The sequence below is a fragment of the Lacerta agilis genome, chromosome 8 (assembly GCF_009819535.1).
Source record: "Lacerta agilis isolate rLacAgi1 chromosome 8, rLacAgi1.pri, whole genome shotgun sequence".
NCBI lineage: Eukaryota > Metazoa > Chordata > Lepidosauria > Squamata > Lacertidae > Lacerta > Lacerta agilis.
In genome coordinates this window covers 71,208,587-71,280,675 of record NC_046319.1, presented here as the reverse complement: position 1 = coordinate 71,280,675, position 72,089 = coordinate 71,208,587, and the positions used below count along the sequence as shown (strand labels likewise).

Below are 72,089 nucleotides of genomic sequence, written 5' to 3'. Positions count from 1 at the left end.
GCTAGGGGAGGAAGAGCTCATGGGTCAAAACTGAGGACGTGAGCAAACAGAACTGTTTGTACATGCACAGTGTATGCAGGCTCTGTCTGTGTGTTGAGAAGGGGGCACTCTCAGGGGCTGCTTGGGTGCCTTTATATGAAAAAGGAAATTCTCCCTCTGCTGTCCATCTTTCAAAATGCAGGTGCACACACACACACACACACACACAGAGAGAGAGAGACACACATGACATACGCCCTTTTCCTTTTCGACCTGCTACTATGATGTGTAAGAAAGCTGGTGCCAAAGGCAAACGAGACATGGCTGTGCTCTAGGGTAGTCACTTGCATGTTCTTAAAATAAATAAATAAATAAATAAATAAATATGCAGATCTGCATAACATTTTCATGTGCTTAATCTGTGTCTGTCTTGATGCACTTTTGGAAATATTTACAGGCAACTCCCTTTTTGCACGCCTTCAAAGAATGCACGGCTGTGCACACGAGCATTGCTGTGAACCCAGAAGTGGCAGGAAAAGGTGGCATCACGGGGCAGGGCAGGCTTATGCGCTCTTCGCCATTGTGCGCAATGACCCGGAACGTAACCCCCATGCAAAATGGGGGTTGCTTTTGCTAGACTTTAAAACAGGACCATAGAATTGTAGTGTTGGCAGGAGGGACCATGAGGGTCATCTAGTTCAACCCCTGAAATGCAGGAATCGTGGGGCTCGAACTCATGATCCTGAGATTAACTGTCTCACGCTCTACAGACTGAGCTATCCCAGGCAACTCCATGAAGACAGCAATACCTCTCACCGTATTGGAAGGAAACTGTGACCAGGGCCACATTTATGCCATATATTTAAAACAGCAGTCTTCAACTTTTTCAGACTCAGGACCCACCTTTAACTCAACCATGCATTTGGGGACTCATTTCTTAATCTTTTACCATGAAATTGCATGGGGGTGCTGCTGCTGGACCAGGCTGTGACCCAGGGCCGTCTTAAGCATATCCCGCGCCATGGTGCAAAGCTCCCTCTGGTGCCCCTCCCCGTTTCCCAGAGTTCTTTGGGGAGGACGGCGCTGCCGGCAGGGTTGGAGGAGGTGGGCAGTGGCTGGAGGCAGGGCCGTAGCAAGGCAGGCAGGGGGGCGGTCCGCCCCGGGTTCCATAATGGAGGGGGTGACAAATTATCAAGGAACAATTTTTTTATTTTATTTTTTTGAAAATGCCTGCTCTGAAAGTCTTATCTTACTATACTAGGGATTACATAGCTATATATGAAATTTCATGCATATCGGTTAATATCTTGACCCTCCTCCACCAAAACAGCTGTTCACTTGGCTGTTTTCCTATGTCATGAAGGCTGAGATTTCAGCTCAGAGAACACTTACTGTTCCCAACCCTAACCCTGTGGAAAGCCATCTAATTAGACTTTAATTTGATTTTGAGATGTTTTTAGGAGGTAATTTAATTATTGTTTGATTTTATACCAATGTTATGTATCTGATGTTAACCACCCTGAGTCTGACTTTGGCCAGGGAGGGTGGGATATAAATAAAAGTTTTTTTTTTAAAAAATATTACTTGTTATTATTCCTTTGTAAGAAAATATGAAATAACGTAAAACCATTTTTGTGTGTGGGGATCAATGGGGGGGGGGGTTTGACAAGAATTTTCCCCACCGGGTACCACCTGACCTTCCCATGCCTCCGGGTACCAATTTACCTTGCTACGCCCCTGGCTGTAGGGTGGCTCCTCCGGTGGGGAAGAGGCAGAGGCTGGACGTGGCACCTCCCGGCTCAGCTGGCCACTTTGTGCCGCGGTGGCCACGGCAGATGGAGGCTCTGGGTGCAGCGCTGCTTTGGCACGGCATGGCGGAGGCGGCCGAGGGCGGCAAGCTGATGCCAGGAGGTGCCGTGTCCAGCCTTCACCTCTTCCCTGGCGCCCTCCAGAACTTGGCACCCTGGTGCCCGCGTCACTAGACTCTATGGGTAAGACGCCTCTGCTGTGACCCATTAGCACGTCTTGAACCACCAGCTGAAGACCAGTAATTTTAAGCCCTATGGTACCACTTTAAACAGGCATGGTTCCCCCCACAAAGAATCATAGAATCATAGAGTTGGAAGAGACCACAAGGGCCATCCAGTCCAACCCCCTGCCAAGCAGGAAACACCATCAAAGCATTCCTGACAGATGGCTGTCAAGCCTCTGCTTAAAGACCTCCAAAGAAGGAGACTCCACCACACTCCTTGGTAGCAAATTCCACTGCCGAACAGCTCTCACTGTCAGGAAGTTCTTCCTAATGTTTAGGTGGAATCTTCTTAATCCTGGGTGCTGTAGTTTGTGAAGTGTGCTGAGAGTAGTTTGGAGACCCCTGTTCCCCTTCCAGAGCTACTTCTCTCAGACCTTTATCAAACCACAGCTCCTGTTAAGTCGTGGGTGGACACAGCAGACGACACAGTGATTTCCAAACAGCTCTTGTTTATTCTCAGGCTGGAACAGAACTGAGCTGAAGGCCTCAGCAGCCTGCTTATATAGAACTCAGCTACAAAGCAACAGTAACAACTTTCCGCAGTTAACCAATCCCTAAATGTCCTTTTACAATCCTTCTTTTGCATATGCGGACAACTGCAGCAGAATGAACTATATACACACACCCCTAGTGGCCTAGGGTGAGAACTTCAATACATAACAGCTCCCATGATGCATTGGAAGAAGCCATGACTGCTTAAAGTGGAATCACAGTACTTTATGGAGTAAATGTGGCCTGTGTGCCTGCTGAGTCTGCTGTCTGGGTCCCAAAGGGCAGGTTCGAGGCCTTTTTTCTTGGGGTTCCTTCCTTATAAAGCTGACTTGGACCAGACAGCCCTTCAAACAGAGGACACCTTGAAAGAGAGGGCTGTGCTTTGTCTAGTAGGACACTCAAGTTGTGTACAACACCATGCAGTTCAAGCAGGGGAGGCTGGTCCATCAAACTGCCCATAGCTAGCTCACAGCTGTCTGCCTTCTTCCTTACAACCAGTCCAGGAAGCTTGTCTGATTCGCTTTCCTTAAACTCATCATTGCCCATGTAGAATTCAGCAGGGAAGACAAAAGGGGCAAAAAAACGAGAATGAATTAGCTCTGCCTGTTATTGGCTCTGGTTCCCTCTACTGTTGGTTTCCTTGCCTTCCATCCTACTGGTCCCAAAGGGCTCCAGTCACCTCCAGCCATACATTCAGAATATGTCCAGAATTCTATGCGGTGGAATCAGTGACCCCGGGGGAATTTTTGAAAAATTGGCAAAATGTTCTGGTTTTTGGCACCAGAACCAAGAATGACAATTGTGGGCAATTTGCAAACAAACAAAAAACAAAAACACGTCAACAACTTAGAGGTTGATTTCCCAAAGAAAGCTCAACAACTTTTGTGTCCAGATTTTTACTTCTTGAAATATGGTAACTCTATAATTATTAGTTTTCAGAGATATACAGGGCTGGGCCAATACATCCCCCAGAGAGGGAAGAAGGGATGCATGGAGATCTACATCAGGAATAAGGGACAACTAAAGATCTAAGTTGGGAACAAGGAGGGAAGAGGAGACCAGCAGCCTCCTGTTTGTCTTGAGGCTGCTGTAGAGGCCAAGGAGTGCACCACAGCCATTGCTGTCACCACAGCAGCAACAGTGGGTGACACATTCCCTGGAGGCCAGATCTGCTGCCCCTGTGCATCCTGCCACCTGAGGCAGTCTCCTCACCTTGCCTCATGGGCCCTCCTGTAGATATGCAACAAGAGATTGCTAGGCAGACTAACCATAACAAACATGAACAACAACATCAGCAAAACACAAGAGGACAAAGGAGTGGGGAGGGAAGAGGAAACAAGCAAACTCAGGCACCAGTTCTTAAAAGTTGGGTAGTCATAATGGGCACCAAGAAGGGAAACAGTTCAAAAGGGCAGGATGACCCAAATGTAACTGGGCTCTCACTGAGCCTCCAAATGTCCTTATTTTCCAAGGACGTCCCTGATTTAGAGAAGCTGTCCTGGTTTCTGATTTGAACCCTGAATGCCCCACTTTTCCTTAGGATGTCTGTATTTTCACTGGAGAAATGTTGGAGGGTTTGGAGTTATCTGCCCCCCCCTTTTTATTTATTTATATTTTTTACTACTGCCTGAGATCAGTCCACTTGATGGCACTTTACAGAACAACACAAACCAGGTCTGTGTCCCAAGGGGCTTGCAATCTAAATTTCCATGATGAGAGCGAAAGAGGGTGGAAAAACAAGAGAGGGAGGATGAACGGGAGAGGCGATGATTACATGGGGTAAGTGCAAGCCAGTGTCTGACAAAACCCTTGCAAAGCATCAGACAGAGGGAGCTTTCCAGCCCACAAACACATTTGTGAGTCTCTGTGGGATCTGTAGGCTGTCTTTATTGGAACAAATCCCTCCAAATATTAGGAATGTAGGAAGCTGCCTCATGTGGAGTCAGACCTGTGATCCTGCAAGCTCAGTACTACAGGTATCTACACTGACTTGCAGTGGCTTCTGGACAGAAGACATTCCCAGCCCAATGTGGAGATGGCAGGAATTGAACCTGTGAGCTTTGGCATGTCAAGCATGTGCTCTACCACTGAGCCATGGCTCTTCTTCCCCATGGCACAATCACACTTCTCATGGCTTGAGCACAATCAACACCAAGGAACCAGCTGTGGGATTGCCTGCTTTCTCCTCCCCTGCTATCTGCATTGCACTTAGTTAAGCTTTGTATCAGCACTGCTATTGCCTATGTTTGAAGCTAACTGGGTTTCCCGCTTAGCTGGGATTTGAAACCAGAGTTCTAAGTGGAAACCCAGGCCAGCCGTAATCACACTCAAGACAGGGATTTTGTGCTTTAGAGAAGAGTAAAGGTAAAGGTAAAGGGCCCCTGGATGGTTAAGTCCAGTCAAAGGGACGCGGGTGGCGCTGTGATCTAAACCACTGAGCCTCTTGGGCTTGCCAATCGGAAGGTCGACAGTTCAAATCCCTGCAATGGGGTGATCTCCTGTTGCTCTGTCCCAGTTCCTGCCAACCTAGCAGTTCGAAAGCATGCCAATGCAAGTAGATAAATAGGTACCACTGCGGCAAGAAGGTAAACGGCGTTTCCATGCGCTCTGGCTTCCGTCATGATGTTCTGTTGTGCAAGAAGCAGTTTAGCCATGCTGGCCACATGACCCAGAAAGCTGTCTGTGGACAAACACCAGCTCCCTAGAGAGAGAGAGAGAGTGCATCTATGGCAATGTTTATGAATCAGCTACTCAGGTGATGTTTCAATAATGGTCCAGGAGATGGCACCAAACACCAATGCAAATTAGACAGGAGCTTCTGTTAGCCTTTCATTCCTATGTGTATTGGGATTCATCTGGGTGAGTCCCAGTCTCACCTTCAGCTTTCCTCAACCACATGATCTCACTAACCATCTATCAAAACAAAGAATCATAGAGTTGGAAGGGACCCCAAGGGTCATCTAGCCCAACCCCCTGCAATGGAGGAAATCTTTTGCCCAATGTGGGGCTCGAAACCATGACCCTGAGATTATGAAGCTCGTGCTCTACCGATGGAGCTATCCCAATGAAACTAGATGGATGCAGAATGTATCTTAAAGCCGATGCAGAAAATGCATCAGTGGGGAAACACCTGCTTTGCATGCAAAAGGTCCCAGGTTCAATCCCCAGCAGCTCCAGATAGGGCAGGGAATGTCCCCTGCCTAAATGCCTGCAGAGCTGCAGCTGGTCAGTGCAGACAATACTGAGCTAGAGGGAACAATGGCCTGACTCAGCATAAGGGGGCTTCCTGTGTTCTTATGTAATATATATAGGGATGGGTGGGTAGCTAAATCATAGGGAAATAGCTTACCGGTATCTGTCTTATTTTTCAAGGCACGCTAGATAGCTCAGTTGGCTAGAGCTGATAACACCAAGGTTGCAGGTTTGATCCCCGTATGGGAAAACTGCATCCTCCTGCATTGCAGGGGGGTGGACTGGATGATTCTCAGGGTCCCTTCCAACTCTACAATTCTATGTTTCTATGCTTCTATGAGGGTGCAGTGCAAGAGTGCTTCCAGATGGATGCATATTGTGGTATTTTGCACTAGCCACCCAACACTGTCGGCATCAAAGTGTCAGCTTGTTTCTCCCCTGCCCCATTTGACCTGGATTTGCCCTTTCCAGGGGAAATATGATAAGTAAACACAGTCTATGGTCAATGATAGTCTGCAAATGAAGCCCACCCCACCAGGAGCTCCCCAAGTGGGGTGAATTTCCCATTCCCTGGACTGAGTTCAATACGAGCTTTGGTCTTCAAATTATAAAATTATTATTATAAAGGCAGCCTTGTAATGGGAAGTTTTAAATGTTTGACTTTTATTATATTTTTATATGTGCTGGAAGCCACCCAGAATGGGAACCCAGCCAGATGGACAAGGTATAAATAATAAAATTATTATTATTATTATTATTATTATTATTATTATTATTATTATTATACAGAAGGTGATTAGCAGGATCAGTATTACTTTGCCTTTATCAGAAATGAATGAACAAATGCACTCTATGTGGGGCTCTGCTTTTTACATGCAGAAAGTGCATGCAGTACAGTCCTGTCAATCGCTCATTGCATCTCACCATCCCACAGTGAGGCAAGCACATTCACAGGAGCGCCAGCTACAGGCTCATGAGCCTAGATCTGACATCCATGGGCCACAGGGTGCACTGCTGCACCTGTTCTGTCTTTTCTCTTGGTTTGGCATTTCCCACAATGTTCTGGAACAGGACTACATGGGGATGGGGAGTTCTAGGGGTATAAGAATGGCAGCTGGACCTCCCCCACCCCACTGTCTGGCACTATGGCCATTGTTGACCACTGCCAAGTCAACCCACCAAGGCCTACTGATGGAAGAGGGAGTCTGCTACTGAGCTTTGTGTCGGGTTCACCCTGGAACTGAGAAATTAGAGAGACTATTAGGCTAGTTTTCTATGTGCAGGAAGACCTGGATTAAAAACAAGTTAATATGGGGAAAGAATGCAAGCACGCAGTCTTGCTCCTGTGCTCTTTAAAGTGGCATAGTCCAGGAAGGACTGTACCACATGAAATTTCTCTGTGTTAAATTTCTTCTTCTTCTTCTTCTTCTTCTTCTTCTTCTTCTTCTTCTTCTTCTTCTTCTTCTTCTTCCTCTCTCTCTCTCTCTCTCTCTCTCTCTCTCTCTCTCACACACACACACGGAGCTGAGTTTGAAACAACCTGTTTCCTGCTCTCCAGCCACTTCGCACAAACCTGGAACTGGTTAAAGAAACAAAAAAGCACCCCAAATCCAAAACAGATGTTTGAGGATGACTCACATATTTCCTTGTCATGCTTCCAGGTAGAGTACTATATGTGTGTTTATTTCTTTCTCACGGGCTGTGTACACACGATACTTTAAAGGACTCCCCCTCCTCCCAAAAAGAATACTGGGAACTGTAGTTCATTAAAGGTGCTGGAAATTGTAGCCTTGGGAGAAGTAAACTACAATTCCCATTTTGGAATGGGGGTGGAATTATGCGTTCCACGTGCTTGAAATGAATGGTGTGTGCACAGTTGCCATGAGATGTGCACACAGGAGGAAATATGCAAACTATGCTTTAGCCCTGTTGCATGTTGTTTCTGCTTTCTCTTGCATTCTAGGACACACTGAGACACCCACAGTTTGGAGTCTGCAGCAGTCTAGGCCCAGTTTCTTGGCCCTTTCCGTGTCCAAAGGAGTGAGAAAGTTTGTGTTTTCTCAGACTGTGCATTCCCACTTTATCCCGCTGCCTCCCCTCCTGCCCGGCTGGCTGAGCCGAGCTATGGTGCTGAGCTCAGCTGGGTGGACCCCTGTCTGTCTTTGGGTGTTGCTGACTTTCCCTCCGTGAGAGGCTTTTCCATTCCCTCAGTTGCTTCTCCTCCCCTTGCAAGATCTGCTTGTCCTGGCCACACCAACACCAGCTGTGGCTGCAGGAGTGACTGTGAAACCTCAGCTCCCGAAAGTCTCCTCCAGCCCCTTTGGCGTCTCCTGAACGTCTCAGCCGGACCACGCCTAGGGAAACCACGTCACGTCTGATAAGTGGCTATTAATAGCCAAGACAACAACGCACACCCGCACCCTGTGGGCCGGGTTCCTCTTGGGAGGAGCTTCTAGGTGCCACAGAAAGAGGCTGTGCGGACATTTCTGTTTACTATGCATCCAGTGTGCTCCCACTGGTGGTTTGGGAAGTGGTGTATAAACGAGACGACATTAGCCGCAGTTCATATCCATCCCGCTATTCCTTAGGAAAAACTATGTTTTGATGCTTCCCCTCCCCACAAACCACATAAATAGACCCTTCTGGATCCGGCCAGCGGCCCATCTTGTCCAGCATCCTGTTCTCACAGTGGCTGACCAGATGCCTATGGGAAACCAGCAAGTAGGATCTAAGCAGCAGAGCCCTCTCTTCTCCAGTGGTGTCCAACAACTGGTCTTCATAAGCATTGCTGCCTCCACCTGCAGAGGCACAGCATAGCCATAGGCTAGTAGCCATTGATAGCCATCTCCTCTGTGAATTGGACTTCAAACTGAGAAAACGAACAAGCAAGCTGCGTTTGAAGCCGGCAATGTGTGCTCAGCCAGAGTGTATCTCATCTGGTTTGTGATGGGTGCATGATATGATTCAGTGCTGAGGACATAATCTAAAGTCTACATCAACACATCTAATAAAGTTATACACATATTTTCTGGTTGCAAGATGGCAGGATGTCGAAAGAGGTGCTGGCTTCCAGCAATGGACCCATTGGCAGACCAACTGAGCATTAGAAAGATGTCTCCAAATGTGACACAAAGGCCAGCAACAACAATCTTGCTTTGTAGGAATCCCTTGCAGACACCTCAGGCGGCAAAACAGGATGAGCCGCCCCTGATGAATGGTCTGCTCTCAGCGACGCATGGGCACCATCCAATAGGTACTCATTCCATTATTGCAACCTCTTACCCCTGCAGCAGCACATAGGTCCTGAAAGACCTACATTGGCTCCCAGTACGTTTTCAAGCACAAGTCAAAGTGTTGGTGCTGACCTTTAAAGCCCTAAATGGCCTCGGCCCCAGTATACCTGAAGGAGCGTCTCCACCCCCATCGTTGAGCCTGGCCACTGAGGTCCAGCTCTGAGGGCCTGCTGGTGGTTCCCTCCCTGCAAGAAGTGAAGCTACAGGGAACCAGGCAGAGGGCCTTCTCGGTGGTGGTGCCCACCCTGTGGAATGCCCTCCCATTAGATGTCAAGGAAATAAACAACTATCTGACTTTTCAAAGACATCTGAAGGCAACCCTGTTTAGGGAAGTTTTTAATGTTTGATGTTTTATCGTGTTTCTAATATATTCTGTTGGGAGCCACCCAGAATGGCTGGGGAAACGCAGCCAGACAGGTGGGATATAAAATTATTATTATTATTATTATTATTAGTAGTAGTAGTAGTAGTTTCACTTGTGTGCTGACAACTGCTACAATCCTGACAACTGACACAATTAAGTCCATGCCACTTACATGGCACATTTCATTCCATAGCAAGTCCCAGAAAAATAAAACCCAATCTTCTTTTTTAAACCCACCAAAACCAAACAGTCATAAACAACCTTCTTCTACAAGAGCCCATCCAGACACTGCTTTCATTATCCAGGTTTTCCTCTGGCAGTGAGGTTTTCATCCAGGCCCACCACCATCTGAAATTAGGTCAGTGGCAAATGGAGACGGGGCCTTTTCAGTCATGGCATCGCATTTGGTAAATGCACTCCCTAAGAAGGCTTGCTTACTTCCACTGCATTATTTCATTAGCAGCAGACAAAGACAATTCTATTTCCTAAGGCATTCCCATATGGAAACCTGACTTCTACTGAACCAGACCTCTGGACCATATAGCTCAGTATTTTCAACACTGAATGGTAGCAGCAATCTGGGGTTCCAGTGAGCCTTTCTCAGTTCTATCTGGAGATGCCAGGGATTGAATCTGGGACCTTCAGCATGCTTAACCACTGTACCACAACCCATTGTGGATATGAACTGGCCCACATAGGTTTTATCAATGCTTTTTTCCCTTGGGGTATGCAGGGGTACGCATACCCCTAAACATTTTGTGAATCTAAGTGTGGCCTCATTGAGGGGCAGTATTTCAATATGAGTAGGAAAATGAGAGTACCCCTAAACATTTTTTTTTTTAGAGAAAAAAGCACTGGGTTTTATCCACTCGGCTGAATTTTGCAATGTTTGAATTGTTGCTGCCATTCTGCTTTACGCTCATTTCAGCTGTGATCTCATGTTGACGTTTTTACACTTCTGTGGTTTGCCGCCCCAGTAATATGTGCATTTTAATTTGAAGTATCTGCCAGAGCAGGCCACTGAACCGCCCCCTTCCCCACCCCCCGAAATATGAAAACAGCGTCCTAGGATCAGGACTCGTTCCTTCTCCCTTTTGACGCTCTGATTTCTTCAGGGTGTGAGTCATGCCATCATCTGCACCCAAGATGACAACCCCAACGTACTGAGGAGGGCTAAGACCCAAACTCAGTTCCGTTGAAAGCTTGTCCTCCCTGCAGATTCATCTGTCAAGTGAGCGGATCATTTCCTGTACATGATAGCATCTCCGCTTCCAAGACCTGACTCAGCGCCTGCCCAGATCCCTCCAGCCAGATGTTTCATAGCAACTGAAGGCAGAATTCCCAGAGACCAGGGTGGACCGGGGGGTAGACTGCAACGTCATGGGCTCTGTCTACTTCTTGAAGTCTGAGGGGCTGAGTAAGCTGTCCAGCTCAGCAAAGTAGCCAAAGCTTACCTCCCCCCTAAAAAAAAAAACAACCCCTCAAGGGTGAATAATTCCCACCTCATAAGACAGGCTGGTGAAGAGGGGGAAGGGAAGTGAGGTAGGATTCAGAGACATGGACTCAGGAGAGAGGAAATACCATAGCCAAACAGGAATTTTGCTCCCTGAGTACCACCCTCCTAGCCTCTGGGGTGCTTTTCGGTCAGTACCCTTCACCAACTCAAATCAGAAAAGTTTGGATTTGAGGGCGCTGGAGAGAAAACCAAGTCTGCACATGGCAAATCAAGCTGATGGACTATGCCGAAATGGCAATGCCGACTGGAAAACTCAGGAACCAAGAGGACAAAAACTTTACGAAAGAATGGGAAAAATTTATAAGTTACTAGCTGACCCGGCCATGCGTTGCTGTGGCTTATTTGGTGAAATGGGAAAGGAGAATATAAAAGAGAAAGCACAGCTTTCCCTGTTTCTCTAGTATCGTAGTTTCTGAGCTCATTTCCCCTGGCTGTCTCTATGCCATGTCTCGACCGTCTCGTGACTCTCCCCGATCTCAACCAGTACGCGATCGGTCACAAACATCCAAATTTTACGATTTTATATATATAGATAGGACGTCCGTATTTTCACAGAAGGATCTGGTCACAGACACCCCTGCCCCACATGCCCTGCCAGCCCTCCTTGCCCCCTGCTGGCTCTCCCTTCTTGTCTCTCCTTTCATTTCCCCGTCACCCACCATCGAGGGAGACGAACTGCCCAATGGTCGACGACCCTCCATCGCTGTTCTCCACGAACTGCACCTCGGAGACAATGATGTTGTCCTCGAGGACGGAGCCAAAGGCTGTGCAAACCGCGTCTCTGTGGGCCGAGTCCACCTCAATCTCCGAGCTGCCGCACGTGGTGCACACCTGCCCATTGGTGCTGCCGCCCGGCATCTTCAGGCAGGGGAGGCAGTAAAGAGGGAGGCTCCGCTCAGGCCCAAGGAAAAACCTCGTTGTCGCTGCCTCGCGGGCCGGGCTGGCAACCCCTCCGTCTGGCAGCCTGTCTGCGTGCTCTCTCTCTCTCTCGCAGGCACACGCTCGCTCTCCCCTCATGGGCCTCGCCGGCTCCCCTCGCCGGCTCCACCTCGGCTCGCAAACCCCGCTCCTTCTTCCGAGGCCTAGTCACCTCCTCTTGCTGGGAACGGGTGAGCCTAGTGATCGCTTGGCCAAGGGGATGCATTCAGGTCCAGGCCACTGGACGCCCTGCAGCCTAGACTCTCCCGCGGGTCTTCGTGGGCCCCCTCACCTCAGGCAGGGCAGTGGGAAGTAGAGATGGCTTTTCCCATCCTTGTGGCTCTCGAGATGCAAGAAGGAGGAGTAGGGGGAGGGTTGTGGTGATGTAGGAAAAGGAGGAGGAGGGGCCGGAGACAGGTGTGGTGTTTAACATCCACTGGAGGGCGCTATATTTTTTGCACAAAATCTCATTTTTACCTGTCAAAGGTGTGTTATTTGTACAATCTAATTACATATGATCACTCCCATGTGGCTATGGAACGTTGTGTCCAAATTTGAATGGAATCGGTCAAGCGGTTATGGAGAAAGCTGATTGTTAACAAATATCCAACTTGAACGATATATATATATATATATATATTGATTTCACTTGTAGTGTAACAATTACCATGGAAAACATAGATTGATATAATAGTTGGAGTTAGGAAGAAGATGCAGTTTTTAATGTTTAAATGGGACTCCAGGGAGGGGGGTGGGAGGAAGTCCTGAGATTCGGACTGCCACCTCACCCGCTCTCGGCAGCCCTTACTAGGGCTTACCGGGGAGTAAGGGAGGCATGAAGGGTACCCACCAGATCCCCACGTCTTCGGGACGATCTTCCCGAAGTTTTTCTGGGGGCCGTATCGCCGTTATGGCTCCCCCTTCCCTGACAGCGTTGGAGTTCCCGGGAGCTGGGGCTTCTCCCGACCGGCCAGTATGGCGCTTCACTGGAAGTCTGTAGTTTGTGTTGTGTACTGGGAATTATAGCTATGTGAGGGGTGAACTACAGTTCCCAGGATTTTTTGCTTTAACTGTATGGTGTGTATGTAGTCCAGGAACATCTGGAGGGCTGCAGGTTCTTCATTGCTTGATTAAGGACAAGCAGGACACTCCACTTTGTCTCACCTTTCCAGACATTTTCTTTTGCCTCTGATTTCCCCATGACAGTTTAGGCTGCTTGCTCCGATTCAGGGGTAAAAGTGGGTTTTCACAGGAAATTGGGTCCTCCCTTAAAGAGGGCACGTATTGCGGTGAGACCTGTCAACCAAATCCCTGTGTTGTAAGTGGAAGTGATTGACAGCCACAACACCCAATCATTAGGTCCCTTGATGCAGGGTTGAATCTGGCCAATGGGACGCAAGCTAAACGGATTGGGGGACCTATAAATACCCATGCACGTGACTCTGAGCTTCCTGTTTTCGGAGCATGCATCGGAACACCTGCCCACCTCTCCCTACTTTTAGGGCTTGTGCGCTTGACTTTGCTATGCCGTCATGTGTCATCTGTTGTTGGGACAGGGGCATGGCAGGAATTTTCCCCAGTTGGCTGACTGGCTGTTGCCATTTGGGTTTCGCCTGCCACGTAGCAATCGTCACAACTTGTAAGGTTGTGGATAGGCTCTGGTTCAAGTGATAGGGATGGGAGAATGCTCTCGCTATCCCTATGTGAAGGGTATTCCGTTAAAGGAATCCAGGGACTCAATGGTTTGGTCAACCCTGAGAGGGGGTTGTGCCCGTGCCTGAGTCCGGGGGGACATTTGAACAGCGGATAGAGCAGGTCCCTGGCTTTCCACTATCCAGGTGTTCACCCTTGGCTGACCTATGCTGGAACCCTGGGTCAGCGCTACCTGCGGAGCAGGGAGCTAGTCGAACCAGAGCCTATGCAACCAATCACTTGCTGTAATCAATAAAGTTGTGGCCTAAATTCTGCCATAAACCAAACCAAAATTTGAGTCATGTCTGAATTTATTTGGGGTGAGGTTAAAAGGTCTGAACACGCAAAAGCATGGGCAAAGAGTGGTGTGACGTGCTCAGACATGGCACTTTAAAGTGCAAACCTGTGCCTAGAAACACGGCACAAAATGAAATCTGGATGAGCTCTCAATGTTCCGTATCTCAGTCATCATTGGGCTTGTGCTTGGGTTTTTGAACCTTTGGGGATTGCATTTCTTTAAAAAAAAAGTTGTTTGCACTTTTGCAGACCTCGGAGTTCCCCTGAATATACGGGCATCTCCCTCTTGTTCCTTCACAGGCCCATCTGGGCTGCAATCCTGTCAGCCTTCGCTTGCCTTTGCTCCAAATTTCTCCTGCTCCTTCGCTGCCAGCGTGGCTTGTGCCAGGTGTGAGTCAGCAAAGGCATGAGGGGAAGCAGACAGAAGTCTTGTGAACTGTTGCAACAGCTCAGGGCAGGAGCAGGCCTTTAGCAAGCCGTGGGCTCAGCTCTCCCCCACCAAATACTTAGCGTTGGAGCCTCAGCATTGACTCAGTTTGTGACAGTACAACTTCAGGAATGGCACACCTCTGGAACCTTTCGTTGGCACGGGCAGTGAGGAGGAAAAGGCATGGCAAAGAAGCAACATGGCATGGGGGTTTGGAATTGAAATAAAGTGAGCAAGTTGGAGACTTTAGTCTCCTGGTAAAGCTGGGAATGTTCTCTGCCTGGAACCCTGCTGCTAGTCATTGTGGCCCATAACTGAACTAGATGGGCCAATGGGCTGATTCGGTAATAATAATTTATTATTTATACCCCGCCCATCTGGCTGAGTTTCCCCCGCCACTCTGGGCGGCTTCCAACAAAATATTAAAAATACAATAAAACATCAGACATTAAATACTTTCCTAAACAGGGCTGCCTTCAGATGTCTTCTAAAAGTCAAATACAGTGGACCCTCTGGGTACGAACTTAATTCATCCCGGGGGTCTGTACTTACCCCAAAAAGTCCATATCCAGAGGCGCCGCTTCTGCGCATGTGCGTGCGGTGAATCCTGAAGTATATACTTCTGGGTTTGCCGCTTCGTAACTCGAAATTACGTTACCCGTAGGTAACGTAACGCAAGGTACCACTGTAGTTGTTTATTTTCTTGACATCTGATGGGAGGGTGTTCCACAGGGCGGGTGCCACTGCCGAGAAGGCTGGTTTCCTCTAAGAACACTTCTTGGAGGGAGGGAACTGCCAGAAGGCCCTTGGAGCTGGACCTCAGAGTCCGGGCTGAATGATTGGGGTGGAGACGGTCCTTCAGGTATACTGGGCCAAGGCCGTTTAGGGCTTTAAAGGTCAGCACCAACACTTTGAATTGTGCTTGGAAACGTACTGGGAGCCAATGTAGGTCTTTCAGGCCCGGTGTTATATGGTCTCGGCAGCCACTCCCAGTCACTAGTCTAGCTGCTGCATTTTGGATTAGTTGTAGTCACCTTCAAAGGTAGCTCCACGTAGAGCACATTACAATAGTCCAAGCGGGAGATAACCAGATCATGCACCACTCTGGCAAGACAGTCCATGGGCAGGTAGGGTCTCAGCCTGCATACAAGATGGAGCTGGTAGACAGCCGACCTGGACACAGAATTGGCCTGTGCCTCCATGGTCCTTCAGGGGCACAGTTACCCAATTCAGGACCAGGGAGTCCTGCATACCTGCCTGCCCCGTTTCCCCAGAACAGTACTTCTGTCTTGTCAGAATTCAACCTCAACACCATCCATCCTCCAACCGCCTCCAGACACTCACATGTCAGCTCCCTATTTTCCAAAGGGTGCTGCCTTATGGCAGGTCAGAATATTTGTCTCCAGACTGTCTTATTTTCTTCTCTGCTCTGCCTGGCTGCAAACACAACAAATAATCTTCACTGAGAGGGGAAAAGAAGACCCAGGAAACTATCTAGGAAGATTGATGTTGATACCGGGAAATATACTACACAACACATAATTAAACAGTTGGTCTGTGAGCACTTAGAAAAGGATGCTTAAAAAAGGGCACTGTGGTTACAGAAACAAGTAATGCCAGACAAACCTCTTTTCTTTATTTTTGCTAGTGTTAAAAGGTTGGTGGATCAGAGGAATGCTGTGGATATAGTGTATCTTGGTTTCAGTAAGGCTTTCAACAACGCTCCCCATGACATTCTTGTGGTGAAGCTGGTAAATTGTGGGCTGGACTGACTGAACCCAAAGAATGCTCATTAATGGTTCCTCATCATCCTGGGGAAAAGTGATAAGTGGGGTGCCGCAGGCTTCTGTCCTGTGCCCGTTTTTGTTCCACAGCTTTATAGATGACTTGGATGAAGGAACCGAGGAGATGCTCATCAAATTTGCAGATGTCACCAGATCAGGAGGGGTAGCTACCGTATATACTTGAGTATAAGCCTAGTTTTTCAGCACACTTTTTGTGCTTTAAAAGCTGCCCTCGGCTTATACTCAAGTCAACCATTCCTTAAGAGGTGTACAAGAACGGCGGTTCTTTACTCTCCCCAGGCAGCTTGTTCCATTCCTGAACTGCTCACATAAATGCAAACTTTAGACCCCAGAAGGCAGAAAGCCTATCAGTTAAGGAAGTATTAAAACCCCACAGGTGCTCACTTTCCCTGGCTCCTGCTTAAACAGGACAGGATCCCAGCCTTCTCTGTATAACACAAGGGAACATTGCGCTGTGAGTTAAACCACAGAGCCCTAGGGCTTGCTGATCAGAAGAATGGCGGTTCGAAACCCTGCGACGGGGTGAGCTCCACAGCAGCAAAGGAGGCTGCTCGTTCCTCCTCTACCACAGTGGCAAAGGTGAACCGGCTTATACTTGAGTCAATAAGCTTTCCCAGGTTTTTGTAGGGAAATTAGGTGCCTCGGCTTATATTTGGGTCGACTTATACTCGAGTATATACGGTAATTTTGCAGAAGACAGAATCGGGATTCAAAATGAGCTTAACAGATTGGTGAACTGGGTCCAAACTAACAGAATGAAGATCAATAGGGACAGATGTAAGGTTCTAAACTTAGGCAGGAATAAACAGCTGCACAAATATAAGATGGGAGACATCTGGTTTGCCAGCAGTGCATGTGAAAAGGGTCTAGGAGTCTTGGTAGACCAAAGGCTTAACATGAGTCATAATTATTTTTGCAGCAGCAAAAAAAGCTATGGCTCTTCTAGGCTGCATCAGTGTCCCAGTCAAGGGGAGTAATAGTCCCACTCTATTCTGCCTTGTTCACACCTGGGGTACTACGGCATATCCAATTCTGGGTGACACAATTTAAGAAGGATGTTGACAAGGTGGAATGTGTGCAGAGGAGGGCAACCAAGATGATCAAGGGTTTGGAAACCAAGCCTTAATGGGAAATGGTTGAGGGAGTTTGGTATGTTTAGCCTGGGAAAGAGTTGACTGAGAAAGAGATATGATAGCCATTCTCAGATATCTCAAAGGCTGTTACATGCCACATGGAGCAAGCTTGTTTTCTCTAGCTCCAGAAGCTAGGACCTGAACAAATGATGGTAAGAGCTGTTCAACAGAGGAACAGACTCTCTCAGGTGGTGGACTCTCCTTCCTTGGAGGTTTTTAAGCAGAGGTTGGATGACCATCTGTCATGGATGCTTTAGCTGAGATTCCTGCATTGCAGGGGATTGGACTAGATGACCCTTGGGGATCCCTTCCATCTGTACAGTTCAATGAATCCTTTCCAACCAACTGCTACCTAATACTTTAAACTGGAGATTGGACCTGGGAGCTTCTGGGTGCAAAGCAAGTTCCCACCCAACTTGGCTACAATAAGAAGCCTTGCAGCAATCACCTTTTTTTGTTTTGTAATCGGTGTATTTATGCATATCAGGTACTAGAGCTATTGAACAAATTAGCAAATAAAATTAACATAATTATTGTTGTTCATTTCAATTTTTAGCTGCAGGAGTTTGTGGCTAAGTGGCCAAGCTACAAATCATTAAGTCTTTGTTTTCAGTCTTCCTTTTGCCACAAACTCACCAGGAAGCCTTAAGGAGGACAACCTCTCCTGGCTTTAGACCCAGCCCCACACATCTACAATATGAAGATAAACAAAGGAACCTGTGGGTGATGTTGGGACTCCAGCTCCCATCAGCCTCAGCCAATGTGTCCCATAGCCTGGGATGATGGGAGTTGTAGTCTAGCAACATCTGTAGGTCAACAGGTTCTTCAAGACAACAAGAACTTTGAAAAAGATTGGGGAAAGTTTATAATTTACCTATGAGACCACTGCAAGCAGGGTAAAACTGATGTTTGTAATATGTTTATATTTTTCAAAAAATATATAAAAAACAAAACAAAAACCCCCAGGTTATTCAGTGCTGCTGTAAAGATTACAAGGTAACTGCATGCTAAGTGCTTTGAACCTCTGAAATTGCTATGCAAATGCTAAGTACTGTTTTTATTTGATAGCAAAGTTTCCACCTTCCCTACAAAAGCGAAATTAACACAAGCACACCAAGGACAAGTTTTCAAAAAAAATATGTTTTATTTTTAATACCATTTATAAAAAATAACTGTTTTTCTTTTTTTTTAAAAAAAAATCCTCATTATTCAATTTTCTTTTTAAAACAAACAAACAAACATCAACAACCATTAAATAGCCCTTATTATTAAAATACAGCAAATAAATAATATTACTCTCCTTCATTTTCCTGTAGAAAGGAGCTCCCAAAACTCCAATGGTCAACATACAATTTAAAAACAATAACAGAGAGGTGATTAAGGGTGACTTTGACCCTCCCCTCTCAGCCACAATGCCAATTTCCTTTCCAGGTGAAAGAAACAAAAACAAATAAAGCAAAAACCAAGACAGAAGTTTCCAGCTTCTGTCCCACAACTGTAAACTGTGTTTCTTCTGTAACCATCAAGTGTTCACAAGTCAAGATAAGACATAGCACTAAGGGATTTCTTTTTCTTGCAGGAAAAAGAGAGAGAAGAGAATCCTTTTATGTCATGCAGGATTCACAGGTGTCAAGGTTCTGTCTCCAGTTCCATCAAAAGGAGGTTACCCACCTCCCTCTTTTCCCAGTCAGATCCAACCTGTTGCATGTGTCAACATCCCTTCATCCTCGTCTCTCTGCTCAGTGGCTGCAGCACGCAAGACTTGGATCTGCAGTGGCACTTCAGTGCAATGAGATTGGTTCCTATGCGTCTCGTGTCCCTGTGGGGTTTCATATCACCCAGCTGACCCACCCCAGAGATGGCTGCATTTCAAGGAGGAGGGGAAAGCAGACATTTGACTTTTTTTTTGGAATGTGGAAAAAACTCTGACACTATATAAATAAACTGAGGTCAGAAACATCTCCCAGGACCTAGACCGTTACCAGCCAAAGAAGGAGAGAAGAGGAGGCTAGGAGACCCTCACATCTTGTTGGATAAAAGATCTCCTCCCTGAGATTCAGGCACCCCCGGGGCTCCTAGTCCTAGAAGAGAACCCGAGGAGTGTGGACATCCACTCTGCTGACAGACATATTATGGAGTGGAAACTCACAGGACACTGAACTCATCATTTCTTATCCAGGAGTGGCTCCTACGAGGTCACTCTTCACTCCTAGAGCTTGGGTGAGCACCCAAGCCCTCACTGGTCTCAGATTCTGTCTTACAGTCAGGTTTCAGAACCGCCCCCCCAGGCTCTTCACACCTGAACACTATAAAAATCCACCCGTTTCCGGCAGCATCTCCGCACCCACAGCCAATAAAGCATGATCATGAACGTCCAGTAGCCGACATAGATGGCTGACCCAATGAGCAGGTACCAGATCTCAGTCTGCTTGGCCTCGGTTGTCCAGTCAGCCAGGGCCTCCAGGTAGATGGTGTAGACCAGGCCTCCCAAGAGCAGCAGGCCCCAGATGGAGACGGGCAGCAGAGGCATATAGTTCCCCACCATTTTCTTCCTGCCCGAGGTTCCCCAGCTGCTCTTGTTCATCGTGATGATGGCGAAGTACTTGGCTGGGAGCAAGCCGCCCATGTAGAGCACAGCGTAGAGCGACATGAAGATCATTATGAAGTTCCTCCTCAGCCAGCAGGCGTAGAGGGCCTTCACGCAAGCCACCAACTGGACGCAGAGCAGCACCCACAGGATGTCCCACAAATTCCCCCCGTAGAAGAGCCGCAGGACGGTGGCCGTGACGAAGAAGGGGAAGATCCCGGCCACCACTGACTCGTAGGTCATCCACAGGTGGTGCCGGTGCCACCAGAGGGCATTGTAGAGCCACTCACGGAAGTAGGACTTGGTCCAGCGAGTCTGCTGTGCCAGCCATCTCAGGAACACGGACGGCGTCTCTGAGTAGCAACGGGAGCGAGCAGTGTACCTGGTACATGGAGAAGAAAGGAGGAGACGTTAAGAATATAATAAGGTCTTCATTCAATTTTGTCTGGAACAGGAATAGGGAACCTGTTGCCCTCCAGGTGTTACTGGGCTACAACTAGTGGCATAGCATGGGGGGGGGCAGGGCTGGTTGTCCCAGGTGCAAAATGGTTAGGGGCACAAAATTTCAATGCCCGGTTCCATTGCTGGGCTCTGTTGAAAACGGCTTCTCCATGTGAACCAGGAAGTGACCTCTCCAGACAACGGAATGACTATTTTTCTTAACTCTGCAGCTGCACATGCCTATTCTGTCCGTTTCCATCCCTCCCCCCTTCTGTGTGGCCCCAGCACTGGCAACCCACGCTACGCCTCTGACTACAACTCCCAACATCCTTGACCAGCGGCCATGCTGCCTTGGGGCTGATGGGAGCTGGAGCTATCCAACAAGATGCTGTCTCCTTGCACCTCTCCCATCTCCTTGCCATTTTTCATTCTGCATCACCCTTGCTCCAGAAAACCCAAGTATCCACATGTTCTTACTTGGTGGCATAGCCAATGCTCAGCATCCGGTTAGTGAGGTGCCGGTCGTCTCCAAAGGTGCAGTGGGTACCCAGGAACTTCTGATTGTACCAGGACTCTAGGAACTGCTGCAGGAGGTCATTCCGATACAGGCCTATAGCGGGGGGAAAACAGGTGAGATACAAACGTAAGGTGAAAAGGACCCCTGGACGGTTAAGTCCAGTTAAATTTGACAATGGGGTGTGGCGCTCATCTCTGCTTTCAGGCCGAGGGAGCTGGTGTTTACCCACAAACAGCTTTTCGGGTCATGTGGCCAGCATGACTAAACTGCTTGTGGCACAACAGCACTCCTTGTTGAGTGCCAGAGTGCACGGAAACACCGTTTAACTTCCTGCCACAGCGGTACCTATTTATCTACTTGCACTGGTATGTGTTCGAACTGCTAGGTTGGCAGCAGCTGGGACAGAGCAACAGGAGCTCACCCCGTCACATGGATTCAAACTGCCGACCTTCCGATCGGCAAGCCCAAGAGGCTTGGTGGTTTAGACCACGGTGCCACCTGCGTCCCTGATACAAATATACAACGGGCTGGTAAAACACAACCAGTTTTCTGATCGAACGAATAAAACTGCTTCCTGTTGAGAGTAAGGAGGTGGAACCAACGCACAGGGGAAGTCTTACCTAGGGGGCCACTGATACAAGAAACACAGTCAAAGTAAGACTGGCAGGCGCGCTCGATGTTGAAGGCCATCCAGTACCGCAAGCTGCTCATGAAGCTGATATAGGAGTCAGAGAGGTTGAGGATCCGCACATCCCCACCGACAGCCCCGTAGCGTTCGTTTGACTCCAGTACCTTCACCAGTTCCAAGGTTGCATCTGGGGCCAGCTTGGTGTCTGAATCGCAAACCTGGGGGAGGCCAAGAGATTGAGATTGAGAAGGGACACACCTGGAATTCCCCAGAGAGATCTGAGTTGCCAGAAGCTCGATTTACAGAACACGGGGAAAGTTAGCCAGAGCACTCTCACTTTCAAGGGCTGATTCACACATCTGCACAGTCGTCACTGGAGAATTGCAACACTGAGCCATGACTAAGCTTGCGGTGAAATGCCCTAGCTTTGACACTTTCATAGCTTGGTCAACGCCACAATCCTTTCCAATGTGCAACTGCTAAGTACACAATAACTAAGTAATGCATATGCATGTGTGAAGTGGCCCAGGGTCTGTGGCAAAACCAGAGAATGTATGAAAAGTGTCCCCCAAAAAGCAACATTCGCGTCTGTGACAAGTGTGATGCAATGGGGGAGAGCACAGAGTGTGAGCACGGGACAGCCCAGCTCAGACGCTGTCTCGGTTTATGTGATTAATTGATTGGCTTGAGGCAAATCAGTCTTTCCTTGCCTTGTCTGTAAAATGGGTGCAATTAATGCAAGGATAAGAACAGGAGAAAGGTTATAAAGCATTTTGCACACCCCCAAAGTTAGAAATGACACTTCTTTGGGTAATGAGTGATGTACAAATGAGGGAGAATGAATGGCTCATATTGCAGAACATTAAGTGGATCAATAGTTTGGTTGAAGATGGCTGGGAAGCAAGGAGTGGAGGGGAACCTTATGAAAACTAATTTGTAAAGCACAGTTAATTATATGGATGCAATAATCTGTTACACTGAAAGAGAGACAGAAATTTGGGTTATATGGTTAGCCAGGTAAGAAGCTGATGGAGATACAGGTGAGACCTTGAGAGTATGCCATGATGGGTAGAGGTCAAAGTGAAAAACTTCACTGTCTTGTGTAGTTTTGCTCCTCATCACAACCTGGGGAAACAGCTTAGGTTTTAAAAGTAAGCAACAAGCTACCTGTAAATAGGCTTAATAAGGATAATTATGTTGAACATTTTCCTCTTTCAACAATACTTCTAAGTGGCAATCTCTCTATCCCTGTTGGCATCTGTACTGGAGTTGAAATAATTTCTACATATGCAATTGTTTTAACTGCATCTTTACATGCAATTTTTAAAATATACATTTTTATTGCATTATGTACTTGCTCTGAGATGCTAAAGAAGAAGCGATGCGTAAACGAAATTAGATCAATAGATTCATGTAGATTGCAGAAGCTTCCCCCTCCCCCTTGGTGAAGAAATGGGGTTGCCTTGGGACAAGGTTTCGATCTCCCCCCATCCCACCCCCAGTGTATACATGAAAGGTCAGCAACTGGAACCTCCAGGACAAATCCACCCTGCAGACAGGTGCCATCTGACCCACCCCTTGCCAGCCTGTGAGGCAAAGAGCAACATCTGGATTGGGTGGGATTTGGCAGGAGGCAATTTTGGAAACCAAGGTGGGGGCAGGAGCAGAGTCTTTGGCTTGCTGCTGTTCTTCCGCTTTGTCAGTCTGGCACTCCAGCAAAATTAGTTGGTGACCAGAGATGCCTCCAGAGTTTAGGGCAGTGTGTTGCCCTTCAGAATAAGTTTGAAAGGGTCAAATTAGATATTAAAGCTCATAGGTAGTAGGAGAGGAGATAATTCATAGGTAGCATGACTAGGCAAAACCAAGAAAAATAAATTCTATACCCAGATAAGCTGGACTGTGCAAATTAAGCAAATTTCCACATATTTCTGTATTTTGCACAATTGATTCTGTTTCCCTTTGATTCGCAGAAGCACGCTCTCTTCAGGCACTGACTTGCACACTTCTAAAAGGTCAATCTTAACAAGCCACAAGGGCCTGGCTAGCAACTGAGCATTTGTTTTTAAAGAAATCAAGTTCGTAGCCCTTATGGCGTTAGCCAATAACTGGAGAAGAAGACGACCCAGTGGGATTTGTGTGGGTCAGGAAACAGAGGCTTCGGTGCCTCACCTTGCCTCATCCCATCCCTATCTCAGAATGCCAAACCCTGCAACCAATGCCATATTTTGGTATTTTTCCAAGCTTCCACAGAAATCACAGAATGCACTTAAGTATACACTTCAGTAGTTGTCAAGGTCTGTACTGAGGGACCACAAGTTTCCTTGTAAGCTGACCAGGAGCACCTTAATGAGGTTAACAATGGAAGACATGTTTGCCCATAATTACTGATCTTCCAATGTGCAGCCAGAGAAGAATGGTGAGCATATCATTGAATTCTAGAGCTGGAAGGGACCCCAGGGATCATCTAGTCCAGGCATAGGGAACCTTCGGCTCTCCAGATGTTTTGGCCTACAACTCCCATGATCCCTAGCTAACAGGACCAGTGGTCAGGGATGATGGGAATTGTAGTCCAAAACATCTGGAGAGCCGAAGGTTCCCTATGCCTGATCTAGTCCAACCCCAGGATTCACAGCTAAAGCAACCCTGACCACCCAACCTCTGCTCAAAAGCAAACGCTCTGCATGCAGTGAGGCACGGAACATGGCTAGCATACAGGGCAGGGCTGTTCAAGAGGTGGAATGAGACAACCGTTTCAGGCAGCAGGCACAGAAGACTGGCAAACTCAAGCACCCCTTCCCTTTCCCCCTTAGGGTCATTTCCCCTGCTGCTTCTGCTGCTAGCACCTTACCCATGTGGCAAGGATCTCTGCCTTTTCCACCATCTCCTCCCTGCTTTCTGCTTTAATTCCCCCTTGAAGTTCAACAGCCTTTCTCTGCTGTGGGAAATGTTGGCCCAGTCCCTATCTCTCAGCCTGACTGGGGTTGTGCCTGGAGGACATTGTGGGATGGGATAAAAAAAAAAGAGAGAAGCGAGACAACCGGATAGGAGCCATTTACCTGGATATAGTCCACTGAGCTGCCCAGGGCCTTGAAAGCTGTGTACATGACTTCTCTCTTCCCTCCCCATTTCTGCATGATGCAGACACATCTCTTGTTCCGGATCAGCTCTTCTACAGCCAGCTGCCCGACGTCATCCATATCTATTTCGCTGTAGACAGGAGGCTCGTCCCCGGCTTGGTAGCCACTGTCCCCTTCGTCTACATCCAACGGAGGCTGGTGGTGGTAGTTGTTCTCCCAGACGAACGTCCCCACGTCTTCCCCAGCAAAGACCTCTTGGAACATGTCCATCATGTACCGGTCATCAGGGCTGTTACCATCAATCACCATGATGACCCGGAGCTTCTCCGGAGGGTACAAGGTCGCTTTGACGGACTCAAGGCACTCGCGGAGGTAAGCTGGGTCCTCCTGGTAAGCGGAGATGGTGAGAGCCACCGTCTTGGTGTAACTGCAAGTCAGAGAGTCCCTCTTCATCCTCTTGTGTTCCAGGAAGGCAAAGAAGCTCTGGATGATGAGGTGGGCTGTGAGGAAGGCCCCATAGAGGCCAAAAGCCATAATATGGTACCGGTCGGCAGCCAGCTGGTTACCTGAAATGTAGGCCCATGCCAATATGGACAGGATGAGCAGCGCAAAGCCAATAGTGATGATCCGACGTCCAATAGAGACAACGGCCTTTGGCAGTATGGCAACATCCATCCCTGGAAGAAACAGTCAAGGTAGTGAGTGAGCTGGATTGTTCTCAAGGGTCATTATTGTTGGTTACTTGTTGATGGAATGGGGCCACCCCACAGCGTCAGTGCTCTTTAGGCAGCACACAAAACAAACACAACAATTACAACATAAAGCAAACTATTAAAAACCCACCAAGCATGCAGATGGTATTTATTTAACATTTATCCACAGGTCAAGAATACGCACGGCACTACTCAGAGGCAGTGGGGCAACAAGATGGCTGAAAGACTCTGGGGGCAGGGAGGGCAGATTTGTGCCACCTGGACCCCTGCTCCCAACAGCCCACAGCGGCTTCATGCCAACAGACAAGAGTGCAGAAATGTTGTGGGCAGGAGAACAGGAGGTGAGTACTATGGCAAGCTGGGATTACTGGACTTTTCTTTCCCCGCGTTAACAACTTGTAGCATGGGAGTTGCCCCCGTCGGCATCAGGGGAGAAGGTATAAAGCTGGGACCCACTGCAGATGACAGAAGGCTACTAAATGCACCACCCAGATACAGTAATCTCAAAGGGGCAATAAAAAAATATGGTCTCCCCTTTTGGGTTTACACCCTGGGGAATGGGAACACTCAGCTCTGGACAAATTTAATAAAGACTGCTATGAGGCTGGTTCTAGAGTGAGAGGTGAAATGGTCGAGGGGCTTTAGTCCCTTGTTGTTTCCCATGATTAACAAAGCCAGAATAAATTATGTGCAAAACTTAGGATTCCCTCCCCCTCTCAGTTTGCATAATTTACGAAAGTCACGTTGTTCAGCTTCTTAGCAGCAGAATCTGGATTTCCTGGGTGCATTAAAAAAATAATAATTCAGCTTTCAATCCACACAGCCCTGGTGTTTACTGTTGGTCCCTAATAATAATAATAATAATAATAATAATAATAATAATAATAATAATTTTATTTATACCCCGCCCTTCCCAGCCAGAAAACCGGGCTCAGGACGGCTAACATCAATTAAAATCACAGCAAGAAACATAAAAACGATCAATTTAAAATAACAGATTAAAATACAAATTTAAGAGATGTAGGAAAATGGCCCCACCTGCGTATCTCAAAGGGTGAAAGATTTATGGGCAAACGAACAACCTATCTATGGGCTCAGAGCAGTGTCAGAGTTTAAAGGAGAATGCCAGCTCCTAGGATCTTTCTGAGATGCTCACTTGTAATCAGTGCAGAAGTACAAGAAGGGGCATAAAATCTCTTAGAATGGCAATGGTGCCCATCTGAGAGGTGCCAGAACTGAGTTGCTATGAGTTCCCCCTGAAAAAAGCCCTGGTGCTTAGACTTTAAAAGCTGTGGTTTCTTGCAAGTCTAGACACAGACTACTGCCATAGAAGATGCTGTCTCTTTCTCCCTAGCCAAAATCTGTCATCTTGAACCTTTGGGGTGTGTACACCACCTGCAGGGTAGAATGATGTACTGCACCAGAGACCCAGGGTGAGCAAAATATACCTGCCAAGTTACCCCACCTTTCACATATGGGTGGGCGTATATGGACCCAACACGGGCTGAGCTACGATTTGCATTAAAGGCAACAATGGAACAGGGCTCCTGGCTAGCCTGTATCAACCCCCCCCCCCCACCCCAAGAAGAGGGCGATAGCCAATCTCTGTTTAGAGATTGCTGGTTCCACTATTAAATGTTTACACAAGTTTCTCTCCAGGTTCCTCCACTCCAAACTAACCTCCTGGCAGGGGCTCAGGGTAACTCTATAAAAAATTATTAATAGAGCCAAGGAAGAGGCGTTTTTAAAAAATTACAACAAATGACACCAATGGGTCATTGAATAAATAAATGACAAAGTGCTTGACACAGTACATACCATTTGCACACCCCACTTAGCAAATGGAACAAAAATCCTGTGCTGTTGTTTTTCCCCTCGCTTGCCCCTTCCTGTGACAGCACATGAAAATCTCCTTCCTCCTATTTAACTTCAAATATCAAGTGAAATCCTGTGCATACTTACCTAGGGATAAGTCTCACCGAACTCAAGTGTGTAGACATGAATAAGATTGCACTGCCAAACCCAGAATTCCTGGCCTCTCAGAGCTGCTGGTAAAATCTAGGGATTATCCACACCAGACCAAAATGTGGACCCCAGCCCAGTTTTGTCCCAGAAACTTTCCCCCTTTAAACGCAGAGTTTTTGATCCTTGCCATTTTGGACTTTCCAATGATAAAAAAACAAACAAACACACATTTAAAGGGAGAAAAGTCCAGGACAACACTGGGATGACAGCCTGTGGGCACCCCTACATCAGTGAAGAAAATCCCCATTTTGCTCCATAAGCCTTTAGGGAGCCCTATAGCTTATGCATTTCTCTGCAAACCATTGAATAGCAAACCCCCACACTCTAACCACTATGCACCACTGCTCCAATCACTTCTGCTGCTAGAGCAACCTGAAGCAACATTTGGAACTGGCCTTCCAAAAAGCCTGGTCCTGCACTCACTCGGTGGTGAACGCACACAACCATCGGTGACCCCAAACACACAGATTATGTGAGCTCAGATGACCATACATGTACAGACATACCAGGAAGCCAAATAAAGAGTTGCCCCTGTGGCTTGATAGAACCAGCGTTGGCCCCAGACATTTGGGCACTGGAGGCGAATCAGAAATTGATGCCTCCCCCGTTGCAGTTTGTTAGGGGTGCTTTTTTTATATGCAGTCAAGGCTCCTCACACCCCACGGTCTTGATGCTGATCCTTGCTGCCCCCTTCTTCTCGATGCTGATCTTCACTTGGGAAATATTGGAAATATCTCCCCCATGCCAATTTTCAATCCCCCTTTCTTTTCAATGCTGATTTTCACTGCTCCCTAACTTCCGACGCTGATCTTATTAATTTATTTATATTTTATTTATTAAATTAATTTACCACCCTTCACCAAAAGATCTCGAGGTGGTCCCCAGAGTAAAATACAAGATAATTAAACCAAAACAGCAAAAACAATACCTCCCCTTCCCACAGACACATTTAAAAGGCTGTAGAATATTAATCACCCAAAGGCCTGGCTGAAGAGGAGCCTGGAGTTTCACCTGGAGCCTTAAAAAATATACAATGAAGGTGCCAGGCGAACCTCCCTGGGGAGAGCATTCCACAAATGGGGAGCCACTACAGAAACGGCCCCTTCTCATGTTGCAACCCTCCGAACTTGATGTGAAGGAGGCACACAAAGAAGGGCCTCAGATGATGAACGCAGAATCTGGGACGGTTTATATGGGGAGAGGCGGTCTTCACCCTTTTTGTGCTGCTGCATTGGAGATGCAGTGATGAGAGAGGCGGCTGAAGGGTTTGAACTTCTTTCCCATCAGCCGTCTCTCTTGCTGCTGTGCCACCCTCCTTCTGGAGGGGAGCAGGCAGCAGTGGGGCACAGTGGGGGCAGTGGCAGAGCATGCCCCTCCCAACTCCCCAGAGCCTGCCGCCCGAGGTGGATGCCTCACCTTGCCTCATGGGCAGACCGGCCCTGGTTATAATTCCACCACAAACATTTTAGGGTGGAGTGGCTGGTATACCCACATTGGGTAGGAGGAAGTCCATTGTTCAAATCCCGACTCAGCCACAAACTCTGTAGGCAACCTTTGGCAAAGCTACCATTCCCTTGCCTTCCATCAGCAACCTGAGGTCAATACTGCTGGCCTACCTTTTCCTGTTGTTGTTGTTTTTTTTGGTAAGGTTCACTGCCGATAAAGCTAACCAGGAAGCTGAAGATATTTCAAATGAAGGGTCACAACTCATAGAATCTCAGAGGCGGAAGGGACCCAAGGGTCATCTAGTCCAACCCCCTTGTGTTGTGGGCACTGGCACCATATTTTCCTCCAATAAAATCGTTTCCAAAAACATCTCCCAAACTGTTTGATCACAGGCAGTGGTGGGATAAATGGCACATGTATGTATACCATGAAAAGAAAACCCTTCTTTTTACCACTTCTTAAAAGGTACCTTGAAAACTGCAAAGTGCCACCCCTGGAGGATTGCTTGGAGTGATCCAAGAATCGGTGTTCTGGAGTACAGATCTCCCAGCCCAGCTTTTCAGGTATATGTGAGAGATCAAAGTACCAACCAGACCGAGATAGGTTCTGCAGGCCGATTAAATGTTGGCATCCCATCAGCATACATGCCAACGTATCAGTCAATGTGGCGGCAGGCTCAGAACTTGGCATGGCAACCTCGCTATCAATGTTTTTGCCAGTCCTTTTGTGCCAGCTCATTCACAATCAACATTATGACCCTTGGATGATGCCACCGAGATATACTGGGGACCTTGTGTATGCAAATCAAGACATGTATGTGTCTTACAGCTGAAGTCTTTTCCTTGAAGTGTACACAGCAAGCTTCTACACACACACCCAAGCTGCCCTAGACCTGCATGTTCCCACCTTTGCACTGACCACTAGGCTCTCCCTCCTGCCCCCTTGAAAAGCCACTCAATCACGGCTTTTCAAGTCACATTCCAGGTTGCAACCGCTAACAGCTACATCCAGCTCTGTTGCAACAAGGAGTGGAGTTTTGGCAGCAAGCGGGAAACACGCACATTATTTTACTCCTGATAAATCAACCCAGCCTAAGTATTGCAACTGCTCATTTGGATCAGGAAATCATAACTGACACCTCAAAGTGCATTAAAGCAAAACACAGGAGAAGAGAACTCAAGGAACTTGTTAGCACTCAGTTACCAACCCAAAAGGCGAGGAGGGGCAGAAATACATTTTTAAAAAGCTTTCCAACTAGTCTCTATCAAGTGATCTGAAGTATTCATATATACACAGGTCACCAGTCCCCACCCTGGTGTTGGGGCTTTAAGATTCAGTCACTCCATCCCTTCAGCAACATTAGTGCTTATTTTTCTAGGTTGGGTGGGGGGAAGGAGGGATGCAGAGGTTCAACGCCTCTGGAAATACCACTGCAACTGAAAGCCCTTGAAATATAATACTAACCCAATTGAAGTCCTAATTGCCCCATGTAGAGGGACTTCTTTGTAGCTACTCAGTGCTGAGTGAATTGCACTCTGCATGTGCTCAAGGGCGCGGTGGCTTTCTTCCTTTTGAGTGGCCATTCAGGGTCAAGCTGGAAGCAGATGCCCTGGCACCAATTCAGCATCAGTTTAAACCACTAGCTCACACTCCCCCCCCCCTCTCAAAGCAAAAGACGCCCAGGCTCCCTGTCTCACGAGACCTTGCCCCCCCCCCTCCAGCAGCATGCTCCCTGTCCCTTCTCACCTGCGGCGCTGGGGCGGCCGGAGCCCGTGTGCGATCCGGGTTTGGTTGCGGGGAGGTCTGGTTTGTTTGATGTCTGGCGGGGAAGCTTTTGAATCTCGCGAGGGGGGGGGAGGAGGAGGGAGGGTTGGCGGGGAGGCGGCCCCTGACGTGCGTCAGGCTGGGCTGGGGCCCTCTGATCTCATTGGGATCACTCACGCCCCAGTAATGCCGTTTTAGGGTCTGAGCCCCATCCCGTGACGGAACACGCCCATTTACTCGCACACGTTGCTTTGCAGCCTCCAAGGAGTCTCCGGCTACTTTATCAACTCTCAAACTGGGACTTAAAACTGGAACCGGATTTCCAGTGCCGGAAAAGAGAGCTCCTGAGAACGTGCGGAGTGCATTGCTCCTCGACCTGCGTAAAAGCGCCGCTGGCCGAGGCACTAGGCATCCAGCATTAGAAGCGGGGATCGAGGCTAGCAGTCAGGGGAGAAGCCTTGAACCCCCGCACACAGCAAACATTTGAAGCACCCTCTTGGGAACTGTAGTTTCGACAGAGCTACCGTTCCCAGTCCTCTAAAGAAACAACTGTTCCCGGATTTCCTGGGACGTGGGTGGGTGCGCTTTGACTGTGGTTATTTCCCCCCACAAAGATATGCTGTGTCACTCGCGTTGAGCCCTTTTTTTTCGTCTGGAGAATGATCCTCCTGCGTGCGTTTACTCGGAAGTAAGCCTCCCTGACCTTGATGGGTTTATTCCCGAGAAAGCGCGCACAAGGCGGCTGCCACTATCCAAGCCTCTTCACATTTTGCAGGGAGGGTGGGGACGAACCCGGAGAATTTCCAGGAACAGCTGTCAGTAGTAGTACGGTACTAAAGTTCTCCAGTGCCTTGTGGAGAAGAAAAAAGATTTTCCCCCTCTGCAAAAGCCGGGCGGGAAGGCAGGGGGATTTGTTTTTAGTAATCTGGCTGGGTGGATTTTGGAAGAAAATTGGAGGGTGGGGCAGTCCAGCTGTGGGATGGGGAGGGTAGAGATGGAGACTAGGATGTGGATTTGGGCTAAAGGAGAGTGTTTGAGCTGGGGGGAGGAGGAGGAGGAAGGGGATCAGAACAGATGATGGCCAGGGGTCAAAGATGTGGGTCAGATGTGTTACTGGAGGGGGCAAGTCAAGGAGCTGATAAGGGGATCCCTGGGTTATAAAACAGGGCAGGCGCATCTGTGAGACACGGTTGGCAAACAAGAAGAAAGGAGCCCATGAACAGATGTTATGAGGCAACAGACATATCATGCGTCAAATTGTGGGTCCTCCTGGGCCCGTTAAGTGCCAAGGCCGTGAGGGAAGCTAGACAAAACAAAACCAGAAGCATTATAATGTTTGCTGGGCTCTTGTATAATTGTGTGGTTTATATCCCATAGAGCACGAGACTCTTAATTTCAGGGCCGTGGGTTCGAATCCCACGTTGGACAACCTGTTGGGCTCAGGCGCTGCTTGTGGGGATCTCGGAGCTGACTGGTTGGCTCCTGTGAGAGCAAGATGCCAACCAGTATGGCCTTCAAAATTTTATTTTCATTTCTTACTGCATTTATCTCCCACCTTTTCTCCAAAGAGCTCAAGTTGGCATACACAACAACCCTGTGAGGCAGGTTAGGCGGAGAGACGCTGACATGTCAGAAGACACCCAGTGGGATCAGTGGTGGAGCTTCAGGCTCCGGTACCTGGGGGCAGGGCAGAGAGCAGGCGGGGGCGGGGCACCCAGCGCGGGCAGGGGGGGGCAGCCGCGATGGCACCCTACCGGGATCAGCTTCCCCCACACTCCTCTTCCTCTGCCAGTGAGTGGGATGAGTGGGTGGGATCCAGTATCCCCCCTTCAATTTTATTAAAGAAAAAGTAATTAAAAGTACACACACAAACACACACACACACATTTTATGACACGACATAAAAGAGAAAAGGGTGGCGGCCAGATAGGCCATTATCTTATCATTGTGTTCCAATGTATTATAAATATTGACGTATCCATAAATCTGTAAGTCTACATTCTTAAAAAACATGCTCATCTATATGGACTGTATTAAGAAATACAAACCAATACAAATTTAAATAAGAGAGTTGGAGGACGGCATATTCTTGTCATATATAGCAACAAAAGGCACATTACTACCCCTCTTTTTCATTTTTAGCTAGGGAAAATGTCATCATCGGTTTCAAAATCTATCTATCTAGGTTATCATACCAGTACAGTATAGGGCCACAAACACACACACACGTTTAATATTGAGACTCCAATACAAAAATAAGCAGGCTAGGCCTGCCCTGGTCACCTCTAAATTTCACCTCTGCTGTGAGATATGAATGCCTCTGGTCCTTTTCAGGTGGAAAGATTAAACTCCCTATCCCCCCCCCCCCATTTCAAGGTCTTTCAAAAATTCCGCCTGGATGTCGTTTTTGAAGGGTGAATCATGGCAATGTCTGGAAAATTCTGGATGTATGGCACCCCTAATTTAATGCCAGTCACTTGCAGCCTGAGCTCCGTCATAGTGTTGTTGTGCAAGAGGATAATATGGGGCAGGGTGCGGGAATAATCAATTCCAGCTCCTTGGAGTAATAGTAGGATATAACACAAAATTCTTAGTCCTGCAACTTGTAGTCAATTGGGCAATTTTTTTTTAAATAAAAAACCCATCTGTTTTTAATACAAGTTCTAACGAAAGAAGCACCCCCTATGCCTTCTTCTAAAATGGTGCCTGCTGAGAGTCACCAGTCACTCTTTCTCTCAGCCCGGCCTACCTCACAGGGTAGTTGTGAGAACAAAAGGAGCAGAGAGGAACCATGTATGCTGTCTTGAGCTGCTTGGAAAAAAGCCAAGTTATAGATAATCTTTAATAATTAGTAATAATAGTAATAACTATCTTGCTTTTTCACCAGAACGTATGCAGAGTTTAATATTATTCAATTCAAACTCAGGCTAAGATTTCTTTCGTCTGACCAAAACAGCCTGAATAAAAACCACATTAAAATACAAACAAAGGTCCTGTTTAAAAGTTAAAATGTTATACCGGGTAAATACCAAATACCAATTTAACAGCCACGGATTTCCCAAGGATTCGGGGAAGTGTCGTTTGTGAAGAGTGCTGAGAGTTGCTGGGGGACCTCTCACAGAACTACAATTCCCAGCACTCTTAAACTACATTTCCCAAAATTATTTGGCAGAAACCAGTACTGTTAAAGTGGTATAAATGTGAGTGCTGTAAATGTATATTGTGTATCTTAGTATTGTGTATATTGTGTATTGGTTTTTTTTTAACCAGACGTCAACTGCTAGTTTTGGGGAATATATGACAGAGTATGCATATTTTAAACATGTGTGGCCATTTTTACATGTATCCCACAGTCAGAGGTTTTTATTTCTTTCTGAGTCAGACACACAATTGCCCTCAGAGATTTCTTTCCCCCCCTTTACACAGAACTTCCATGTTAAAGAGAACAGCCTCCCATGTCGTTAAACCACATGAAACTTTCGCTCTGGTCCAAAAACGGACACCAGGGACTCTGCTGCTGGAGTGAAATTTATTTTGACTTCTGCGCATCTCTCGCAAAATCTCTCCTCTGCCTTCACAGAAGCCAGGCCCCATTCTGGTTTATGTCACCCCGCCTCAAGTTTTGACACACGGAATCTCTGCTGCAGATGCTGCTGGGATTAGTCACTTCAGAAGCTGGCCTGCAATCTCTTTTAGGGCTTCCCAATCCCAGGACAACATCCCCGCCTAACGGGTCAGCAAAGGGCAAATCCCCCCATAGCCAGGACAGCCTGTAACTTCCAGTTCAAAGGGCTTTCCCCTGAAATGTGAAGCGATAGCAGAAAGGCCAAAGACCAGGCATAGTCAAGACTTCAGTAGTCCACCCTCTGCATTTTATCTCAAACAATGATGTGGCCACCCCAAGACTTTCCTCCATAAAAGAAACTCTCATTCAGGTTCTGGAGCATTGCATTTTCAGATATATATCTTACCCTCCAACATTTCACCGATAAAAATAGGGATGTCCTATATAACAACAACAACAATTTTATTATCTACCGGTATATGCCACCCATTAAACATTAAATAACTTTCCTACATAGGCCTGCCTTTAGATGTCCTCTAAAGGTTGTACAAATAAATTAAAAAATTAAAAAATTGTCCAGTAGCACCTTAGGTAAAAGTAAAGGGACCCCTGACCAGAGCCGTCTCATCCATTGGGGCTGGTGGCGCGGCGCGCCAGGGCGCAATGGCCTGGAAGGCGCCTCCGTCCTCCAGCCCCGCTGGCAGCGCCTGCCGGCAGCGCCCTCTGACTCCCGGCAAGGGAGCTGGCCGGCCACGCCATGCCCTCTGGCTGCCCAGCAGAGCACAGGAGCACAGCTCTGCGCGCCCTTCCAGCGCTTCCGGGACGGGAGGCGAGGGCGGCCGGCTCGCGCTCCTGCGCGCAGCCGGGCAGCTCGCGCTCCGCGCGCAGCCGGCCGCCCACCCAATGGAGCACAAGCTGCCCAGCTGCGCCGCCCGGCTGCGCCGCGCCATCCGGATGCGCGCGGGAGCGCGAGCCGGCCGCCCTCGCCTCCCGTCCCGGAAGCGCTGGAAGGGCGCGCAGAGCCCTGCGCCGCTCCAGCGCCACGCCCCTCATCCCCCGCTCGCCCACCCCCCTCCCAAGGGGCAGCAAGCGCGGGAGGGAGGCGGCGGAGAGGCGGCATGGCGGGGGCGCCGGAGGGATAGCCGCGCCAGGGCGGCAGATCCCCTTAAGACGGCTCTGCCCCTGACCATTAGGTCCTGTTGTGTCCGACTCTGGGGTTGCGGTGCTCATCTCACGTTACTGGCCGAGGGAGCCAGCATACAGCTTCTAGGTCATGTGGCCAGCATGACCAAGCTGCTTCTGGTGAACCAGAGCAGCGCACGGAAACGCCATTTACCTTCCCGCTGGAGCGGTACCTATTTATCTACTTGCACTTTGACGTGCTTTTGAACTGCTAGGTGGGCAGGAGCTGGGACCAAGCAACGGGAGCTCACCCTGTCATGGGGATTCGAACCACCGACCTTCTGATCAGCAAGCCCTAGGCTCTTTGGTTTAACCCACAGCGCACACTTCTTCAGATGCATGCACACGAAAGCTTATACACAGAACAAACTTAGTTGGTCTTTAAGGTGCTACTGGACAATTTTTAATTTTTTAAAATTTATTTTGACTGCATCAGACCAACCATAGCTGTCAACTTTTCCCTTTTCTTGCGAGGAATCCTATTCGGAATAAGGGAATTTCCCTTTAAAAAAGGGAAAAGTTGACAGCTATGAGACCAACATAGCTACCTACCTGAGGTTGTACAGTTACTTATCTTCTTGGCTCAGGAGTCGCATAATTCCATACCACCCCAAATTTCTCTGATGAAAATAGGGCCGTCCTAAGGAAAAGTGGGACATTCCGAGATCAATCAGAAACTGGGACAGCTTCTGTAAATCTGGGACTGTCCCTGGAAAATAGGGACACTTGGAGGGTCCGACATCCTATTTAACAACAACAACAACCCTTTTATTATTTATACCTTGCCCATCTGACTGGGTTGCCCCAGCCACTCTGGGCAACTTCAAACATATACTAAACACAATAAAACATTAAACATTATAAAACTTCCCTATACAGGGCTGCCTTCAGGTGTCTTCTAAAGTCTATACTGTATCTCATTGGCTCAGGTGTTGCATAACTCCATACCTTCCAACATTTCTCTGATGAAAATAGGGACATCCTAAGGAAAAGCGGGACATTCTGAGATCAAATCAAAAACTGGGACAGCTTCTGTAAATCCGCAACTGTCCCTGGAAAATAGGGACATGGAGGGTCTGATATATATGTCTTTAAAAGAACACATTTTATGGAATAGGCTGTTACAAAAATTTAATAGGTAGGCCTCGGGCATTCAAGCACTAGGCCTGGTTAGAGGGTTGGCCTGGGACTTAGGAGACCAAGGTTCAAATCCCAACTCAGTCATGATGAAGCTGACTGGGTAAACTTGAGCCAGTCGCTGTCTCTCAGCCTAACCAACGTCATAGGTTTGCTGCAATGAAAAAATGTGGAAGGAGGGGACCATGCTCACCACCTAGAACTGCTTGCAGGGGAGATGACACAGAAATGCAATAATAAGCAATAAACTGGCCAGAGGAGAAGGCAATGCCCACAGTTCTGTCCTCAATGCCTGTCAGCTCTTTGTAAAAGCACACATGCCACCAGTCGTACACCAGGCCACCCTTTCCGTCAGATAGGACAACCTTGTCTCCCATCAAAGCCCTACTAAGAGCATTTTGCACCGCCAGTAAACGAACACGTATGGCTCCCTTTGCGGAGTAAGTGGTCCGTACAGCATGAGTGTCCCATAGCCTTCCCAACTTAACGACAGCCAGCACATCCATTCCTCCTTAGCATCTATATCTGATCCTGAAACTCAGCCGGTTTATTTGTAGGTGACCAAGGAAAAAAATGAGATTGTCAGGAAGACAGGAGAGGATTTCCGAGCCATGATATACCCTCCCTCTTTCCTTTGCGAAAAGCAGCAGAGAAATAAATCTGCTTGCATGCGCGCATGCACACACACACACACACACACACACACACACACAAAATGCAGCTTAGGCACCATTTGCCAAGTAACAGATCTGTGGGAAGTTAGCCTGGGCTTGGCACACTTGACTGATTGCTGCCCCCGAGGCAATTGTCAGTGGTTCCACTTGGCTTGGGAGGCATGCTAGTCTCCCTGTCCTTATCTTTCTCGCTGTCACTCCAGCTAGAGGAAAGGTAACAGGGAGGAGGAAAGCCATTGGAGGAGGCAGAATCGCCATGCATTTGTGTGGGACTGCATGAAAGCGTGTGTGCACAGATTTATATATGTGTGTACGCATAATGGATAATGTGCATGCACATATTTTGTGTGGCAGGTGTGTGTCCTCGCAGTGATCTGAAAGGCGGTGCAGATCTGTCCCCTTGCCACCTCCCCACAACCCCACGAGCAAGTCCGAATTTGGGGTAAGGCAGGCATAGTAAAATTCTCAGAAGTTTCTGTTTGCATCCAAGGTTGCAGCTATGGGAGAAACAAGACCCTTTCGGGGTGTTGGTGCTGTGAACCCCTCCATCGTAGGCTCAAGTTGTATACAGTATACTGTATTTGTAAATAAATCATCTATCCTAAAGACACTATCGTCTCTGCTGTGCCTCATTCCCAAAAAGGAAACACAGACCCTGAGTAAGTGCACCTGGAAACCTGGAATCTTCCACCTCTCAGAGACTGGGGTGGGGTGAATCAGTGAAAACAATAATTTGAGAGATATTTTAAAGGTTCATTGACACTAGGCAGGCCCCTTCCCTGTATTGTTTTCTGCAGCTGCTAAATACTTTTTTGCTCATTTGTTTAAGCAAGCGTACCCAGACCTGTAATTTTAACTTAGTATTCTATTTTGTAATGTATATTTTTAACAACTGCTGATATTTTGGCACATTTGAGAGTTTGCTTTTAATGGTCAGCTTTAGCAATGTTTTTCAATAACCTTTTTATATGCTATGCAAACTGCTTAGAGGTTGTGGATGATTAAGGGGGATATAAGGGACGCGGGTGGCCTAGGGCTTGCCGATCAGAAGGTTGGCGGTTCGAATCCCCGCGACGGGGTGAGCTCCTGTTGCTTGGTCCCAGCTCCTGCCCACCTAGCAGTTCGAAAGCACATCAAAAGTGCAAGTAGATAAATAGGTACCACTCCAGTGGGAAGGTAAACAGCATTTCCGTGCACTGCTCTGGTTCTCCAGAAGCGGCTTTGTCATGCTGGCCACATGACCTGGAAGATGTACGCCGGCTCCCTCAGCCAGTAACGCGAGATGAGTACCGCAACCCCAGAGTCTTCCGCGACTGGACCTAATGGTCAGGGGTCCCTTTACCTTTTTACATTCAGTTAAATAAAATAAAGCCTGTAAGTGGACAATATGGCAGCTTTCTGAATGAACTTTAAACTGCCTATTCCTAGGCCCACATCTTGCTTACCTTGCAGCATCAAGGCTGCAATCCAATGCCCAGCTACCTAGAGATAAGCCCTACCAATGCACACACAGGGACATAATTCTGAATAAACACAGAGGATTTTATTGCAAGGCATATAGCCTTAAACCACAGCTGCATCTCCACTCTGTTCCAGCCCCCAAAGTTTCCTCCCTCCCCCTCCATCCTAAACCACAGCTCTGCCCACCTCTGGGTTTGCAAACACCCTTCAGGTATTACCGACAGCCCTTTGCAAACATTGCTTCTGGGTTTCTCTTTTCCTTGCCAAGCTTTTGTCCATCCATCATTTCCCAGTCTTTCACCTCCAGTGGCATGAGGGACAGGCAGCAACTGTAAGCAAGGGGGCTGAAAGACACACCTAGTTTCATGACATAAGTGGCTCTCCTTCTCCTCCTCCTACCAGATGCCATGGGAATTGGCTTTTTTGGCGACATGACTAAGGCATGCCATAGCTGCGTAAAGCTAAGCCTTCCCCATGCCCCACTTCTTAGTGTTCATTGCCCAGCCCATGTTTAGAGTCAGAGACCCACTGGTTTCAATTCCAAGGAAATACTGGCTATTCAGACATTCTTGTATGGTTTTTAACACCTCTGTATGCACAGCCAAGGATAACTGAGCACCCACCCACTGTGATTACACATCACTGAAGGCTATGTAAGTATTTTGCATTCATTTGCTTTGCTGTAGCCTGCTCCCTATTGGCTTCAGAAACAAGCTGTGTCACTAAATGGACTCAAAGTTTAAAATAGCAGCTAAGGGGGTGAGCAACATGTCAGGAAGTCCCTGGTTTGAATTTTGCCCTTGCCCCAAACTCACGAAGTGCCTGTGGGAGTGCCTGGGTTTGCTTTTGCCCAATCTGCAACACAGGAGTCAACTCCAGGGGACTGTGAGTGCTTGGGCACCCACAGTAACACAAGGTGTGACCAGAAAGTTCAGTGAATGGTCACAGAAATCGGACAGCAAGAAATATTCGAACATACATACCTTAAAGGTAAAGGTACCCCTGACCGTTAGGTCCGGTCCCGGACGACTCTGGGGTTTCACGCTCATCTCACTCTATAGGTCGAGGGAGCTGGTGTTTGTCCGCAGACAGCTTCTGGGTCATGTGGCCAGCATGACTAAGCCGCTTCTGGTGAACCAGAGCAGCACATGGAAACGCCATTTACCTTCTGACAGGAGCGGTACCTATTTATCTACTTGCACTTTGACTGATGTGCTGTCAAACTGCTAGGTGGGCAGGAGCTGGGACCGAACAACGGGAGCTCACCCCTTCGCGGGAATTCGAACTGCCGACCTTCTGATCGGCAAGGCCTAGGCTCTGTGGTTTAGACCACAGCGCCACCCATGCTTACATACCTTACAGGCCTTCAGAGTAGGCCCCCTCTGATACAATGCTCCATTGACAACATTCGTAGAATTGTTGGAAACTTCTGGAGAAGTCCTCTTTTCGTACTGCTTTCAGTTTCCTCGTCACAGCAGCTTGGATGTGTGAAATGTTGCAAAATCTGTGCCCTTTCAGGGCAGATTTTGGTTTCGGAAAAAGAAAGAAATCCGGTGGGGCCAGGTCGGGAGAATATGGAGGGTGGGGCAACTCAGTAATGATTTCATGTGGAATATGCAGTTCTTCCGCCAGCATTCGGACAGACAAACGGCAGTCCCAAATCAATAACTCATAAACACTGTCGACATTTGCTGCCGTTCTGCTCATTGACCGTCTGCCAGACTGAGGGTCATCTTCAATGGTTTGCCGTCCTCAGTGCCAGATTTACATATAAGCTAAACAAGCTATAGCTTAGGGCCCCACTCTCTTGAGGGCCCCCCAAAAAATTAAAGGAAAAAAATACTGGATGTACATTTCCCAAATATAAGATAAAAAACAAATAAAATAAAACCTACATACAGCAACAGTGTGTAGGCTCCTATTTGTTATGTGCAAATAGCTTTAGATACCTATTAGGTCCATAAATTACCATATAGCATATATTCAACACACAAAAACAGCGACAATTTGGTGTTGACAAAGGACAGTTGGACATATAAAGGGCCGCATTACCTTCAGTAGCTTAGGGCCTCATCAAACCTAAATCCAGCCCTAGCCGTCCTTCACAGAAATGCTTAAACCACTCATACACTGTCTTTCAAGTTAACAGCTTCATCTCCGTAGACAATTGTGAGCATTTTGTGGGTTTCCGATGCTGATTGTATGTTCGAATATTTCCCGCTGTCCGATTTCTGTGGCCATTCACCAAACTTTCAGGTCACACTTTGTATGATTGTGGCGGCTGGGCACCCACAAAGTCAATGAAAAAAGCTGGCAGGCGGCAGTGGCGCCTTTGCAGCCAGTGAGTGAGGCACCCCTTTTCCGGGGAGGTGGAGCTCGGCGTGGAGGCAGAGTCTATCTGCCTCTGAGTCCGAGCCCCACCCCAAGGAGAAGGGTGCCTCGCTGGCTATGGATAGGAGGAAGAAGATGAGTTGCTGCCAGCCCCTGCAACCACAGACGTGCGGCGTCACACGCCAGCATGTCTGCGTTGCAGCGATGGGCACCCACGTTCCTGAGGACAAAATAGCACCCCTGATCTGCAGAATAAGGGCAGGTGAGATAATAATATTGACTCACCATACAGGGTCGTCGTAAGGACTGCAAGCCAGAGAACTGCTCTGAACATTTTGAAAGCTCTGTGCACAAATCTCCTTATAGATACTAATAATGACAAACAGAATGAATGGTTGCAGCCTGAGCTCTTGCAGGCTTACTCAGAAGCCAGTGTGCACAGGAGCGCAGCCACAGGTAACACAAGGAAGATCTCTCATCTCTCTTTCATCCAAGGGTTAAGAGGCTCATGATGGCTATGTATTGCCTCCAGTAATAAAAGCAGTATGTCTCTGAAAACCAGCACTCATCCATACTGCTGTTCAATGTGGATAGTAATCTCCAGTCATTCCATCCATTCCTTAGTGTCCGTAAGATAGCCTCCAAATCACTGGCTTTCCAAACATTCCTTCAATCTGGATTTTCCCATGCCAGGGATTCTCTGAAAAGGAGAAGGTATGATTAAACTGTGGCAAGGCAGTGATTTAGAGGAGACCATTATAGTGCTATGAGTTTGTAGGTGCTAGACCAAAAAGGGGGAAATCTGGGCGGCTCTGCCGCTTTTACCTGGCCCTTGACCCCGCCCCCGGCCTCTGTCCTTTGTCCATCCTGGCCGGAGGCAGCCCAAGGGCAGACCTGAGCCAGGGGGAGTGGAACCTGACCAGGTGATCCCGCCCGGTGCCACAAACACCGCCCACCTGGGAAGGGAGGGCGGGACCACTAGGCCTTCATTGACTTTAGTCAATTCATGGAGGGTTGATCTATCAGTAGCTATTTGTAAATTGAAGATTCAGAGGCAGTCTACCTTTGAATAACAGTTGAGGGGCAAATTTAAGGGAAAGGTCTGTTGCCTTCCACCTTGTTCTTGTGGGATTCTCAGAGGCATCTGATTGGTTGTTGTGTGGAGAAGAGTGATTTCTTTTGTTTTTGTCTTTGTTGTTGTTCAGTCGTGTCCGACTCTTCGTGACCCCACGGACCAGAGTACGCCAGGCACGCCTATCTTTCACTGCCTCCTGCAGTTTGGCCAAACTCATGCTAGTCGCTTCAAGAACACTGTCCAACACTGTTTTTGTCTTACTGTGTACAAACTGAGCTCAGTGAGCTCCACTTCTCCCCGCAAACGCAGACTCAGTAGGAAGAGGTTCCAGCAAATAGGGACTGTCCCTCGCAAATGGGGATGGGTGCAGCATACGCCACAGGCATTTTTACAAAGGGCGCTTGTATCGGTTTTGACACTTCATCCTGAACTTATGTGTTGCGTGAGGACAGCATTGCTGACCTGCAGCTGCACTCCATTTTTTAAATTAAAAAAATGCCTTTCGAAACCGAATGGCTGTCTGCCAGGGCATTTCACCTGCAAAACTGGCTTCTGAACAGAGTTCCAGGGAGCCGTGAGCTGAGGATCTTACCAGAGTTTAGAAACAGCCCTACATTTTAGTGCCTGGGGCAGTAGAAACAGAATCTCCCCAATGGTAGCAAGAGCACTGTCTCTTACACATTGCCAAGGCCGGTAAAAGAGGACGTAGATTTGCTTAAAATCTGCACATGCACATAAACAAAGGCACACAGGCTGCATACCCACTGCACATTTAAAGCGAATAATAATAATAATAATAATAATAATAATAATAATAATAATAATAATAATAATACCCCACCCATCTGACTGGGTTTCCCATTTAGTGGGATGTCCCCCCAAACAACCCTGGAAACTGTAGTTTAACCCCCCCCCCCGAGCTACAATTCCTAGCACCCTTAACAAACTAGTTTCCAGGATTCTTTGGTGAGGGGGAAATGTGCATTAAATGTATGGTGTATCTACAATGCTGGGGCTGGCTGGAGGCTGGAGGATGTGTGGAAAAGCTGCTGGTGTGCTACCACGTGCGTCAGCTGTTAGGTGAGGATGCCGAGCATCCTAAACAAAGCCTCCGGTTTCTTTGGGGCTTCCTCCACCCAAACCAAAGTCCTCTTTGGGCTCCAGGGAGGCTCTCCTCGCAAGCCACAAGGACTCTATTTAGAATCTATTTATTTATTTCCCAGTGCCACACATATGTGCGCTCGCGCACGAGTTGATTGCACGTAAGGGGTGTTTGTGGGTGCCTGTAGTTTGAAAAGCAAGGTGCTCCTGTGTCTTAAAGAAAGTAAGAAGACACTGCTGGATCAGGCCAAATGCCCATCTGGTCCAGCATGCTGTTCCCACAATGGCCAACTAGATGCCGTTGGGAAGCCCCCAAACAGGGCACGAGTGTCACAGCAACTGGACTTCAGAAGTACACCACCTTTGATGCTGGAGGCAGTACATGCACAACTGTCATGACTAGAAGTCATTAACCTCCCTGTACTTTTTTCCAACCCCCTTTTAAAGCCACCCGATTGGTGGCCTTCACTGCTTCTTGTGGCAGCAAATGCCACATGTCTAACAATGCAGAATGTGAAGAAACACTTCCTTTTGCATTCTCACGAATCTTCTAAAGTTCAGCTACATTGGGTGACCTTGGGCTCTAGAGATAGAAAGGATGGAGGAAGAAGAAAATGTCTCAATCGCTTTCCCCAACCCATGCATAATTTTAGATACCTCCAGGACCGGTGCTAGGGCTTCTTGCGCCCTAGGCGAACCACCTTCTGGTGCCCCCCGCCCCCCCAAGCCTGCTTTAGCGGGAGGTGGGGGTGGTGTAGGGGGCAAGCAGCACCTCTCCGCTACAGCGGAGAAGCTGCTCCTAGACCGTCCTGCCCAAGCCTGGCCAGTGCCCCCTCCATTTTGGTGCCCTAGGCAATTGCCTAGTTCGCCTAAATGGACGCGCTGGCCCTGGATACCTCTGTCTTATTCCCCCTTTGTCACCTTCTTCTGTGCTAAGAAGCCCCAAGTGTGTAACCTTTTCTCACAAGGCAAGAGTTCCATCCAATCCTTTGAAAATTTCATTCCCCATTTGGGTACCTTTTCCAGATCTATAATAACCTGTTTGAGGGGTGACAACCAGAACTATACACTGGATTCCAAACACAGTCAAACTATAGATTTGTACAGCAATATCAATATCAATATCAATATCAATATCAATATCAATCAACCAGTCTGCCTGCCTGCCTGCCTGCCTATCTTCTTTCATGGCCCCTAACATGGAATTTGCCCTTTTCACAGCCACTCGCCATAGGTTGAGTTGACATTTCCATCAAGCTGTCCACCATGACCCCACAATCTTTCTCCAGGTCAGTTACCACTATTTCAGATGCCATTTGTGTGTATGTGAAGTTAGGTTGTTTTTTCCTTAATGTGAACCACTTCCTCCATCTTTACATTGAGCTGCATTTGCCACTTGAATGCCTGTTCATCCAGTTTCACCACACTGAACAATATGGTGTCACCACCTCCTTGCTCACCCCTAACTCTCTGTAGGACAGTTCTCTATTTGACAGGCTATCTAGATATGTTCGCTTTAAAGATAAAAGATTAAGAAGGGAGAGCAGGGGTCTTGAAGTTGCTGCTCACAGTCTCCTTCCACCTACACCAAGTATGAAAGTTTTCTTCTTCTTCTTCTTCTTCTTCTTCTTCTTCTTCTTCTTCTTCTTCTTCTTCTTCTTCGAATCATAGAGTTGGAAGAGACCACAAGGGCCATCCAGTCCAACCCCCTGCCAAGCAGGAAACACCATCAAAGCATTCCTGACAGATGGCTGTCAAGCCTCCTCTTAAAGACCTCCAAAGAAGGAGACTCCACCACACTCCTTGGCAGCAAATTCCACTGTTGGACAGCTCTTACTGTCAGGAAGTTCTTCCTAATGTTTAGGTGGAATCTTCTTTCTTGTAGTTTGAATCCATTGCCCCGTGTCTGCTTCTCTGGAGCAGCAGAAAACAACCTTTCACCCTCCTCTATATGACATCCTTTGATATATTTGAACATGGCTATCATATCACCCCTTAACCTTCTCTTCTCCAGGCTAAACATACCTAGCTCCCTAAGCCGTTCCTCATAAGGCATCGTTTCCAGGCCTTTGACCATTTTGGTTGCCCTCCTCTGGACACGTTCCAGCTTGTCAGTATCCTTCTTGAACTGTGGTGCCCAGAACTGGACACAGTATTCCAGGTGAGGTCTGACCAGAGCGGAATACAGTGGTACTATTACTTCCCTTGATCTAGATGCTATACTTCTATTGATGCAGCCCAGAATTGCATTGGCTTTTTAGCTGCTGCATCACACTGTTGACTCATGTCAAGTTTATGGTCTACCAAGACTCCTAGATCCTTTTCACATGTACTGCTCTCAAGCCAGGTGTCACCCATCCTGTATTTGTGCCTTTCATTTTTTTTTGCCCAAGTGTAGTACTTTACATTTATCCCTGTTAAAATTCATCTTGTTTGCTTTGGCCCAGTTCTCTAATCTGTTAAGGTCATTTTGAAGTGTGATCCTGTCCTCAGGGGTATTAACCACCCCTCCCAATTTGGTGTCATCTGCAAACTTGATCAGGATGCTCTCAAGCCCATCATCCAAGTCATTGATAAAGATGTTGAATAAGACTGTGCCCAAGACAGAACCCTTCTTCTTCTTCTTCTTCTTCTTCTTCTTCTTCTTCTTCTTCTTCTTCTTCTTCTTCACCTTCACCTTCACCTTCACCTTCACCTTCTTCTTCTGTTGTTAAATTTGTTGTTAAATTTGTATACTGCCCTATACCTGCAGGTCTCAGGGCGCTTACAACATAAAATCACAAAAAATACATAATAACATAAAAAACCCCAATTGAAATTTACTCAGAGTCGCATAATGGTTTCATGCTCTTTATTGCAGATCGTAAAATAGTGGATGATTCCGCCCCCCCCCAAAACCTCAGGCTTTATAGACATTATTTACACTGATTGGCTTATTCTGCTTCCATCCTGGTGCCTGATTGGGCTGCTACTGCAGGCCAATCAGTTGTCGGATCCTACCTGTCTATTGTTCTAGGATCCAAGCTTAGTACATAACACCAATAATCCCCCTCTCCTCAACTTATTTTAAAAGGGCATTGGATGTCAGTCAACCAAAGGCCTGGTTAAAGAGGAACATTCTTGCCTGGTGCCTAAAGATGTATAATGATGCCACCAGGTGAACCTCCCTAGGGAGAACATTCCACAAACGGGGAGCTGCTGCAGAGAAGGCCCGTTCTCGTGTTGCCACTCTCTGGATCTCTCGAGGAGGAGGCACACAAAGGAGGGACTCAGAAGATGATCTCAGGGTCTGGGTAGATTCATATGGAAAGAGGTGGTCCTGATTCTTAAAATGAGGGTGATCAAAAATGGGAATATGAAGGAGCGCCTCCACCTCCCATCGTTCAACCCGGACACTGAAGTCTAGCTCCGAGGGCCTTCTGGCGGTTCCCTCACTGCGAGAAGCAAAGTTACAGGGAACCAGGCAGAGGGCCTTCTTGGTAGTGGCGCCCACCCTGTGGAATGCCCTCCCATCAAATGTCAAGGAAATAAACAACTATCTGATGTTTGGAAGACATCTGAAGGCAGCCCTGTTTAGGGAAGTTTTTAATGACTGAGGTTTTAATGTATTTTTATTCTTTTGTTGGAAGCTGCCCAGATGGGCAGGGTATAAATAAATAAATAAATAAATAATTTTGCCCGCTGTTTCCATTCATTCAACATTTAAAATGCAGTTACTAGTTCTGTGTAAAGTTTGTGCTTTTAAAACACAGAATTTGCTTCTACGTGGAGTGTTCCTTTCCTGTTTCCACTCACTGAAATCATTGAAACAGAGGCTGGCTCCAACAGGAGAAAAGGGATGTGTGTGTGTGTGTGTGTGTGTGTGTGTGTCACCATTTTGAATTTCTGCTTCAGGCCCAAGAAACGCCTCAAGCCCTGACACTGTGGAAAAACAAACAAGGAAAGAAACCCCTTCTATACATAGTGCTGGAAACAAAACAGAGATCTGTAAATAGTAACTATCCACATAAAACTGCATGAAAATGTAAGTGACGTTAAGATTTAAGATTAGAAGTCGAGTACCCCTGCTTTACAAGGTGTTCAGCCAGACTGACCTGACAACTGTTTGCACAGAGGCAAGTCCTACTGTGTTCTGCTATGGTTGCAATCTTGGTCACACTTTTTTGAAAGCACTGTTCCATTGAGCGCACCTGGAATTCGTTTCCATGTAAGCTTTCATTGCGTCAGGCTTGTTAACCGTCACTTTTTATAGAACCCAATCAGTTTTCTTGGCACTTTGCAGAGTGCAAAGGAGGCGGTATCTGTATGCCAAGGGCTTTGCCAGTCTAAAATTGGACACAACCAAGGAAGAGGAGGGAGATTTGGGCAGGGATTACACACACTTTTGTAAATCAAGAAAATCTTTAATAATAAAAAGAGGAACAAATATGCTTTTTTTGCACATAAAAGTAGGAGGCTACCACGCAAGAGAGACAAATAAAACTAGAGCAATGGCAGAAGAAAATGTCTGGGTGAGAGCATTTAGCTAATCATAGATCACAGAGCTGGAAGGCACCCTGAGGATCATCTTCTGGTCCAAACTTGGGTCTCCAGCAGTTTTTTGACTACAATTCTCATCATCCCTGACCACTGGTCCTGCTAGCTAGGGATGATGGGAGTTGTAGTCCAACAGCAGCTGGAAACATATACCCAGGAATATGTAGCTGTTCCATACAGGGATCAAACTTGAAGCCTTGGCATTATCAGCACCACACTAACCAACTGAGCTATCCAGGCTGACTTATGGAAACATAAGAAGAGCCTACTGCATTAGACCAATGGCCTGTCTAGTCCAGAATCCTGTTCTCACAGAGAAAACTGCAAGAGCACTTTCTCCTCCTGTGGTTTCCAGCAACTGGTATTCAGAAGCGTAGCTGCCTCCAGCCATGGAGTCAAAGCACAGCCACCATGACCAGTAACCCTGGATAGCCTCATCCCCCCATGAATTTGCCCTGTCCTATTTCAACAATTGAAATGGAGGCTAGAGGCTGGGTTACTTACGGATATGTAGGAAATGAAATGGTTAAATCGCTTAGCTAGAAGGAAACTGCAAGCTAGGGAACAAGGCCAGTGTTGACCCAGATGAAAAGGGAATGAGGGGCGCTGTGCAGGAGATACCGTAAGCAGCACCAGGAGACTGGGAAAAGAACAAAGGCATGATGCAGAGGCTTCAAATAAGGGTGGATTAAGCACCAATGAACCACTGACTGTGTAGTAAATGGGTAGCAAAGGGATTAAATGTGCATATCAAGATTTGGGGCTCAGAAGGCTAGCCGTACTAACAGTTATGAGAGCCATTTAAAATCTCTTTTTTTAAATAAGAGTTTTATTGGTTTTTTTACAAAACAAAGAACAACAAAACACATACAACAACGCAAACACAACAATCAAAACATAATGAAAAACAAATACAAACCACCACTAAAACACCAATAATTCTTTTTCTTGTTTAGAACAAAAAAATAATAATAAAAAAATTTCTTGTTTGAATCTGTACTGGGTGACTTCCCCCGTTTTCTCTCCTTTGGTCCCACTTCTAATTTACTTTAATAACTTCTCATCTCTAAAGTTTAAATCATCCAAAAAATCTAAACATACTTCTTAATATTTATTTTTACTTCAAAATAACCTATTACTTCTTAACTCAAATCATACATCTTATTTCACTTAAACTGCTGCTAATAAAGAAAAATAACATATCTCTTCACTAGTTCAAAATCTTAAATTCTTAACACACTGACTTCAGGGTACCATAATAAGCCATCCTAATTATATTTTAAATATTTCACCCTATCCCTTTTCTGACCATTTTCCTTCGCCCTCTCGGGGTCTCCCCCCAGACATTTCTCCATCTCCCTCCAACACCATTGTCCAGAATGTCCCCTTTTTCTATAAATCCACAGGTCCAGACGCAGTCCATAAATGTCCTTGCAGGGAGCTTCAGGATACACAAATCATCACCTTCCAGCATCTCCATTTCAAAGTTCCAATCATCTTCTGGTTGTAGATTCACAAATCTTCTTCCCGTCATTTCTGGGCTCTCACCCCAGAAATTGGATATAAATTGTCTTCTAACCCTGGGTCTCTCACCCCAACAGGATTTTCCATCTTCTCGGAGTTGCATAGACACTGTACTTTGCTTTTCAAAAATTTCCTCAAGTTCCCTACCAAGGTTTTCTTCCAGTTTAACAAAATTCTCAAGAGTCTTTCCTGTGGTATATAACTTTTCCTCGACATCCTGGTTCAACAGATTTAATTTCTGATTTAGCAGTTCTAACTTCAAAAGAATAATCCTTTGTTCATGGGTCAGTCCTGAGTCTAAAGCCAAATTAAAAACGAAACCAAACATGGTAGAAGTAGGCATAGGGTATCAGGTTTCAGTATTTTTCCATCTTTAACCATAAGTTTCAGCAGCCATTTCCCCCGGAGTCAGGGTGAAAAGATTGCATTCCAACAACTTCAAGAAGAAATATTTCCACCAACTTAGTTCCCCTAAAAGGGATTCAGCCAGTCTCACTTGTCAAAAGAAACACTCCATCGAAACTTTGTATCCACTACTGCAGCAGCAGTCACAGTCAAAAACAGTTATTTTCTTCTTTAAACAAAGGGAGGAACGGGCTTCCTTTTTAACGTACCTCCCGGAGCGCCAAATGTCAAAGAATTTAGATCCAATTATTTCCATACTCACGGCCTGCGGGTTTCTTCTTTTTTTCTTCCAAATCAGGTAGAACGAACTCGTTCAGTGCAGGCGGCGGCCGCCGCTTCACCAGCCTGGTTGGGGCATACCTCCACAGCCCGGCGCCGTTGTCCCTTCACTCCCGCGCCCCTTTTACAAAGGGAACGGGAGAAGGGTTCAGCGCCATAGTGGAGCTCCTACCCCCAAGGCTGGCCAGGGTTGTTTCACTGCCGAAACGACCCTCAGCCGCCCGCAATGGCGTCCTCGCCGGAAGTCCGAGAGCCATTTAAAATCTCAAAAGGGTCCTCACTCTGCATTCCAAACAAGATCCATCACCTATAGCAAGAGTCAACCTGGCTACAAATTAACTGGTCTTAGGTAAGGGGGAGACCTGTATAACTTTTCCATTTCTTTTCTTTCCCACTGATTAAACTGTCCTTTCCTGTTATCTATGGGATAGCCACAAGAATCTCCTTTGATGACTGGAACTGCCTGGTGTTCGACACCTTTGCCCTTCCTGTCTGTCCCCAAGACTTTAAGGGATGGAAGAAATCAGGACTCCTAGAGATTTCTGGTGGAGAGAACCTAGCTGGCATTGACCGTTGATTTAATATTGAGCACCTTGGTTTACAGGGCTCCCAAGGGAAGGGTCAAATGCTGGACAGTCATGACTCATAGGTTCATCTAGAGGAGTGGTTCTCAAAGGGCGTGGCGTGGCAGAACGGTGTGGCAAGTGTGTTGGGAAGATTCAATGACAATCAAAGAAATATTTAAACATTTCAGGGCAGTATAGTATCATATATCTATTTTTAATGTGCAGAATATGGATAGATATCTTTTCAAAATGAGAACAAGAGCATCAGGTGATACCCAGGACAAGCCTGGCTGTGTTTTCCAATGTATGTCTTATCAATAAAAAAAATGGTGTGGCATGAACATATTTTTATTCTGAAAGTGTGGCCCAGACAAAAAAGTTTTTCTGAAGCTCCAGGGAAACAGCTGGGCAGCTGCAGTTCCCCCCTACCTCAAAAATATCCCCTGCTACCTTCTCCAGAATATCATCTGGCTGCTTTTAAACTCATCCATTATATGGCTTTGAATCATCTCCTCCCAGAGACAAGCCATCCCAGACCTCAAATATCCCTAACAGATGCCTGGCCAGCTCCACCCCTCCCACTTCACCCTCTTGGTTCCTCAACCTTTGTAAGCAGCTTGTTTCATGGGTGACTAACATTTAATCTAAATCCACTTCCCTGCTACTTACAAACCAATGAATCTCCACTATGAACAGTATGAACAATTGTTTCCTTGTTGAAATCTATTTAAGTACTGAACAACCAAAGGCACTTTTCTCCCTCTCGCATTCAGCCAATGCATCATCTCCTTTAATCTTCTTTGCAACTCCTTCTCTCTGAGTCCTTCCCAGATTCAACATCCTGTTTGAATTTGTGGTCTCTTAGCCCACACTCCTTGTCCCTGGTACTCTTTCTCCAGCTGCTCAATGGGTGGGAATTATGCCTTGGTGCTAATCAATGGAAGGCACCAGATATGTTTGTGCATTTCAGTGAATGAACACAAGCAAATATACCTGTGTCCAAAACTGGACTAAAATATCTACTCTGTCGCAGGTGCTTGAATCTTACCTTCTTTCAGCTCAACAATCCGTTCTGGGTTACTTACTTTCCTGAATTTGCCTTCCTGTTGTTCGCTTTTTCAGAGATGTTGCCTTAAAAAAAAAGGTTGCTTCTGTGTATAGCTAAATGTCGCCTTCAGGTTTCAGCTACTGTGTTCTCCAGCCCCAGGCCATCCAGGGTTTACGGATGTGTACAAGTTAAGAGCTTAAAACATAGCTAGGTCATTCTTTTTCTCATCCTGGGTTGAAGCTGATTTGCAGGGAAACACACCAAAACACAGAATTTCACGAGAAACAACAGGATAGATACAGAGTAGCTATGGAGTTCAAGGATGAAAGATTGGAGCATTTGGGGCTTTTGGTTTTGAGGAAGAGGTGATACGACAGAACATTTATGCATGGCAAGGAGAAAGTGGATGGATGGAGCTCCAATCAGGGCCATAGCAAGGGGGGCATAGGGGGCGGTCCGCACCAAGTTCCATAATGGAGGGGGTGACAAATTATCAAGGAACAATTACTGCCATACTAGGGCAGTTCATAAAAACTTTTTTTAAAATATGCCTGCTCCAAAGGTCTTATCTTACTATACTAGGGATTATATAGCTATATATGAAGTTTCATGCATATCGGTTAATATCTTGACCCTCCTCCACCAAAATAGCTGTTTACTTGGCTGTTTTCCTATGTCGTGAAGGCTGAAATTTCAGTTCATTGGAGCACTTACTGTTCCCAACCCAACCCTGTGGAAAGCCATCTAATTAGACTTTAATTTGATTTTGAGATGTTTTTAGGAGGTAATTTAATTATTGTTTGATTTTATACCAATGTTATGTATCTGATGTTAGCCACCCTGAGCCCGACTTTGGCCGGGGAGAGCGGGATATAAACAAAAGTTTATTATTATTATTACTTATTATGCCTTTGTAAGAAAATATGAAATAACGTAAAACCATTTTTGCAGGGGGGGGGGGGAATCAATGGGGGGTGGTGACAAGAAATTTTCCGCACCAGGTGCCACCTGACCTTCCTACGCCTCGGGGGGGGGGACACAATTTTTTTTTGCCCCCCAGTACCAATTTACCTTACTACGCCCCTGGCTCCAATGAAGCCGAATGCTGGAAGATTCAATAGAGATGAAACAAAGTACTTCTTCACACTGTGCATTGTTAAACTATGGAACTCATTCCCACAGGAGGCAGTGATTGCCATCTACTTAGATTACTTTAAATTAGACAAATTCAAAATATCCTCTTGAATTATTTACCCAGCACATTGAACCTTACGAAAGGACAATGCAAGTGGACTCTCTGGGCCCTTACTACAGCAAAAAGACATACTGATGAATTGGAAAAATAAAAATGTGGCTCCCTTCTACAACTAGACTGAAGACTTATACAAACTTGCAACATATGTTTGTGTCTCACCATGTTTGATGCACATATAGTTATGTACTTTTTGAACTTTCAATAAAGGTGTTACAAAAATAAATATAGACAAGTTCATGGAAGAGAAGGCTATCAGCCATGTCAGCTATGTTCTGCCTCTGCAGCCAGATGCAATAATGCTTCTGAATACCAGTTGCTGGAAACCACAGTCATCTGGGTTGCCTCCATGGGAGCAGGATGCTGGACAAGATGAGCCATTGGCGTGATCCGGCAGGTTCTTCTGATGTTCCCAAGGCTAATGTTGTGTGTGGAGGGCACACACTGGTGCAGAGTAAATAGGGCTGTGAACACAGCGCAAATCCCCAAAGCTACACTCCTAGAGTATACACTCTCCCCTGCTGAGCATCTCCCATTGATCTGCAGACAAAGCTGCAGCTACTCTGCTTTGCATTTGAGCCATGACACTTCCCAAAGACAGGGAAGTAATTCCAGGTATGCAGAAGTAATTACATGAGCGTCTCTGTTACTAATCGGTGATATGGGAAAGAATACGTTTTGCATCACATTCCTCACCTTCTGCTCCTCCCAGCTGGAGCAGTCAGAACTCTAGCCCCCTCCACCCAGGCAGGATTCCTGTGTCTTTTAACAAGCAGAAGTTCACCTGGTGAAGCCTATGCTGCACTTATGTGATAGACAAAGCTGCACCTGGTGAATTTCCACCTAGGGCTCAAGTATCAAGCATGCAGCTGGGACCCCTGCTCCTGGTGGAGGAAACAGCAATGGGCTTAGCCACTGTTTGTGCCCCCTCTTCATAACTGGATGGGGGGGGGGGGAGAAGGAGGCCGTGCCTGCTGGCGACATTCACAAATTATACCTGGCAATTGAGAACCGGTGAATCAATGCTAGAAGCAGCCCCATTCCTGTGGTTTTGGGAATTTCCGTTAACTCCGTTTCTTAAATCCTGCATCTTTCTCGAATGAGTGTATTTCTCAATCCCCCTCCCAGTTCCAAACAGATTGAGAAATATGTTTGGAAATAACCTTTCCCATTCTTGGAGGACCCTTCAGGTTTGCTACCTGCCCCATGGAGGTTGGGGGGAGTGGATCAGAGCATTGGGCAGGGTCTTGAAGCCAACTAAACCAATGAGAGTGGTAGGTAATATCTGGCTAGTTGAACATATGAGCTTGTATATCAGGCAGCTTCCAATGTTCCACTTGGCTCTAATCCTCTCCAGGTCTCTCTCTGTGCAAAAATGTTTCCTGCCCACTCTTTACCTCCTTCAGTGCCTGCCCACAATTCCCACCACCTCTGGCTGTTCTTGACACGTTCTCCTGGCCAGGAGCCAATGGGAGCATGTAATGCGGAGCATTCTGAACACACCTCCTCTTTCAGGCTAGGAATGCCTAACTTTTGCCTCAGTTATGCAGGCTCAATTTTTTTTTTTTTTTTTTTTAAAATCTACTCACTCTTGAGAAACCAAACATTTGGTCTTCTGGGATCTGATGGACTGCTGCAGTTCTAAAGTGCTGGAAGGAAAAGGAGCAGCGATGCTTCTTAAACCACGGCGGGGGGGGGGGGCGGGGCGATCCAGGGGCGTAGCAAGGTAAATTGGTACCCGGGGGCAATATTTTTTTGGTCAAACCCCCCCCCCCCGAGGCATGGGAAGGTCAGATGGTACCCGGTGCAGAAAATTTCTTGTCAATCCCCCCCATTGATTCCCCCCCTGCAAAAATGGTTTTACATTATTTCATATTTTCTTACAAAGGAATAATAACAAGTAATAATAATAAAAACTTATTTATATCCCGCCCTCCCCGGCCGAAGTCGGGCTCAGGGTGGCTAACATCAGATACATAACATTGGTATAAAATCAAACAATAATTAAATTACCTCCTAAAAACATCTCAAAATCAAATTAAAGTCTAATTAGATGGCTTTCCACAGGGTTAGGGTTGGGAATAGTAAGTGTTCTCTGAACTGAAATTTCAGCCTTCATGACATAGGAAAACAGCCAAGTGAACAGCTATTTTGGTGGAAGAGGGTCAAGATATTAACCGATATGCATGAAATTTCATATATAGCTATATAATCCCTAGTACAGGCATAGGCAACCTTCGGCTCTCCAGATGTTTTGGCCTACAACTCCCATGATCCCTAGCTAACAGGACCAGTGGTCAGGGATGATGGGAATTGTAGTCCAAAACATCTGGAGAGCCGAAGGTTGCCTATGCCTGCCCTAGTATAGTAAGATAAGACCTTTGGAGCAGGCATTAAAAAAAAAATCAATTTCCCCCACCCAAAAATGTTCCTTGATAATTTGTCACCCCCTCCATTATGGAACCTGGGGCGCACCGCCCCCTCACCCCCCCCCGCTACGCCCCTGGGGGGATCTGCATTAAGCAGGGATAGAATAATCTTCCTCAGTTTTTCGTATTTTCCAATCTTAAATTCAGTTCTGCACATTTCTGCAACAATTTACAAATCTCTTAATTTTTTTAATCCTCGTGAAAATCCATCAGCGTCTTAGTGCGAGTTTCTCCCAATAAACACATTTTTGTACGCAGTTCCAACCAATGTACACATTTTTGCAAGCAATTTCCCCATACGTAATTATCCATTTTTTGTATGTTATTTCCACTAATATATTGGGAGGAATTAAACATCGTGCAAAGTTGATCATTCCACCAAGGGCAAACATTTTCACTTGCCAGACAGAACACTCCCTTCCATCTTCATCCTCCCAACACCATTTGGGGCATAGGAGCCAACTCTTAAGGGCCAAAGGGTCCTTGCCCCCCCAATAAAATATATGAGGGCGCTGGGCCCCCCAAAGGTAATGGACACTGCCATTCAAATGGTGTGCATGTGATCAATTATGGGGGGCTTACCTGCCCCCCATATTTTATTCAAGTTGGCATCCCTAGTTCAGGGGGAGGTTCTCCCAAAACCCAAAGGCATTTTTTTGGGGGGGGCAAGGGGATGAGAGGGGGAAGCCCTATTGCACAAGTGGAAGTCTTTGCATGGGCTTCTTCTCACAGGACTCATTACTTGAACCCCACTCATTAATTTTTACACACACTTCACTGTGATATAAGTTTTTTTTTAAGTGATTGGCTAACTGCATTGCAAAATTCAGGAAAGTGCCAATTTTGCAAGATGGCTACCTTTCAGTATGAACCCAACAATTTGACCTTTAAATGAGAGCTGAATCAAATTTCTCCCTCATCCATAGAACTGGGAGGCCAGTTCTCTCATTAACTTTGTGTCTGTGTTGCCTGGGCAGATTTAACTCCTGGGTATGGGGAAGAAGTAGTTTGAAAGTTGGTTATTCAGAGCAGCTTCAGCAGGGACCCTGTAGGCTTTGAAAGGCTTATACATTACCTTTAGATGTGACCCTTCCTCCATCGTGAGACTCAAGGTGGTGTATAATCCAACCACTGTCCAGATCCCAGGTGTGTACATCACAGGAGTGGGGGAAGTTCAGAACTGTGTGCTGAATGCAACCCTGTGGAACGCCCTCCCATCAGATGTCAAGGAGATAAAGAACTACACAATGTTTAGAAGACATCTGAAGGCAGCCCTGTATTGGGAAGAGTTTAATGACTGAGGTTTTATTATGTTTTTATATGTGTTGGAAGCTGCCCAGAGTGGCTGGGGCAACCCAGCCAGATGGGTAGGGTATAAAACAGCAGCAGCAGCAGCAGCAGCAGCAGCAACAACAACAACTGGCCCCCAGGACACTCCCAAGCCCACACCTCTCATTTGCCCTGCTCTGTGCCCTTCTCAATTGCTTTTGCCTGGCTCACATGTGCTCTCAAACAGTGATGATGCCTATGGCATGGCTGGATGGTGGATGCAGGTTAGTATGTGTGTAGAAACCTCTGACTTTTGTGTGGCTGGAATGTAACATTTCCCCACCCACATTTGTTCATTGGGTCCTGCCCACCATTGACATGCGGTCCCTGGAAGGTTCTACAGAAGGGAATGCAGCCTTCGTGCTGAAAGGGATTCCTCACCCTGGCTGTATATCGCAGCCCTTTCGGACCATGTCCTGGGACCAAAAAGCAGGACTTGTGCAGGGCAGGCCCTACCATTAGGCGGTGAGGCAGCCTGCCTGAAGTGGCGGATGTTGTGGTTGGTGGCAGCAGCTGCCTCACCTTTTCCCCCTTAAACATCCTACAGCTGTTCCCACCCCTCCTGAGCTGCTTCCCCAGAGAGGTAGCAATGCTTTCTTGTTTCTGGCTTGGGGAAGCTGGCTGCCTCACCTACAGGCAGACTGAGGAAGCTGCCTCAGGCGGTGGGATCCTCCCCGCTGCCAGAGAAGTGAGGAGGTGCGGCTGCGGCAGCTTCCACGCAATCTTGCAGAGCTCTCATGAGATCTCGCCAGAATCCAGAAGTCGCTGCTGCACAAACCCACTGAGGGAGGGTGGTTGCAACAGGGATGGATGGAAGCCATGACTGTTTAAAGTGTCTGGTTGATTTCTGTATGCAAGTGTGGCATGGGTGCCATTTGCTTCTGGCAGAAGAATATCTTGGGGCAGCCCTGTGGTAGATATTGCTTAGAATGTGGGCACAGAAGTCAATTTCCCAATTACTTTTAAAAAAACACACAAAGAACATTTCTATGCCCTTATTCTTCAGGAGAGAAAGCTATGTGATACCTCCTGAAATCTCCAAATTTAGCCAGAGTGGCTGAGCAAAATTTCCAGTGGTTTGTCTTGGAAGGAGGTGAAATTCCTTGGAATACATACTTCATTGTCCCATCTTTTACTCAGCAAAACTCCAATGGCAATCGTATACAGGGGCAGAGCAAGGGGGGGTGTAGGGGGTGGTTCGCCCCGGGTTCCAGGGAGGGGGGTGACACTTGGGCTGTCCCCGCCCCGCTTGCAAACCTGCTCAGTGGCCTTGCAAGCTGCGGAGCGAGGCCGCTCCACCCCACAGTTTGTCCAGGTCCCGCCCAGCGCCGCCGCTATGGCACGGCAAGCGTGCACAGTGCATCGAACGCACTGTGCACGTGCCACTGCGTATGACGCACGATGCATGATGCGCGTGTCGGACACAGCGATGCTGCGCACGCATGCGTGCAGCTGCTGAGTCCCCCGGTTTGCCGCCCCGGGTGACAGAGTGGCTCGCTCTGCCACTGATCATATACTCCAATGGCAATCATATATATATATATATATATATATATATTGCAATAAATCATGCAAAGCAAAGAAATGTGTACTGATTTGCTGATTGTTATACACAGATTGCAAGATGTTGCTTCTCTTAGTGCAGAGTATTATGGCCTGGATGCCGGATTTCAGTTCTCTTTAGCACAGAAAGAGATTTAAGGCCTGTCACCAGGAGACCTTTTAAATATATATATATTAGTTCTCTGTGAAGGATTCTGTTGTGTAGACTGTGGTATCTGGGTGTTGACCACTGATTAGGAAATGTCTTGGTGACAGTGTGATGAATGGGTGGTAATTGCTGTTAAGGGAGAGACTAGGAGGTGGTCCGTTCAGATACTTAAATGTATTCTATGTGCACCTGATGGATAAATATAGATTTGAGGGGAGATGCTTTCTCTTTAACTTTTTTTAAATCAGAAGCAGGTTTGGCCTTCCGGAGGTTTGTCCACAATCGCAATATAAGGTTTGTCCAACCCGGGAACTGGGCAACCTTTCCTTCAAGCTGACCTTGAACCACCTGGCTAAAAAGGTAAAGGGACCCCTGACCGTTAGGTCCAGTCACGAACGACTCTGGGGTTGCGGCGCTCATCTTGCTTTACTGGCCGAGGGAGCAGGATAAACAGTCAGTTTTGGTTTCTCTCTATTTCTCATTTGTTTTGTAAAAATGAAAAAGGCCTCATGAAAATTCAATTAGATGGTGGTGCTCTGTGGTGCTGATTTGAAACGAGGCTCAGGCTTGTGTTGTTACTGCTGGAGTTACTTTTTTTTTTTTTTAAAGCACTGTGTCTTCCTTATGACCCGTCAGTTCATCCCAGACTTCTCTATGGGCTTTGGAAACTGTCCCTATGATGGCGAGGCTGCATTGCCGTCATGGAATCCAGTGAGCCACCCTAGCGACTAGACTGAGCTTGCGGGCAAACTCTTGGCCTATGTCGACATCATCTCTGAGGACATTGCTGCTCTGAAGGCTGCCTTCTGCAGGCATGAACTCTGCCAGTTTCAGTTCCTTCTACAGTTCCTTCTCTTCCTGCAGGAGGAGTGTTGCTATGTTTATTAAAAAAAAAACCTCAGGGTCTGAGCCCCCCCACCCCAATTTTGCATGTGCAAATTTTTATGTACAGTTTCAAATTTAAACTAAAACTTTCGCCAATGGCAAGCTGATTCGTTTCCCATCCATACCAACCCAGGTGAGTTCTTCAGTTCATTTGCATCCCATCCCAGATTTCCCCTATGAAAGCATACAAAAATAAAGAAAGACAATCCAACTGAGTTAAAATTAAACACTATCAGCACTCCCAGTTTCAATAAGAGCAATTCTTTCTGGAGACGGCAAATGAAACAACCCTATTTTGCATTTTCATATGTTCATTTAATCAACCCATATTAGTCATTAATTTCAAGGAGTCTCCTCTGAGCAGGATTAACATTGGAAACACGTGTATTCATTGCTGTCTTTTATTGCTTAGCTACTTTGAATGGGCTGTTGTTGTTTAGTATTGTTGATAGTGACTAGCCACATGCTTTGTAGTGAGTCATGTTTTTCTGTTGTAAGTTATGCCTCTCTTGGGGCTGGATACGTGATGCAAACACCTTGACTAATTAGGAAAAATCGGTACGAGCTGCCTTATAACAAAGTTCGTCTACCTCAGTATTGTTTGCCTTGACTGGCAGCAGATCTTTGGGCTTCGAGGCAGGAAACTCTCCCTGAAGACGCGAGAGATCGAACCTGGAATTTTCTGAATGCAAAGTGGGTGGTCTGCCATTAAACCATGTTCCTTCTCAGGAGAGAGAGTTAGACTGCTCTTTCTCCACTGTCACCATGAAATTTTGCAGACCTAAGGTGGGGTGGGATAAGGTGACTGCAGCAACATGCAGCAGCAAAGAAAGAGGACAAATGAAGGCCTCTATTTGGACAGAACTGGCCATTGTATATGCATGGCCACCATTTAGAAGCATTTACTATAACAGGATAAAGCAGAATCTTGCAATAGAAATTACAGGGTTCTTTAAACTGGCCTTTGGCCAGGCAGTCCCTTAAAACAAGAGGATACCTAAGTTCAGAAAGAGCATTATCTTCAACTGGTGGGTTGGAACCCACAAGAGGGTCATGTCCTGATCCAAAGTGGGTCACGGCAGGAACGCTAAAGGCAAAGGCAAAGGTACCCCTGACCGTTAGGTACATAGAATCATAGAATCATAGAGTTGGAAGAGACCACAAGGGCCATCCAGTCCAACCCCCTGCCAAGCAGGAAACACCATCAGAGCATTCCTGACAGATGGCTGTCAAGCCTCTGCTTAAAGACCTCCAAAGAAGGAGACTCCACCACACTCCTTGGTAGCAAATTCCACTGCCGAACAGCTCTCACTGTCAGGAAGCTCTTCCTAATGTTTAGGTGGAATCTTCTTTCTTGTAGTTTGAATCCATTGCCCCGTGTCCGCTTCTCTGGAGCAGCAGAAAACAACCTTTCACCCTCCTCTATATGACATCCTTTTATATATTTGAACATGGCTATCATATCACCCCTTAACCTTCTCTTCTCCAGGCTAAACATACCCAGCTCCCTAAGCCGTTCCTCATAAGGCATTGTTTGCAGGCCTTTGACCATTTTGGTTGCCTTCTTCTGGACACGTTCCAGCTTGTCAGTATCCTTCTTGAACTGTGGTGCCCAGAACTACAGTCTGGGCTACAGAGGTACAGTCGCGGCCGACTCTGGGGTTGCGGCGCTCATCTTGCTATATAGGCCGAGGGAGCCGGTGTTTGTCTGCAGACAGCTTCAGGGTCATGTGGGCAGCATGACTAAGCTGCTTCTGGCGAACCAGAGCAGCACACAGAAATGCTGTTTACTTTCTCGCTGGAGCGGTACCTATTTATCTACTTGCACTTTGATGTGCTTTCAAACTACTAGGTTGGCAGGAGCAGGGACCAAGCAACGGGAGCTCACCCCGTGGTGAGGATTCGAACAGCCGACCTTCTGATTGGCAAGCCCTAGGCTCTGTGGTTTAGACCACAGTGCCACACACCAAGGTGAGGAGACCGCCTCCGGCGGCAGGATTCACAAGGGCCAACAGATCTGGAGATTGGATATGTTTCCTCCGCAGCAGCCCCCCCCTCCATGCTGCCTCTACAATGGCCTCTTGTTGAATAGGAGGCGCTGCTTCTTGTTCCCAGTGTAGATTTTCATCCCTCCCCTTTGTTCTCTTCACTCACCCCTTATTCTCTAGTGGCAGGGCAGGGGAAAGCATTTTGCGGTTTGCCTGAGATGCCAAAATGCCTTGGGGGAAAGATAAAGAAATGACACCCCCAATGCATGTTTGGGTTAAAAGTGGGTCTGTAAAAGTTGAGGCAGAGGGCCATACCTGTGAGGCATACCTGAGGCAGAGGGCCATACTCTGTAAATCTGGGCACATGGCCACCCTAGAACGGAAATGGAACTAGTATTCTGCTCTTGTGGAATTCCCTTCCTTGAGCTCAGGTCTGCCTCTTGTGGTCTCAGGATGCTTACTGCAGCATGGGGAATGGAAAACCAGGTGGGAGAGGGGTAGAGGCATGGCTGGCTGGAACAGAGAACAGTAGCTTTCTGTGCTGCAACATTTTGTTAGAGGTCCCCTTTGTTATTACTTGTATAGAGTCCAAAGTTTTCTTGGTCCTGTATAACTATGAATAAAGCAAGACAGCCCTTTCCTGCTGAGGTACAGTCAAGCAGATGTGATACAAAAGGGGAAAATGTACAGTCAGGGAAAGAAAAAGGCCATTTCCTTATTAATTTAATTCATAATAACATTTGCAAACTGCCCACATGTAAAAGAAATAATAGCATCACGATGGTGTTCCACAAAACTCATCAAGATGTTGTAAAATGATAAGATAATAAGGTACAGAACAGATATGAATAACCTTGAATCAAATCAATTCTCAAGAAAAATCCTTGGTGAAATATTTACACAGCTGAGGAAATATCATAGTCGTAGGTGCCCACCCAATTTCAATGGGGGCTGTGTTGCAAATTGCTGGGGGCACTGCGCTAAAAGCCTTGGTTTGCACAGAAACTAAACAAATGTGAAATGAACGGTGGGGTGGCCAGTAGGGCTTCATCCCGATGATTGCAGGGATCTAGTCATCTGATCAAGGGGCAAGGTGGCATAGCTGTCAACCTTCCTTTTTCTTGCATTGGGAAACAGACGTAGCTGTCAACCCTCCCTTTTTTGCAGTGGGAAACGGCGCTGGAATAAGGGAATTTCCCACAAAAAAGGGAAAGTTGACAGCTATGCAAAGTGGTTCTTCAAGTGATCAGTTGGCTCTTCATGCCTTTGCATTGCAAGTTGCTTTTGTTGCACAGAGTTGCTTTTGGCCACTATGGAGCTCTTATCCTTGAGACAGAAGTGTAGGGTGTAAATATTTTAACAAGTGGAATCAAACTCTCTTGTTTTTATGCCTGCTTACACATGTTTCAGGGACTAAAGCAGCAGGAACATCCAAAAGTTGTGGAGCAGACGTTTTCCATCCCCGTCCTTCCAGAGCCTTCTTCGGAGACCCCTGCCTTGTTTATTATGTAACTGTGTGAAGAATCAGTGTCTGAAAATTTGCTTATTTTCAGAGAGGAGCAAAACTCAGGTCTCTGGGCCAAAAGAAAGCCAGGCAAAATAGGACCAACAGTGATGGAGCCAGCCAGGTCTCCTGGGGCTCTGAAGCCTGGGTGCACCAAGGAAGATCCTTCTGAGGTCCCACCCCCAGGAGAGGTGCAGAGGGTGGCAACACAAGTACGGGCCTGTTCAGTAGTGCCCATCATCCCTGTTTATTGACAGTGCTGGCTGGAGTTGGTGGAATCTGTTCCAGCAACATTTGGAGGGCCACAGGTTCCCCTTCCTTGGTGTAGGGTTTCTGGTCGAGAAGGCACCAACAGACCTGAATCCTGGCAGATCTCTATTTTGGTACTATGAGCATCCCTCTTCCAAAAGGGTATTGCAGCAGAGCAGATGCCTTGCTTATGAACTTCCTCTTGGTATTTGGTTGGGCATTGCCGGAAGGCAGAACTGCTGAGCTAAATGAACTGAGGGTCTGACTCAGCAGGGCACTACTTACGCTGTTGTAATGATTTAGAAGAACAACTTTTGCGGGCAGCGTTCTCGGAGATTTAACAGCATTCACTTTTTCCAAAAGAAACAAATGTGTTGAGCTGGTGCTGGTCAATCACTTAACACTGATTGGCTGAGCTGGCGTGATGGCATGGAATGTTTGGTTGCCTGAGGAACAACATGGTTTGCAAGCTCACTTCTGTGAGGGAATGGAAATTTGTCAGTTTGGGTGGGATTTAAATGTTTCATAAACAGGGCCGGACAGACTTGAGGCTTGTGGGATCTACTTTGTTTTCCCCTCCTGGAACCTTGAGGTTTTTAAACTGGAGCAATATGTATTGCTTTTGGGGGGAGGGTTTGGAGTATCAAGTGAAAATGATGGCTTTGGGTGGCACAGCAGTGCGTACTCTAGCCTGTGAGCCACAGAATAAGGTAACTTGCATATACAAATCTACTTTCGGGTTACTACTGGGATTCAGACATATTAAATAAGAACAAAAAGAACTTGCCTATCTAGTTCAGCATTCTGTTCTCACAGTGGCCAACCACAGGCCTGCAAACAGGACCCAAGTACAAGACCACTCTCCCCTCCTGCGGTTTCCAGAAACTGGTATTTTAAGTCTAAAGCTGGCCAGATAACATGCATTAAGACCTGTTCAAAGGCAACAAATTAATTCTTCCATTTATAGGCGAGGAAATTGAGGCTGAGAGACCAGTCATTAATAAATGCCTGCCAGAACATCCCCCCCACCCCCAGTTTTTCTTCCTAGACTCTTCAGAATCGGAAGCCTTTGCAGATCTGCTGCAAACCTCCAAGATCTATCAGAAGATCCCTTTGCCATATCAGATTCCTTCTACTTGCCTCTGCCTTGGAATGGGGAACCTATGACCCTGTGATCTTTGGGTGAAGGGTGGAATATAAATTAATAATGATGATAATGATAATTGTTATGTATTCAGTGGTCTGTGTTTGCCTAAGCTTGAGTCTAGATTAAGGATTCTGAGCCCCTGTGTTCAATACGTGATAGCCAATCACAGAACATTTCAGGATTTGGGCCTCTGCCATTGGCCCTTAAACTCTGAGTCATGATTCGCAGCTTGGAAGTTTAGACAGCCAATCATGTTGGGAGTGGGAGTGGGAGTGGCCAAGGCCTTCAGAAATGTATATAAGCAGTTGCTTTGCTCCAGCTGTCCAGTTCTGTTAGTTCAATAAAGGTTCTTGCTGTTATCACTGTGTCTTGCCTCGTGGGAACCCACCTACACTTCAATTATGATGATGGTGATGATGATGATGATGATGTTGTTGATGATGATAGAAGATGCTGCTGGACTTCAGCTCCAGTCAGAGGCGTAGCGTGGGTGGGGCTGGGGGGCCATCACCCCAGGCACAGTTTTTTGGGGGGCCTATTCCTCATGATGCCTTGCCAGCTTGCAGGGCTGGCAGAACATCATGAGCTGTTGCATTCTTCTCATAGCAGCTGGAGGGGGGTGGTGAGAAGGACGCAACAGGACAGGGTGACACACACACACTTTCTAACCTCCACCCAGGGAAGCAAGAGGCATCAACTGAGTTCAAGGACTCATCCCAGGCAGGCAAATTTCCATTTTCCAAGTTCCAGAAGCTTGAGATGCCTCTCTTGGGAACTTAGGAAGCTGCCTTCTACTGAGTCAAGAAGACCATTGGTCTATCTAGTGCATTATTGTCTACAATGATCATTGCCATAGATCAGGGGTCCCCAAACTAAGGCCTGAGGACCGGATAAGGTCCAAGGGACTTGTTTATCCAGCCTGCGGCAACCCCCGCCACCCGCTGCCGCCGCCCGCTCTTATCGGTGCTGTGCTGCGCGGCTGCCCACTTCCGGGTTGGAGGAGCACTGGAAATAGCATGTGTGCACGCGCAAGCATTATTTTTGGTGCACATCCAGGTCAGAGGAGGCCCGTGCACATGGCACACAAGCTATTTCTGGTACTCCGACCCAGAAGTGCATCATAAATAGAGTGTGCGCAGGAAATAGAGTGTGCGCATGCGTATGGGTGCGTGCCCTCCGGCCCACCGCGCAATTGGTGCAGGAGACACCGGCCCGAGGTGTGGTAAGTTTGCTGACCCCAGGATTGAACCCAGGAACTTCTGTAGGCCAAGCAAATGTTGTACTACTGAGCTAGATTATCCCCCCTAAAACTTGTTTCCTTTACCAGGCTAATATTTAGAAGATCTCAAACCTGTCTAAGCCTTTTTTTCGGGGTGCCCGGAATTGCTGCTGGATCTTCCAGCAGTAATTAAATTAGGCAAGTGGAAAATTGCATTAAAAATATTGAGGTTAAGTATTTTGAGAGGCAGCCTGCAGGGAGGGCCCTCTAAAAGACTTCAATGGAGATAATGTAGAACACATTTCTCAGCATTTAGTCAAACTCTCCCGACATTCCGTCATACGTTAGCATAGTTCAGAAAGAGAAAGTAGACTGGGAGCTTCCCTCCTTTTCTCGTAATAGTAGAATCTGGAGTTGACCAGCAGCTGAATGGTGGGAGATGCGGGGCAAACAAAAAGGACTTTTATAAGCAGTCGACTGCTGAATGCCAGTTGCTAGGAATCATTAGTGGAGAGAGTGCTGTGTTGCATTCTGCATGTGTGCTTTTTATTTTATCTTCTTTTTAAATAATTCAGTTTTTTCAGATTTTTTAGAAACCATTATCCAAAAACCAACATAAAAATAGAATTCCGAAGAATCTCTTGAACTTCCCTCCTCCCCTTTGTGGGTCCTTATAATAAACTTTTCCTCTTGCATCTTGTCTATTAATCCAAATCTTTTAAATCTCCATTATACACAAAAAATTCAACATTGAAATACAAGTGTCATTCCAACCCTACTAATAATTTTAATTGTTTACAATGGTTTTTAAGGAAATGTGGTTCTTCAAGTGATCAGTTGGCCTTTGGCCTGATCCAGCAGCCAGTCTCTTCTTGAGTTCTTAGAAATGCCTGTAGTAGCCTCTGAGGGAGGGAGAAGCCAGCATTGTGAGTGCAATGGTTGCAACTCAGCCTGTTTCTCTTCTCTGATCCCCCTCAGGGCTAGACGGTTCTTCAGAAGTCTTCATTTACTTCTTGGGGCTATGGTGTGACACCTGCTGAAATCTTCTCTTCTACCTCACCATTACAGAGACATGAGCCTTGTCCTCTCTGTCTAGTGGGCAGTTGGAGGGAAGGAAGGTGAAAAGACTGAGACACCCTAACACGTCCCTTTGACCACCCATCAAAGCTGATGGGTTTTGGTGAGAGCATAGCGTATAGTCCTAGCTGACAGTACCCTGTATTGGGACTGTGCATGCCCCCTGCAACCTGACCTGGGCTTCATTCTGGCCCGACTCAGAAAGCACCCAAACCAGATCTGGCCTTGAATGCATTTATATATGCCAGTAATTTGTTTCTTTTTTGAATTCAAGTGTGACCAAGTACGAGAGTTGCAATATGTGTTCTCCCTATGCCCGTATTGTGTCTTTTTGCCGAACTCTGGCGTGACCAAGAAAGAGGATTATAGTATGTGTGGTTTCTGTGCCAGCATGACGTCCTCTCGTCGAACCTTGGTGTGACCAAGTAAGAGGATTCTGTATGGAAACTCTTCCGTGGGTAGGATTGCCAGTGTGGTCACTGAGGAATGCCAGGGTGTTGTTCTGACTGGGAGTGGTGCATGCCTTGATCAGGCAGTTCAGGAAGTCAGGACGTGAGTCCCAACAGAATAAAGAAAGAGGGAAATAATTCTCTCCCCCCCTTCCTGCCCAAAATAGTTTGGTTCCTTTGTCAAGATACCCTCTCCCATAGATAGAGGATCTATCATATTATATCTATCTATCTATCTATCTATCTATCTATCTATCTATCTATCTATCTATCATCTATCTAGTCTATCTATCATCTCCCCCTAATACCTGATGTCCAACAGCCCTACCTGTAGGAGGAGATTTCCTCTGGGAGCCAAAAGCTCAAAAATTCCTGGCTGTTGCAAGATTGTGCGGGAAGCTAATCGGAACTAACCTTTGAGATGCCTCTTGAGAGGCAATTTGAGTACTTGAAAGAAAAGGACAAAGCTGCTGGGAGAACCCAGCTTTGCCTTATCTGTCTCAGAGCTGCAGTGCCGGGAAACTGTGTAGGAGGAAGAAAAGGGAGGACAAGCACAGCCCAAGTCAAGTGAGCCGAGTGCCTTTCATCCTGGCACAGGGGCTACCCTGCCCTTTATCATGCCTAGGGATGGGCCAGTCTGTCAGTTTTGGTTTCTCCCCATTCCTCATTTTTTCCAGGCTTAAGCTCTGTTCCCCACATTTCCACATCAGTTTGCAATTTTTAAAAAAGTCCTCATGAAAATTCACCAGCATTTTAATGCAGATTTTTCCTAGCAGATACAATTTCCCCTAAAATAATGCACTTCTGTATGGTGTTAAAAAACAAACAAACTAATACTGGATTTTAAAAAATGTGTACTTCACCTTTGTATAGGCATTTTTTTATTTGTACACTTTATGTGATGGAGAACTGCATGGCAAAATTCAGAGAAGTGTAGGAGGAGCCTATTGCATATGCCTGGTCTGGCATGAGTCTCCAGGGTTCTGCAGAAATGCAGGCAGTATTCTGGCTCTCATTGGATGATGAACTTGAACTCGGAGTCTGGTTTCTGCCAAAATCTTGGGTGCTCAATTCAGTGGGGTGCACAGGCAAATAGTGTTCAGACCAGGTGCTCTGCATAGCTATGCAAGCTAAGAAGTTGACCCAATATGTCCTCTTGGGTTCCCCATTATATGGGAATGGGGAAGGCACACATAAACAGGCAAGTAAGCAGGAACACCTTCTGGAGGGCTGGACCTGAGCTGTCTGTTCATGCCTGCACTGGTATCCCCGTGACCTAGGCGATGGAGGCAGCGGCAGTAAGGGCTCCAAGCCAAACTCAGCACCTGACTCCTCTTGAGAGGATGGGCTAGGGCAGTGGTGTCCAAACTTTTTTCAAAGAGGGCCAGATTTGATTAAGTGAAGAGCCGTGAGGGCCGACCAAAGTTTTTAACCTTTTTTTTAAGGACTGAAGTTGTTGAGAGCTTTTTAAATGATTTTACCCCAAGGAAATTAACTGCCACAGGGGCCGGATTAATCTGACCGGCGGGCTGGATTAGGCCCCTGAAACAGAATTTGGACATGCCTGGGCTAGGGGCAGGCTCCAGCAGTGCTGGAGGGGCTACTGGGTTCAGAGGTGACACTGGCGCAGGAGCTGGGAGTGAAATTGGACCAGCGCATCTGGGTGATGTAAGGGAGGGCAGAGCGGCACGCTGGGATGCTACACCCCTGGGACCCTTGCAGGGATCTGACTCTGCAGCTCCCTCCCAGGATGAACCCACTGGATTCCTCCTCAGGATTATCAATGGGAAGCTCCTCCAAATTCCCCTTACCCCCTGGCCTGGCCTGACCTGGCCTGACCAGCCCCTCCACAATTTCGCTTTAGGACTCAAGACAGGCAGTCAGACACACACCTACACTCAGCAGCAATGCTCAGGAATAACACTGGAGAAGAGACTTCTCCAGACTGGTCAACAGGGGCAGGGGGTGGTGGTCTGGCATAAGAGAGTGAGTCAGCCTTAGACCACTTGATCTCAACCAGAGCCTGGGCATTGTGCAACCTCGGAAAGTGAGTGGTTCAATGATTCAGCACAGGGGTGGGTGGTGGGCGGGAGTGCTGTTCTGCTGATACAAGCAAGCTGTCGAAGGACTGGGAGAATCCAAGGAATTTTAGGGATTTATCTGTCATTTCAAGTTCCCCCCTCCTGACTTTCTGCTCAGGATGGATGGAGATGGTTGGTGTGGTGGTGTTGTTTAGTTTTTTTGCTGGATCAAAATTTAATTTTGGAGTTCCCTTATTTTTACTGCTCCTGGAGCTATGGGTTTGTTCTTCTACTGTTAGACAGCATCATCATCATCATCATCATCATCATCATCATCATTATTATCATCCCTCCACATATATGACTGAAGGCAATGTACAAAATTTAGCAAAAACAAAACAGTAAAAAACCCAGAAAAAAGGAACTGAATTTTAAAAACAGTACAAAGTCGACACACTGCATGATAAAAAATGAGGTTACTGTATAACTCCAAAAGATTCTAAGAAAGCATAACATCCATAAAATTTTGACAGTTGTAATACTTGCAATGTGATTTATTTATGAAGGGAGATCATAAGATGGGCTAACAATAAGACGAATAAAACAATGCTTCAGAAACCACGGACTGGAGGAAAGGGTGTTTCACCAGCACGTTTAATTTCAGCTGTGGTTTAGTGGTTTTCAAACTGTGTTCTCAAGAACCTTAGAGTTATTTAGGAACTTGCCATGGCTATTAAATCCTTGACCTGAACCTCTATCTTTGTAAATACTAAGTTTCAGGGGCTCAGACTGAATTCTTCTCCAGCTTGGATTTTAATTCAAGAAGGACAATGTTTTCCCTCCTCCCTTTCTCAGTCCTCATTCCTTGGCACCCCACTTACTGGATCAACGAAATGGCACAAGTGGAGGAAAGGAAGGGAAATCTCTGTCCTCATCCTCCCTAGCTCTTCGTGTGCTGCCTTGTAATGTGGCAGTTCACAAATAGCTCCTGGGAAACATTGTTTTCTTAAGGGCTATTGCAAAGCTAGCAACTGAAATTTCTAAGCAGAATTTTATAAACTTCTATCATGTCTCCTAATGAATAATCAACAGTCTTGCTGCTGTGGTCAAAAAGGTAAGCGACTCCTTAGATTGAACATCTTCATTATGCCCATTGAATATCCAGAGTGACATTAACCAGAATACTAACTGAACTTATTCTCTCAGTTTACAAGAGATCTCCTAGCACCCAAAATAACCACCTATGGGCAGTTCTGCCACAGGTGGGAGTACATCCCATTCCTACAATGTCTCCAACACCCTGGTGATATTTCTGATGTGATATGAAAAGGTTGTGCTGTGTTCTATTTCACCTAATGCTAAAATTTAGTCATTTCTCTTTTCTCTTGAAGACGTGGAGACTGATTTGGCAGGCTTAGATATCCCCACCTCATGACAAGGTATAATAATCTGTATTTGCATTTTATTTCCTCTGACCTTGCTGCTTACTTTCCTGTTCTCCTTACTCTCATGTGTATACATGTACCTGCCAAATTTAGACAACACAGTGTTTCTGATTAAGTGGACTTTGGTCCATAGAAGTTTATCAAAAGCTTTTGCCGGCGATGGGTAACTTGCGACTTGCCAATTGTTGCTAAACTCCTTGTAATGTGGCAGTTCACAAATAGCTCCTGGGAAACATAGCCACTGGCCATGCTGGCTGAGGCTGATGGAAGTTGGAGTCTGGCAACATCTGGATGGCCAATGGTTCTGCATCCCTGATTTATATCACCATAAATCTGTCTTTAAGGTGTCACAAGCAAACATCCTGCAAGGTCCTGGACCAGATGCCTACTGGCCTCTCCCCATGCTGGTCACATTGTGACTTTGCAGTCACTCTCCTCTCCTCTCCTCTTATCTTAAATATACAAGATGGCCAAGGTGTTTTTTCCCCCCTCCAGCAATTTAACCTTCTTTCAAAGGCTGAAAAATAAGGACCCCTCAAATTGTTGTTTTTATTGCACATTCGTGATTTGTGCTCATGATGCTAGCAGGGAGGTCAGACATGATCTTGCTTTTGATGCTCTTTGAACCTACAGAGGTTTTGAGGAGGCCATGCTGCTTCGTTTCCAGTGAGTGCATAACCCACAACTTCCTGCCAAAATCCCGTAGCTTTTTATACCACAGATTGTCTGGTTTATCTTTTTGCTCCACGTTTGTTGGATTATAGCCCCTCCAGGCAGCAATAATGTGGTAGCACTGGGGAAGCATCACAGAATGAGCTAAAGCAGAATAAATCCACCCCTTGCGCATGGTTATTATTGTGTCAGGAACTGACTGAAGAAGGTTCCAGCTTATGTTTTGAGAGGAGAGAGCTTAAATATGGATTTGGACAACACACCAAGCTATACTAAGTGACAAAAGAACAGGGAAGGAGCAAAGTGGCTGCAAGTCTCTGTCTGAAGCCTGCACATTCTCCAGAGCGTCACGTAATTGTAGCTGGAGCTGCTGTGTGGTCTGTCAGTATCCACAACAGTAGCAATGATGCCCTTGCAGAGTATAAGATCAATATCGTATCAAGTTCCCCTCTTCTAGAAAAAAAATGGCAAAGAGCAGTGATATCTCCCAGGCCTACAAGATCTGTTTTTCGAAGATATGTTGAAAGCAGGAAAATGACCACTAATGAGAAAATAGATGCCTACAATGACACAGCAATCAGTATCCTGAAGAGCAGCTAAAAAGCCTTAAAAGCTAAAGTAAAAACAAAACAAAAAACCCCAGTGTTTATAGGACAATAGCAAAACTATAAGCCAGTCCTCAGATGTATACCTTCCATAAATCAAGCAGAGTAATAGTAAATAATCTGTGAGGGTTTTTTTTTGTTTTTTTTAAGAAAACAGCCTTTAAAATTTATAATGCAAAAGATCAGAAATCTAATATAAACAGTTGCATAAATGTTTGTTACTTTTTATAAGATGCTTTTGTTATTTTTATTAGATGTTACTTTTTATTGTGGGGTAGGGTTTTCTTTTTTGCAATTGCAAGTTTTAAAACTATTTTTAATGTTGAATTTAAAATTGTTGTAACCCATGCTGGGACCTTAGGGTGAAGAATGGGTAATAACAAGCAAGCAAGCAAGCAAGCAAGCAAGCAAGCAAACAATTTGTGCAGTCCCCACTATATATAAGGGTCTGGTGACTTCTGTTTCAGTGTATCTGAAGAAGTGTGCATGCACACGAAAGCTTATACCAAGAACAAACTTAGTTGGTCTCTAAGGTGCTACTGGACAACACACACACACACACACACACACACACACACACACACACTCTCACACACCTCTAAGTATGAGCTGATAGTATAATTACCGGTAGCATCAGCCTTATTTGCCCTATGATGTCCTACAATTCTGACAGTGCTCTGTGACCAGTGCTTTTTTTCTGGGGTGATACAGGGTTACGCATAATCCTAAATATTTTGTGAATCTAAGTTTGGCCTCACTTAGGGGCAGCATTTCAATATGAGTAGGAAAATGAGAGTACCACTAAACATTTTTTTAAGAAAAAAGAAAGCACTGTCTATGGCTCATAATAAGCCACTTTGTTTGAATCCTGGAGAAAGCAAGAAA

The 72,089-nt window shown here is 46.7% G+C and overlaps 1 protein-coding gene across 1 annotated transcript; it reads right to left on the bottom strand.

Moving 5' to 3' along the window:
- Nucleotides 1-18,368: 18,368 nt before the first annotated feature.
- On the bottom strand, nt 18,369-30,394 carry HAS1 (hyaluronan synthase 1). Its single transcript, XM_033158206.1, has 5 exons — nt 30,321-30,394; nt 24,370-25,067; nt 21,306-21,531; nt 20,646-20,778; nt 18,369-20,109 (listed from the first exon to the last, which is right to left on the bottom strand). Exons 2-5 carry the CDS (start codon nt 25,063-25,065, stop codon nt 19,434-19,436), a joined length of 1,731 nt encoding a protein of 576 aa, XP_033014097.1. The 5' UTR covers nt 25,066-25,067; nt 30,321-30,394; the 3' UTR covers nt 18,369-19,433.
- Between the last annotated feature and the right edge of the window lie 41,695 nt (nt 30,395-72,089).

Excerpts from the sequence above, each read along its gene's own strand:
- HAS1 (XM_033158206.1), bottom strand. The coding sequence starts at position 25,065 with ATGGATGTTGCCATACTGCCAAAGGCCGTTGTCTCTATTGGACGTCGG. Across the intron at positions 21,532-24,369 it reads GCTCAGTGGACTATATCCAG|GTTTGCGATTCAGACACCAA; the intron begins GTAAATGGCTCC and ends GGCCTCCCCCAG. Across the intron at positions 20,110-20,645 it reads AGCATTGGCTATGCCACCAA|GTACACTGCTCGCTCCCGTT; the intron begins GTAAGAACATGT and ends TCCATGTACCAG.